This window comes from Schistocerca gregaria, unplaced genomic scaffold (genome assembly GCF_023897955.1).
Source record: "Schistocerca gregaria isolate iqSchGreg1 unplaced genomic scaffold, iqSchGreg1.2 ptg000394l, whole genome shotgun sequence".
Lineage (NCBI taxonomy): Eukaryota > Metazoa > Arthropoda > Insecta > Orthoptera > Acrididae > Schistocerca > Schistocerca gregaria.
In genome coordinates, this window is record NW_026061833.1 from 795,582 (window position 1) to 862,617 (window position 67,036).

At 42.9% G+C, this 67,036-nt stretch overlaps 1 long non-coding RNA gene across 1 annotated transcript; it reads left to right on the plus strand.

Annotated features, from left to right (window-relative positions):
• The first annotated feature begins 9,935 nt into the window (after window positions 1–9,935).
• LOC126310128 (uncharacterized) lies at window positions 9,936–32,808 on the plus strand. Its single transcript, XR_007554361.1, has 3 exons — window positions 9,936–10,000; window positions 10,067–10,625; window positions 32,705–32,808. It is a non-coding gene; the product is annotated as an uncharacterized LOC126310128 (long non-coding RNA).
• The last annotated feature ends 34,228 nt before the right edge of the window (window positions 32,809–67,036 follow it).

The following is a 67,036-nucleotide window of genomic DNA, read 5'->3' on the forward strand; positions in this document are numbered from 1 at the left end:
GTGTAGTGCTTATTCCAAATTAAGTGTGTGTCAGCGTAGTGCTTCTTCCCAAATAAGTGTGTGTCTGTGTAGTGCTTCTTCCCAAATAGGTGTGTGTCTGTGTAGTGCTTCTTCCCAAATAACTGTGTGTCTGTGTAGTGCTTCTTCCCAAATAAGAGTGAGTCAGTGTAGTGCTTCTTCCCGAAGAAGTGTGTGTCAGTGTAGTGCTTCTTCCCAAATACATGTGTGTAAGTGTAGTGCTTCTTCCCAAATACGTGTGTGTAAGTGTAGTGCTTCTTCCCAAATACGTGTGTGTCAGTGTAGTGCTTCTTCCCAAAGTAGTGTGTGTCTGTGTAGTGCTTCTTAACAAATAGGTGTGTGTCTCTCTAGTGCTTCTTCAGAAATAGGTATGTTTCTGTGTAGTGCTTCTTCCCAAATAGGTATGTGTCTGTGTAGTGCTTCTTCCCAAATAGGTGTGTGTCTGTGTAGTGCTTCTTCCGAAATAGGTGTGTGCCTGTGAAGTGCTTCTTCCGAAATAGGTGTGTGTCTGTGTCGTGCTTCTTCCCAAATAAGTGTGTGTCTGTGTAGTGCTTCTTCCCAAATAAGTGTGTGTCTGTGAATTGCTTCTTCCGAAATAGGTGTGTTTCTGTGTCGTGCTTCTTCCCACATAAGTGTGTCAGTGTAGTGCTTCTTCCCAAATAAGTGTGTGTCAGTGTAGTGCTTCTTCCCAAATAAGTGTGTGTAAGTGTCGAGCTTCTTTGCAAATCAGTGTGAGTCAGTGTAGTGCTTCTTCCCAAATAAGTGTGTGTCAGTGTAGTGCTTCTTCCCAAATAAGTGTGTGTCAGTGTAGTGCTTCATCCCAAATATGTTTGTGTACATGTAGTGCTTCTTCCAAAATAAGTGTGTGTCTGTGTAGTGCTTCTTCCCAAATAAGTGTGTGTCAGTGTAGTGCTTCTAACCAAATAAGTGTGTGTCAGTGTAGTGCTTCTTCCCAAATAAGTGTGTGTCAGTGTAGTGCTTCTTCCCAAGTAAGTGTGTGTCAGTGTAGTGCTTCTTCCCAAATAAGTGTGTGTCTGTGTAGTGCTTCCTCCCAAAAAGGTGTGTGTCTGTGTAGTGCTTCTTCCCAAATAGGTGTGTGTCTGTGTAGCGCTTCTTCCCAAATAAGTGTGTGTCAGTGTAGTGCTTCTTCCCAAATAAGTGTGTGTCTGCGTAGTGCTTCTTCCCAAATAAGTGTGATTAAGTGTCGAGCTTCTTCGCAAATAGATTTGTGTCAGTGTCGTGCTTCTTCCCAAATAGGTGTGTCTAAGTGTCGTGCTTCTTCGCAAATAAAGGTGTGTCAGTGTCGTGCTTCTCCCCAAATAGATGTGTGTCAGTGTAGTGCTTTTTCCCAAATAGGTGTGTGTCAGTGTAGTGCTTCTTCACATATAGGTGTGTGTCAGTGTAGTGCTTCTTCCCAAATAAGTGTGTGTCAGTGTAGTGCTTCTTCCCAAATAGGTGTGTGTCAGTGTAGTGCATCTTAACAAATAGGTGTGTGTCAGTGTAGTGCTTCTTCCCAAATAGGTGTGTGTCAGTGTGGTGCTTCTTCCCAAATAGGTGTGTGTCTGTGTAATGCTTCTTCCCAAATAAGTGTGTGTCAGTGTAGCGCTTCTTCTCAAATAAGTGTGTGTCAGTGTAGTGCTTCTTCCCAAATAAGTGTGTGTCTGCGTAGTGCTTCTTCCCAAACAGGTGTGTGTCAGTGAAGTGCTTCTTCTCAAATAAGTGTGTGTCAGTGTAGTGCTTCTTCCCAAATAAGTTTGAGTCAGTGTAGTGCTTCTTCCCAAATAAGTGTGTGTATGTGTCGAGCTTCTTCGCAAATAGGTGTGAGTCAGTGTAGTGCTTACTCCAAATTAAGTGTGTGTCAGTGTAGTGCTTCTTCCGAAATAAGTGTGTGTCTGTGTAGTGCTTCTTCCCAAATAAGTGTGTGTCAGTGTAGTGCTTCTTCCCAAATACGTGTGTGTCAGTGTAGTGCTTCTTCACAAATAAGTGTGTGTCAGTGTAGTGCTTCTTCTTAATTAAGTGTGTGTCTGTGTAGTGCTTCTTCCCAAACAGATGTGTGTCTGTGTAGAGGTTCTTCCCAAATAAGTGTGTGTCAGTGTAGTGCTTCTTCCCAAATACGTGTGTGTCAGTGTAGTGCTTCTTCCCAAATACGTGTGTGTCAGTGTAGTGCTTCTTCCCAAATAAGTGTGTGTCTGTGTAGTGCTTCTTCCCAAATAGGTGCGTGTCTGTGTAAAGCTTCTTCAGAAATAGGTATGTGTCTGTGTAGTGCTTCCTCCCAAACAGGTGTGTGTGTCTGTGTAGTGCTTCTTCCCAAATAGGTGTGTGTTAGTGTAGTCATTCTTCCCAAATAGGTTTGTGTCAGTGTAGTGCTTCTTCCCAAATAGGTGTGTGTCAGTGTAGTGCTTCTTCCCAAATAAGTGTGTGTCAGTGTAGTGCTTCTTCCCAAATAAGTGTGTGTCAGTGTAGTGCTTCTTCCCAATTAGGTGTGTGTCTGTGTAGTGCTTCTTCCCAAATAAGTGTGTGTCCGTGTAGTGCTTCTTCCCAAATAAGTGTGTGTCAGTGTAGTGCTTCTTCCCAAATAAGTGTGTGTCAGTGTAGTGCTTCTTTCCAAATAAGTGTGTGTAAGTGTCGAGCTTCTTCCCAAATAGGTGTGTGTCAGTGTAGTACTTCTTCCCAAATAAGTGTGTCAGTATAGTGCTTCTTCCCAAATAAGTGTGTGTCAGTGTAGTGCTTCTTCCCAAATACATGTGTGTCAGTGTAGTGCTTCTTCGCAAATAGGTGTGTATCAGTGTAGTGCTTCTTCCCAAATAAGTGAGTGTCAGTGTAGTGCTTCTTTCCAAATAAGTGTGTGTCAGTGTAGTGCTTCTTCCCAAATAAGTATTTGTTAGTGTAGTGCTTCTTCCCAAATAAGTGTGTGTCAGTGTAGTGCATCTTCCCAAATAAGTATGTGTCAGTGTAGTGCTTCTTCCCAAATAAGTGTGTGTCAGTGTAGTGCTTCTTCACAAATAAGTGTGTGTCAGTGTAGTGCTTCTTCCCAAATAAGTGTGTGTCAGTGTCGTGCTTCTTCCCAAATAAGTGTGTGTCAGTGTAGTGCTTCTTCCCAAATAGGTGTGTGTTAGTGTAGTCATTCTTCCCAAATAGGTTTGTGTCAGTGTAGTGCTTCTTCCCAAGTAGGTGTGTGTCAGTGTAGTGCTTCTTCCCAAATAAGTGTGTGTCAGTGTAGTGCTTCTTCCCAAATAAGTGTGTGTCAGTGTAGTGCTTCTTTCCAAATAAGTGTGTGTCAGTGTAGTGCTTCTTCCCAAATTGTGTGTCAGTGTCGTGCTTCTTCCCAAATAGGTGTGTGTCAGTGTCGTGCTTCTTCCCAAATAGGTGTGTGTTACTGTAGTCATTCTTCCCATATAGGTTTGTGTCAGTGTAGTGCTTCCTCCCAAAGAGGTGTGTGTCAGTGTAGTGCTTCTTCCCAAATAAGTGTGTGTCAGTGTAGTGCTTATTCCCAAATAAGTGTGAGTCAGTGTAGTGCTTCTTCCCAAATAAGTGTGTCAGTGTAGTGCTTCTTCAAAAATAGGTGTGCGTCTGTGTAGTGCTTCTTCCCAAATAGGTGTGTGTCTGTGTAGTGCTTCTTCCCAAATAAGTGTGTGTCAGTGTAGTGCTTCTTCCCAAATAAGTGTGTGTCAGTGTAGTGCTTCTTCCCAAATAGGTGTGTCTCAGTGTAGTGCTTCTTCAAAATACGTGTGTGTCAGTGTAGTGCTTCTTCCCAAATAAGTGTGTGTCTGTGTAGTGCTTCTTCCCAAATACGTGTGTGTCAGTGTAGAGCTTCTTCGCAAATAAGTGTGTGTCTGTGTAGTGCTTCTTCCCAAATAGGTGTGTGTCTGTGTAGTGCGTCTTCCCAAATAGGTGTGTGTCTGTGAAGTGCTTCTTCCCACATAGGTGTGTGTCTGTGTAGTGCTTCTTCCCAAATACGTGTGTGTCATTGTCGTGCTTCCTCCCAAATAAGTGTGTGTCAGTGTAGTGCTTCTTCCAAAATACGTGTGAGTCAGTCTAGTGCTTCTTCCCAAATAAGTGTGTGTAAGTGTCGAGGTTCTTCGCAAATAAGTGTGAGTCAGTGTAGTGCTTCTTCCCAAATAAGTGTGTGTCAGTGTAGTGCTTCTTCCCAAATAAGTGTGTGTCAGTGTAGTGCTTCTTCCCAAATAACTGTGAGTCAGTGTAGTGCTTCTTCCCAAATAAGTGTGTGTCAGTGTATTGCTTCTTCCCAAGTAAGTGTGTGTCAGTGTAGTGCTTCTTCCCAAATAAGTATGTGTCCGTGTAGTGCTTCTTCCCAAATAAGTATGTGTCAGTGTAGTGCTTCTTCCCAAATAGGTGCGTGTCAGTGTAGTGCTTCTTCCCAAATACGTGTGTGTCAGTGTAGTGCTTCTTCCCAAATAGGTGTGTGTCAGTGTAGTGCTTCTTCCCAAATAGGTGTGTGTCTGTGTAGTGCTTCTTCCCAAATAGGTGTGTGTCTGTGTAGTGTTTCTTCCCAAATAGGTGTGTGTCTGTGTAGTGATTCTTCAGAAATAGGTGTTTGTCCGTGTAGTGCTTCTTCCCAAATAAGTGTTTGTCCGTGTAGTGCTTCTTCCCAAGTAAGTGTGTGTAAGTGTCGAGCTTCTTTGCACATAAGTGTGTGTCAGTATAGTGCTTCTTCCCAAATAAGTGTGTGTCAGTGTCATGCTTCTTCCCAAATAGGTGTGTGCACGTGTCGTGCTTCTTCGCAAATAAAAGTGTGTCAGTGTCGTGCTTCTTCCCAAATAAGTGTGTGTCAGTGTAGTGCTTCTTCCCAAATTAGTGTGTGTAAGTGTAGTGCTTCCTCCCAAATAAGTGTGTGTAAGTGTAGTGCTTCTTCCCAAATAAGTGTGTGTCAGTATAGTGCTTCTTCCCAAATAAGTATGTGTCAGTGTTGTGCTTCTTCCCAAAAACGTGTGTGTCAGTGTAGTGGTTCTTCCCAAATAAGTGTTTGTCAGTGTAGTGCTTCTTCCCAAATAGGTGTGTCAGTGTAGTGCTTCTTCCAAAATAAGTGTGTCAGTGTAGTGGTTCTTCCCAAATAGGTGTGTGTCAGTGTAGTGGTCCTTTTCAAATAGGTGTGTGTCTGTGTAGTGCTTCATCCCAAATAGGTGTGTGTCTGTGTAGTGCTTCTTCCCAAATAGGTGTGTGTCAGTGTAGTGCTTCTTCCCAAATATGTGTGTGTCTGTGTAGTGCTTCTTCCCAAATATGTGTGTGTCTGTGTAGTGCTTCTTCCCAAATAAGTGTGTGTCTGTGTAGTGCTTCTTCCCAAATAAGTGTGTTTCTGTGTAGTGCTTCTTCCCAAATAAGTGTGTGTCAGTGAAGTGCTTCTAACCAAATAAGTGTGTGTCAGTGTAGTGCTTCTTCCCAAATAAGTGTGTGTCTGTGTAGTGCTTCTTCCCAAATAAGTTTGTGTCAGTGTAGTGCTTCTTCCCAAAGAAGTGTGTCTCAGTGTAGTGCTTCATCCCATATAGGTGTGTGTCAGTGTTGTGCTTTTTCCCAAATAAGTGTGTGTCAGTGTAGTGCTTCTTCCCAAATAGATGTGTGTCCGTGTAGTGCTTCTTCCCAAATAGGTGTGTGTCAGTGTAGTGATTGTCCCCAAATAAGTGTGTGTCAGTGTAGTGCTTCTTCCAAAATAATTGTGTGTCAGTGTAGTGCTTCTTCCCAAATAAGTGTGTGTAAGTGTCGAGCTTCTTCGCAAATAGGTGTTTGTCAGTGTTGTGCTTCTTCCCAAATACGTGTGTGTCAGTGTAGTGCTTCTTCCCAAATAAGTGTGTGCCAGTGTAGTGCTTCTTCCCAAACAAGTTTGAGTCAGTGTAGTGCTTCTTCCCAAATAAGTGTGTGTAAGTGTCGAGCTTCTTCGCAAATAGGTGTGAGTCAGTGTAGTGCTTATTCCAAATTAAGTGTGTGTCAGCGTAGTGCTTCTTCCCAAATAAGTGTGTGTCTGTGTAGTGCTTCTTCCCAAATAGGTGTGAGTCTGTGTAGTGCTTCTTCCCAAATAAGTGTCTGTCTGTGTAGTGCTTCTTCCCAAATAAGAGTGAGTCAGTGTAGTGCTTCTTCCCGAAGAAGTGTGTGTCAGTGTAGTGCTTCTTCCCAAATACGTGTGTGTCAGTGTAGTGCTTCTTCCCAAATACGTGTGTGTCAGTGTAGTGCTTCTTCCCAAAGTAGTGTGTGTCTGTGTAGTGCTTCTTAACAAATAGGTGTGTGTCTGTCTAGTGCTTCTTCAGAAATAGGTATGTTTCTGTGTAGTGTTTCTTCCCAAATAGGTATGTGTCTGTGTAGTGCATCTTCCCAAATAGGTGTGTGTCTGTGTAGTGCTTCTTCCGAAATAGGTGTGTGTCTGTGAAGTGCTTCTTCCGAAATAGGTGTGTGTCTGTGTCGTGCTTCTTCCCAAATAAGTGTGTGTCTGTGTAGTGCTTCTTCCCAAATAAGTGTGTGTCTGTGAATTGCTTCTTCCGAAATAGGTGTGTTTCTGTGTCGTGCTTCTTCCCACATAAGTGTGTCAGTGTAGTGCTTCTTCCCAAAAACGTGTGTGTCAGTGTAGTGGTTCTTCCCAAATAAGTGTGTGTCAGTGTAGTGCTTCTTCCCAAATAGGTGTGTCAGTGTAGTGCTTCTTCCAAAATAAGTGTGTCAGTGTAGTGGTTCTTCCCAAATAGGTGTGTGTCAGTGTAGTGGTCCTTTTCAAATAGGTGTGTGTCTGTGTAGTGCTTCATCCCAAATAGGTGTGTGTCTGTGTAGTGCTTCTTCCCAAATAGGTGTGTGTCAGTGTAGTGCTTCTTCCCAAATATGTGTGTGTCTGTGTAGTGCTTCTTCCCAAATATGTGTGTGTCTGTGTAGTGCTTCTTCCCAAATATGTGTGTGTCTGTGTAGTGCTTCTTCCCAAATAAGTGTGTGTCTGTGTAGTGCTTCTTCCCAAATAAGTGTGTGTCTGTGTAGTGCTTCTTCCCAAATAAGTGTGTGTCAGTGTAGTGCCTCTAACCAAATAAGTGTGTGTCAGTGTAGTGCTTCTTCCCAAATAAGTGTGTGTCAGTGTAGTGCTTCTTCCGAAATATGTGTGTGTCTGTGTAGTGCTTCTTCCCAAATAAGTGTGTGTCTGTGTAGTGCTTCTTCCCAAATAAGTGTGTGTCAGTGAAGTGCTTCTAACCAAATAAGTGTGTGTCAGTGTAGTGCTTCTTCCCAAATAAGTGTGTGTCTGTGTAGTGCTTCTTCCCAAATAAGTTTGTGTCAGTGTAGTGCTTCTTCCCAAAGAAGTGTGTGTCAGTGTAGTGCTTCATCCCATATAGGTGTGTGTCAGTGTTGTGCTTTTTCCCAAATAAGTGTGTGTCAGTGTAGTGCTTCTTCCCAAATAGAAGTGTGTCCGTGTAGTGCTTCTTCCCAAATAGGTGTGTGTCAGTGTAGTGATTGTCCCCAAATAAGTGTGTGTCAGTGTAGTGCTTCTTCCAAAATAATTGTGTGTCAGTGTGGTGCTTCTTCCCAAATAAGTGTGTGTAAGTGTCGAGCTTCTTCGCAAATAGGTGTTTGTCAGTGTTGTGCTTCTTCCCAATTACGTGTGTGTCAGTGTAGTGCTTCTTCCCAAATAAGTGTGTGCCAGTGTAGTGCTTCTTCCCAAATAAGTTTGAGTCAGTGTAGTGCTTCTTCCCAAATAAGTGTGTGTAAGTGTCAAGCTTCTTCGCAAATAGGTGTGAGCCAGTGTAGTGCTTATTCCAAATTAAGTGTGTGTCAGCGTAGTGCTTCTTCCCAAATAAGTGTGTGTCTGTGTAGTCCTTCTTCCCAAATAGGTGTGTGTCTGTGTAGTGCTTCTTCCCAAATAAGTGTGTGTCTGTGTAGTGCTTCTTCCCAAATAAGAGTGAGTCAGTGTAGTGCTTCTTCCCGAAGAAGTGTGTGTCAGTGTAGTGCTTCTTCACAAATAAGTGTGTGTCAGTGTAGTGCTTCTTCCCAAATAAGTGTGTGTCATTATAGTGCTTCTTCCCAAATAAGTATGTGTCATTGTAGTGCTTCTTCCCAAATAAATGTGTGTCATTGTAGTGCTTCTTCCCAAATAACTGTGTGTAAGTGTCGAGCTTCTTCGCAAATAAGTGTGAGTCAGTGTAGTGCTTCTTCCCAAATAAGTGTGTGTCAGTGTAGTGCTTCTTCCCAAATAAGTGTGTGTCTGTGTAGTGCTTCTTCCCAAATAAGTGTGTGTCAGTGTAGTGCTTCTTCCCAAAGTAGTGTGTGTCAGTGTAGTACTTCTTCCCAAATACGTGAGCGTCAGTGTAGTGCTTCTTCCCAAATATGTGTGTGTCTGTGTAGTGCTTCTTCCCAAATAAGTGTGTGTCTGTGTAGTGCTTCTTCCCAAATAAGTGTGTGTCAGTGTAGTGCTTCTTCCCAAATAACTGTGTGTAAGTGTCGAGCTTCTTCGCAAATAAGTGTGAGTCAGTGTAGTGCTTCTTCCCAAATAAGTGTGTGTCAGTGTAGTGCTTCTTCCCAAATAAGTGTGTGTCTGTGTAGTGCTTCTTCCCAAATAAGTGTGTGTCAGTGTAGTGCTTCTTCCCAAAGTAGTGTGTGTCAGTGTAGTACTTCTTCCCAAATACGTGTGCGTCAGTGTAGTGCTTCTTCCCAAATATGTGTGTGTCTGTGTAGTGCTTCTTCCCAAATAAGTGTGTGTCTGTGTAGTGCTTCTTCCCAAATACGTGTGTGTCAGTGTAGTGCTTCTTCCTAAATAAGTGTGTGTCTGTGTAGTGCTTCTTCCCAAATAAGTGTAAGTGTCGAGCTTCTTCGCAAATAAGTGTGAGTCAGTGTAGTGCTTCTTCGCAAATAAGTGTGAGTCAGTGTAGTGCTTCTTCCCAAATAAGTGTGTGTCAGTCTAGTGCTTCTTCCCAAATAAGTGTGTGTCTGTGTGGTGCTTTTTCCCAAATAGGTGTGTGTCTGTGTAGTGCTTCTTCCCAAATAAGTGTGTGTCAGTGTATTGCTTCTTCCCAAATAAGTGTGTGTCAGTGTAGTGCTTCTTCCCAAATAAGTATGTGTCAGTGTAGTGCTTCTTCCCAAAAAAGTATGTGTCAGTGTAGTGCTTCATCCCAAATAGGTGCGTGTCAGTGTAGTGCTTCCTCCCAAATACGTGTGTGTCAGTGTAGTGCTCCTTCCCAAATAGGTGTGTGTCAGTGTAGTGCTTCTTCCCAAATAGGTGTGTGTCTGTGTAGTGCTTCTTCCCAAATAGGTGTGTGTCTGTGTAGTGTTTCTTCCCAAATAGGTGTGTGTCTGTGTAGTGATTCTTCAGAAATAGGTGTTTGTCTGTGTAGTGCTTCTTCCCAAATAAGTGTGTGTCCGTGTAGTGCTTCTTCCCAAGTAAGTGTGTGTCCGTGTAATGCTTCTTCCCAAGTAAGTGTGTGTAAGTGTCGAGCTTCTTTGCACATAAGTGTGTGTCAGTATAGTGCTTCTTCCCAAATAAGTGTGTGTCAGTGTCATGCTTCTTCCCAAATAGGTGTGTGCACGTGTCGTGCTTCTTCGCAAATAAAAGTGTGTCAGTGTCGTGCTTCTTCCCAAATAAGTGTGTGTCAGTGTTGTGCTTCTTCCCAAAAACGTGTGTGTCAGTGTAGTGGTTCTTCCCAAATAGGTGTGTGTAAGTGTAGTGGTCCTTTTCAAATACGTGTGTGTCTGTGTAGTGCTTCATCCCAAATATGTGTGTGTCTGTGTAGTGCTTCTTCCCAAATAGGTGTGTGTCAGTGTAGTGCTTCTTCCCAAATATGTGTGTGTCTGTGTAGTGCTTCTTCCCAAATATGTGTGTGTCTGTGTAGTGCTTCTTCCCAAATAAGTCTGTGTCTGTGTAGTGCTTCTTCCCAAATAAGTGTGTGTCTGTGTAGTGCTTCTTCCCAAATAAGTGTGTGTCAGTGTAGTGCTTCTAACCAAATAATTGTGTGTCAGTGTAGTGCTTCTTCCCAAATAAGTGTGTGTAAGTGTAGTGCTTCTTCCCAAATAAGTGGGTGTCAGTGTAGTGCTTCTTCCCAAATAAGTGTGTGTAAGTGTAGTGCTTCTTCCCAAATAGGTGTGTGTCATTATAGTGCTTCTTCCCAAATAAGTGTGAGTCATTGTAGTGTTTCTTCCCAAATAAGTGTGTGTCATTGTAGTGCTTCTTCCAAAATAAGTGTGTCAGTGTAGTGATTCTTCCCAAATAAGTGTGTGTAAGTGTGGAGCTTCTTCGCAAATAGGTGTGTGTCAGTGTCGTGCTTCTTCCCAAATAGGTGTGTGTAAGTGTAGTGCTTCTTCCCAAATAAGTGTGTGTCATTATAGTGCTTCTTCCCAAATACGTGTGTGTCAGTGTAGTGCTTCTTCCCAAATAAGTGTGTGTCAGTGTGGTGCTTCTTTCCAAATAAGTGTGAGTCAGTGTAGTGCTTCTTCCCAAATAAGTGTGTGTAAGTGTCGAGCTTCTTTGCAAATATGTGTGAGTCAGTGTAGTGCTTCTTCCCAAATAAGTGTGTGTCTGTGTAGTGCTTCTTCCCAAATAAGTGTGTGTCAGTGTAGTGCTTCTTCACAAATACGTGTGTGTCAGTGTAGTGCTTCTTCCCAAATAGGTGTGTGTCTGTGTAGTGCTTCTTAACAAATAGGTGTGTGTCTGTGTAGTGCTTCTTCCCAAATAGGTTTGTGTCTACGTAGTGCTTCTTCCCAAATAGGTGTGTGTCTGTGTCGTGAATCTTCCCAAATTGGTGTGTGTCAGTGTAGTGCTTATTCCCAAATAAGTGTGTGTCAGTGTAGTGCTTCTTCCCAAATAAGTGTGTGTAAGTGTTGAGCTTCTTTGCAAATAAGTGTGAGTCAGTGTAGTGCTTCTTCACAAATAAGTGTGTGTCAGTGTAGTGCTTCTTCCCAAATAAGTGTGTGTCATTATAGTGCTTCTTCCCAAATAAGTGTGTGTCAGTGTAGTGCTTCTTCCCAAATAAGTATGTGTCATTGTAGTGCTTCTTCCCAAATAAATGTGTGTCATTGTAGTGCTTCTTCCCAAATAACTGTGTGTAAGTGTCGAGCTTCTTCGCAAATAAGTGTGAGTCAGTGTAGTGCTTCTTCCCAAATAAGTGTGTGTCAGTGTAGTGCTTCTTCCCAAATAAGTGTGTGTCTGCGTAGTGCTTCTTCCCAAATAAGTGTGTGTCTGTGTAGTGCTTCTTCCCAAATAAGTGTGTGTCAGTGTAGTGCTTCTTCCCAAAGTAGTGTGTGTCAGTGTAGTACTTCTTCCCAAATACGTGTGTGTCAGTGTAGTGCTTCTTCCCAAATATGTGTGAGTCTGTGTAGTGCTTCTTCCCAAATAAGTGTGTGTCTGTGTAGTGCTTCTTCCCAAATAAGTGTGTGTCAGTGTAGTGCTTCTTCCCAAATACGTGTGTGTAAGTGTCGAGCTTCTTCGCAAATAAGTGTGTGTCACTGTATTGCTTCATCCCAAATAAGTGTGTGTCAGTGTAGTGCTTCTTCCCAAATAAGTGTGTGTCAGTGTAGTGCTTCTTCCCAAATAGGTGTGTCAGTGTAGTGCTTCTTCCAAAATAAGTGTGTGTCAGTGTAGTGGTTCTTCCCAAATAGGTGTGTGTCAGTGTAGTAATCCTTTTCAAATAGGTGTGTGTCTGTGTAGTGCTTCTTCCCAAATAGGTATGTGTCTGTGTAGTGCTTCTTCCCAAATAGGTGTGTGTCTGTGTAGTGCTTCTTCCGAAATAGGTGTGTGTCTGTGAAGTGCTTCTTCCGAAATAGGTGTGTGTCTGTGTCGTGCTTCTTCCCAAATAAGTGTGTGTCTGTGTAGTGCTTCTTCCCAAATATGTGTGTGTACGTGTAGTGCTTCTTCCCAAATAAGTGTGTGTCTGTGTAGTGCTTCTTCCCAAATAAGTGTGTGTCAGTGTAGTGCTTCTAACCAAATAAGTGTGTGTCAGTGTAGTGCTTCTTCCCAAATAAGTGTGTGTCAGTGTAGTGCTTCTTCCCAAGTAAGTGTGTGTCAGTGTAGTGCTTCTTCCCAAATAAATGTGGGTCTGTGTAGTGCTTCCTCCCAAAAAGGTGTGTGTCTGTGTAGTGATTCTTCAGAAATAGGTGTTTGTCTGTGTAGTGCTTCTTCCCAAATAAGTGTGTGTCCGTGTAGTGCTTCTTCCCAAGTAAGTGTGTGTAAGTGTCGAGCTTCTTTGCACATAAGTGTGTGTCAGTATAGTGCTTCTTCCCAAATAAGTGTGTGTCAGTGTCATGCTTCTTCCCAAATAGGTGTGTGCACGTGTCGTGCTTCTTCGCAAATAAAAGTGTGTCAGTGTCGTGCTTCTTCCCAAATAAGTGTGTGTCAGTGTAGTGCTTCTTCCCAAATTAGTGTGTGTAAGTGTAGTGCTTCCTCCCAAATAAGTGTGTGTAAGTGTAGTGCTTCTTCCCAAATAAGTGTGTGTCAGTATAGTGCTTCTTCCCAAATAAGTATGTGTCAGTGTTGTGCTTCTTCCCAAAAACGTGTGTGTCAGTGTAGTGGTTCTTCCCAAATAAGTGTGTGTCAGTGTAGTGCTTCTTCCCAAATAGGTGTGTCAGTGTAGTGCTTCTTCCCAAATATGTGTGTGTCTGTGTAGTGCTTCTTCCCAAATATGTGTGTGTCTGTGTAGTGCTTCTTCCCAAATAAGTGTGTGTCTGTGTAGTGCTTCTTCCCAAATAAGTGTGTTTCTGTGTAGTGCTTCTTCCCAAATAAGTGTGTGTCAGTGAAGTGCTTCTAACCAAATAAGTGTGTGTCAGTGTAGTGCTTCTTCCCAAATAAGTGTGTGTCTGTGTAGTGCTTCTTCCCAAATAAGTTTGTGTCAGTGTAGTGCTTCTTCCCAAAGAAGTGTGTGTCAGTGTAGTGCTTCATCCCATATAGGTGTGTGTCAGTGTTGTGCTTTTTCCCAAATAAGTGTGTGTCAGTGTAGTGCTTCTTCCCAAATAGATGTGTGTCCGTGTAGTGCTTCTTCCCAAATAGGTGTGTGTCAGTGTAGTGATTGTCCCCAAATAAGTGTGTGTCAGTGTAGTGCTTCTTCCAAAATAATTGTGTGTCAGTGTAGTGCTTCTTCCCAAATAAGTGTGTGTAAGTGTCGAGCTTCTTCGCAAATAGGTGTTTGTCAGTGTTGTGCTTCTTCCCAAATACGTGTGTGTCAGTGTAGTGCTTCTTCCCAAATAAGTGTGTGCCAGTGTAGTGCTTCTTCCCAAATAAGTGTGTGTAAGTGTCGAGCTCCTTCGCAAATAGGTGTGAGTCAGTGTAGTGCTTATTCCAAATTAAGTGTGTGTCAGCGTAGTGCTTCTTCCCAAATAAGTGTGTGTCTGTGTAGTGCTTCTTCCCAAATAGGTGTGTGTTCGTGTAGTGCTTCTTCCCAAATAAGTGTGTGTCTGTGTAGTGCTTCTTCCCAAATAAGAGTGAGGCAGTGTAGTGCTTCTTCCCGAAGAAGTGTGTGTCAGTGTAGTGCTTCTTCCCAAATACGTGTGTGTCAGTGTAGTGCTTCTTCCCAAATACGTGTGTGTCAGTGTAGTGCTTCTTCCCAAAGTAGTGTGTGTCTGTGTAGTGCTTCTTAACAAATAGATGTGTGTCTGTCTAGTGCTTCTTCAGAAATAGGTATGTTTCTGTGTAGTGCTTCTTCCCAAATAGGTATGTGTCTGTGTAGTGCATCTTCCCAAATAGGTGTGTGTCTGTGTAGTGCTTCTTCCGAAATAGGTGTGTGTCTGTGAAGTGCTTCTTCCGAAATAGGTGTGTGTCTGTGTCGTGCTTCTTCCCAAATAAGTGTGTGTCTGTGTAGTGCTTCTTCCCAAATAAGTGTGTCTGTGAATTGCTTCTTCCGAAATAGGTGTGTTTCTGTGTCGTGCTTCTTCCCACATAAGTGTGTCAGTGTAGTGCTTCTTCCCAAAAACGTGTGTGTCAGTGTAGTGGTTCTTCCCAAATAAGAGTGTGTCAGTGTAGTGCTTCTTCCCAAATAGGTGTGTCAGTGTAGTGCTTCTTCCAAAATAAGTGTGTCAGTGTAGTGGTTCTTCCCAAATAGGTGTGTGTCAGTGTAGTGGTCCTTTTCAAATAGGTGTGTGTCTGTGTAGTGCTTCATCCCAAATAGGTGTGTGTCTGTGTAGTGCTTCTTCCCAAATATGTGTGTGTCAGTGTAGTGCTTCTAACCAAATAAGTGTGTGTCAGTGTAGTGCTTCTTCCCAAATAAGTGTGTGTCTGTGTAGTGCTTCTTCCCAAATAAGTTTGTGTCAGTGTAGTGCTTCTTCCCAAAGAAGTGTGTGTCAGTGTAGTGCTTCATCCCATATAGGTGTGTGTCAGTGTTGTGCTTTTTCCCAAATAAGTGTGTGTCAGTGTAGTGCTTCTTCCCAAATAGATGTGTGTCCGTGTAGTGCTTCTTCCCAAATAGGTGTGTGTCAGTGTAGTGATTGTCCCCAAATAAGTGTGTGTCAGTGTAGTGCTTCTTCCAAAATAATTGTGTGTCAGTGTAGTGCTTCTTCCCAAATAAGTGTGTGTAAGTGTCGAGCTTCTTCGCAAATAGGTGTTTGTCAGTGTTGTGCTTCTTCCCAAATACGTGTGTGTCAGTGTAGTGCTTCTTCCCAAATAAGTGTGTGCCAGTGTAGTGCTTCTTCCCAAATAAGTGTGTGTAAGTGTCGAGCTTCTTCGCAAATAGGTGTGAGTCAGTGTAGTGCTTATTCCAAATTAAGTGTGTGTCAGCGTAGTGCTTCTTCCCAAATAAGTGTGTGTCTGTGTAGTGCTTCTTCCCAAATAGGTGTGTGTCTGTGTAGTGCTTCTTCCCAAATAAGTGTGTGTCTGTGTAGTGCTTCTTCCCAAATAAGAGTGAGGCAGTGTAGTGCTTCTTCCCGAAGAAGTGTGTGTCAGTGTAGTGCTTCTTCCCAAATACGTGTGTGTCAGTGTAGTGCTTCTTCCCAAATACGTGTGTGTCAGTGTAGTGCTTCTTCCCAAAGTAGTGTGTGTCTGTGTAGTGCTTCTTAACAAATAGATGTGTGTCTGTCTAGTGCTTCTTCAGAAATAGGTATGTTTCTGTGTAGTGCTTCTTCCCAAATAGGTATGTGTCTGTGTAGTGCATCTTCCCAAATAGGTGTGTGTCTGTGTAGTGCTTCTTCCGAAATAGGTGTGTGTCTGTGAAGTGCTTCTTCCGAAATAGGTGTGTGTCTGTGTCGTGCTTCTTCCCAAATAAGTGTGTGTCTGTGTAGTGCTTCTTCCCAAATAAGTGTGTCTGTGAATTGCTTCTTCCGAAATAGGTGTGTTTCTGTGTCGTGCTTCTTCCCACATAAGTGTGTCAGTGTAGTGCTTCTTCCCAAAAACGTGTGTGTCAGTGTAGTGGTTCTTCCAAAATAAGAGTGTGTCAGTGTAGTGCTTCTTCCCAAATAGGTGTGTCAGTGTAGTGCTTCTTCCAAAATAAGTGTGTCAGTGTAGTGGTTCTTCCCAAATAGGTGTGTGTCAGTGTAGTGGTCCTTTTCAAATAGGTGTGTGTCTGTGTAGTGCTTCATCCCAAATAGGTGTGTGTCTGTGTAGTGCTTCTTCCCAAATATGTGTGTGTCAGTGTAGTGCTTCTTCCCAAATATGTGTGTGTCTGTGTAGTGCTTCTTCCCAAATATGTGTGTGTCTGTGTAGTGCTTCTTCCCAAATAAGTGTGTGTCTGTGTAGTGCTTCTTCCCAAATAAGTGTGTGTCTGTGTAGTGCTTCTTCCCAAATAAGTGTGTGTCAGTGTAGTGCCTCTAACCAAATAAGTGTGTGTCAGTGTAGTGCTTCTTCCCAAATAAGTGTGTGTCAGTGTAGTGCTTCTTCCCAAATAAGTGTGTGTCTGTGTAGTGCTTCCTCCCAAAAAGGTGTGTGTCTGTGTAGTGCTTCTTCCCAAGTGGGTGTGTGTCTCTGTAGCGCTTCTTCCCAAATAAGTGTGTGTCAGTGTAGTGCTTTTTCCCAAATAAGTGTAAGTGTAGTGCTTCTTCCCAAATAAGTTGGTGTCAGTGTAGTGCTTCTTCCCAAATAAGTGTGTGTAAGTGTAGTGCTTCTTCCCAAATAAGTGTGTGTCATTATAGTGCTTCTTCCCAAATAAGTGTGAGTCATTGTAGTGTTTCTTCCCAAATAAGTGTGTGTCATTGTAGTGCTTCTTCCAAAATAAGTGTGTCAGTGTAGTGATTCTTCCCAAATAAGTGTGTGTAAGTGTGGAGCTTCTTCGCAAATAGGTGTGTGTCAGTGTCGTGCCTCTTCCCAAATAGGTGTGTGTAAGTGTAGTGCTTCTTCCCAAATAAGTGTGTGTCAGTGTAGTGCTTCTTCCTAAATAAGTGTGTGTCAGTGTAGTGCTTCTTCCCAAATATGTGTGTGTCAGTGTAGTGCTTCTAACCAAATAAGTGTGTGTCAGTGTAGTGCTTCTTCCCAAATAAGTGTGTGTCTGTGTAGTGCTTCTTCCCAAATAAGTTTGTGTCAGTGTAGTGCTTCTTCCCAAAGAAGTGTGTGTCAGTGTAGTGCTTCTTCCCAAAGAAGTGTGTGTCAGTGTAGTGCTTCATCCCATATAGGTGTGTGTCAGTGTTGTGCTTTTTCCCAAATAAGTGTGTGTCAGTGTAGTGCTTCTTCCCAAATAGAAGTGTGTCCGTGTAGTGCTTCTTCCCAAATAGGTGTGTGTCAGTGTAGTGATTGTCCCCAAATAAGTGTGTGTCAGTGTAGTGCTTCTTCCAAAATAATTGTGTGTCAGTGTGGTGCTTCTTCCCAAATAAGTGTGTGTAAGTGTCGAGCTTCTTCGCAAATAGGTGTTTGTCAGTGTTGTGCTTCTTCCCAAATACGTGTGTGTCAGTGTAGTGCTTCTTCCCAAATAAATGTGTGCCAGTGTAGTGCTTCTTCCCAAATAAGTTTGAGTCAGTGTAGTGCTTCTTCCCAAATAAGTGTGTGTAAGTGTCGAGCTTCTTTGCAAATAGGTGTGAGTCAGTGTAGTGCTTATTCCAAATTAAGTGTGTGTCAGCGTAGTGCTTCTTCCCAAATAAGTGTGTGTCTGTGTAGTGCTTCTTCCCAAATAGGTGTGTGTCTGTGTAGTGCTTCTTCCCAAATAAGTGTGTGTCTGTGTAGTGCTTCTTCCCAAATAAGAGTGAGTCAGTGTAGTGCTTCTTCTCGAAGAAGTGTGTGTCAGTGTAGTGCTTCTTCACAAATAAGTGTGTGTCAGTGTAGTGCTTCTTCCCAAATAAGTGTGTGTCATTATAGTGTTTCTTCCCAAATAAGTATGTGTCATTGTAGTGCTTCTTCCCAAATAAATGTGTGTCATTGTAGTGCTTCTTCCCAAATAACTGTGTGTAAGTGTCGAGCTTCTTCGCAAATAAGTGTGAGTCAGTGTAGTGCTTCTTCCCAAATAAGTGTGTGTCAGTGTAGTGCTTCTTCCCAAATAAGTGTGTGTCTGTGTAGTGCTTCTTCCCAAATAAGTGTGTGTCAGTGTAGTGCTTCTTCCCAAAGTAGTGTGTGTCAGTGTAGTACTTCTTCCCAAATATGTGTGCGTCAGTGTAGTGCTTCTTCCCAAATATGTGTGTGTCTGTGTAGTGCTTCTTCCCAAATAACTGTGTGTCTGTGTAGTGCTTCTTCCCAAATAAGTGTGTGTCAGTGTAGTGCTTCTTCCCAAATAAGTGTGTGTAAGTGTCGAGCTTCTTCGCAAATAAGTGTGTGTCAGTGTATTGCTTCTTCCCAAATAAGTGTGTGTCAGTTTAGTGCTTCTTCCTAAATAAGTGTGTGTCAGTGTAGTGCCTCTTCCCAAATAAGTGTGTGTCAGTGTAATGCTTCTTCCCAAATAACTGTGTGTAAGTGTCGAGCTTCTTCGCAAATAAGTGTGAGTCAGTGTAGTGCTTCTTCCCAAATAAGTGTGTGTCAGTCTAGTGCTTCTTCCCAAATAAGTGTGTGTCTGTGTGGTACTTTTTCCCAAATAGGTGTGTGTCTGTGTAGTGCTTCTTCCCAAATAAGTGTGTGTCAGTGTATTGCTTCTTCCCAAATAAGTGTGTGTCAGTGTAGTGCTTCTTCCCAAATAAGTATGTGTCAGTGTAGTGCTTCTTCCCAAATAAGTATGTGTCAGTGTAGTGCTTCTTCCCAAATAGGTGCGTGTCAGTGTAGTGCTTCTTCCCAAATACGTGTGTGTCAGTGTAGTGCTTCTTCCCAAATAGGTGTGTGTCAGTGTAGTGCTTCTTCCCAAATAGGTGTGTGTCTGTGTAGTGCTTCTTCCCAAATAGGTGTGTGTCTGTGTAGTGTTTCTTCCCAAATAGGTGTGTGTCTGTGTAGTGATTCTTCAGAAATAGGTGTTTGTCTGTGTAGTGCTTCTTCCCAAATAAGTGTGTGTCCGTGTAGTGCTTCTTCCCAAGTAAGTGTGTGTCCGTGTAGTGCTTCTTCCCAAGTAAGTGTGTGTAAGTGTCGAGCTTCTTTGCACATAAGTGTGTGTCAGTATAGTGCTTCTTCCCAAATAAGTGTGTGTCAGTGTCATGCTTCTTCCCAAATAGGTGTGTGCACGTGTCGTGCTTCTACGCAAATAAAAGTGTGTCAGTGTCGTGCTTCTTCCCAAATAAGTGTGTGTCAGTGTAGTGCTTCTTCCCAAATTAGTGTGTGTAAGTGTAGTGCTTCCTCCCAAATAAGTGTGTGTAAGTGTAGTGCTTCTTCCCAAATAAGTGTGTGTCAGTATAGTGCTTCTTCCCAAATAAGTATGTGTCGGTGTTGTGCTTCTTCCCAAAAACGTGTGTGTCAGTGTAGTGGTTCTTCCCAAATAGGTGTGTGTCAGTGTAGTGGTCCTTTTCAAATAGGTGTGTGTCTGTGTAGTGCTTCATCCCAAATATGTGTGTGTCTGTGTAGTGCTTCTTCCCAAATAGGTGTGTGTCAGTGTAGTGCTTCTTCCCAAATATGTGTGTGTCTGTGTAGTGCTTCTTCCCAAATATGTGTGTGTCTGTGTAGTGCTTCTTCCCAAATAAGTCTGTGTCTGTGTAGTGCTTCTTCCCAAATAAGTGTGTGTCTGTGTAGTGCTTCTTCCCAAATAAGTGTGTGTCAGTGTAGTGCTTCTAACCAAATAATTGTGTGTCAGTGTAGTGCTTCTTCCCAAATAAGTGTGTGTAAGTGTAGTGCTTCTTCCCAAATAAGTGGGTGTCAGTGTAGTGCTTCTTCCCAAATAAGTGTGTGTAAGTGTAGTGCTTCTTCCCAAATAAGTGTGTGTCATTATAGTGCTTCTTCCCAAATAAGTGTGAGTCATTGTAGTGTTTCTTCCCAAATAAGTGTGTGTCATTGTAGTGCTTCTTCCAAAATAAGTGTGTCAGTGTAGTGATTCTTCCCAAATAAGTGTGTGTAAGTGTGGAGCTTCTTCGCAAATAGGTGTGTGTCAGTGTCGTGCTTCTTCCCAAATAGGTGTGTGTAAGTGTAGTGCTTCTTGACAAATAAGTGTGTGTCATTATAGTGCTTCTTCCCAAATACGTGTGTGTCAGTGTAGTGCTTCTTCCCAAATAAGTGTGTGTCAGTGTGGTGCTTCTTTCCAAATAAGTGTGAGTCAGTGTAGTGCTACTTCCCAAATAAGTGTGTGTAAGTGTCGAGCTTCTTTGCAAATATGTGTGAGTCAGTGTAGTGCTTCTTCCCAAATAAGTGTGTGTCTGTGTAGTGCTTCTTCCCAAATAAGTGTGTGTCAGTGTAGTGCTTCTTCACAAATACGTGTGTGTCAGTGTAGTGCTTCTTCCCAAATACGTGTGTGTCAGTGTAGTGCTTCTTCCCAAATAAGTGTGTGTCTGTGTAGTGCTTCTTCCCAAATAGGTGTGTGTCTGTGTAGTGCTTCTTCCCAAATAGGTGTGTGTCTGTGTAGTGCTTCTTAACAAATAGGTGTGTGTCTGTGTAGTGCTTCTTCCCAAATAGGTTTGTGCCTTCGTAGTGCTTCTTCCCAAATAGGTGTGTGTCTGTGTCGTGAATCTTCCCAAATTGGTGTGTGTCAGTGTAGTGCTTATTCCCAAATAAGTGTGTGTCAGTGTAGTGCTTCTTCCCAAATAAGTGTGTGTAAGTGTTGAGCTTCATTGCAAATAAGTGTGAGTCAGTGTAGTGCTTCTTCACAAATAAGTGTGTGTCAGTGTAGTGCTTCTTCCCAAATAAGTGTCTGTCATTATAGTGCTTCTTCCCAAATAAGTGTGTGTCAGTGTAGTGCTTCTTCCCAAATAAGTATGTGTCATTGTAGTGCTTCTTCCCAAATAAATGTGTGTCATTGTAGTGCTTCTTCCCAAATAACTATGTGTAAGTGTCGAGCTTCTTCGCAAATAAGTGTGAGTCAGTGTAGTGCTTCTTCCCAAATAAGTGTGTGTCAGTGTAGTGCTTCTTCCCAAATAAGTGTGTGTCTGCGTAGTGCTTCTTCCCAAATAAGTGTGTGTCTGTGTAGTGCTTCTTCCCAAATAAGTGTGTGTCAGTGTAGTGCTTCTTCCCAAAGTAGTGTGTGTCAGTGTAGTACTTCTTCCCAAATACGTGTGTGTCAGTGTAGTGCTTCTTCCCAAATATGTGTGAGTCTGTGTAGTGCTTCTTCCCAAATAAGTGTGTGTCTGTGTAGTGCTTCTTCCCAAATAAGTGTGTGTCAGTGTAGTGCTTCTTCCCAAATACGTGTGTGTAAGTGTCGAGCTTCTTCGCAAATAAGTGTGTGTCAGTGTATTGCTTCATCCCAAATAAGTGTGTGTCAGTGTAGTGCTTCTTCCCAAATAAGTGTGTGTCTGTGTAGTGCATCTTCCCAAATAAGTGTGTGTCAGTGTAGTGCTTCTTCCCAAATAAGTGTGTGTCAGTGTAGTGCTTCTTCCCAAATAGGTGTGTCAGTGTAGTGCTTCTTCCAAAATAAGTGTGTGTCAGTGTAGTGGTTCTTCCCAAATAGGTGTGTGTCAGTGTAGTAATCCTTTTCAAATAGGTGTGTGTCTGTGTAGTGCTTCTTCCCAAATAGGTATGTGTCTGTGTAGTGCTTCTTCCCAAATAGGTGTGTGTCTGTGTAGTGCTTCTTCCGAAATAGGTGTGTGTCTGTGAAGTGCTTCTTCCGAAATAGGTGTGTGTCTGTGTCGTGCTTCTTCCCAAATAAGTGTGTGTCTGTGTAGTGCTTCTTCCCAAATATGTGTGTGTACGTGTAGTGCTTCTTCCCAAATAAGTGTGTGTCTGTGTAGTGCTTCTTCCCAAATAAGTGTGTGTCAGTGTAGTGCTTCTAACCAAATAAGTGTGTGTCAGTGTAGTGCTTCTTCCCAAATAAGTGTGTGTCAGTGTAGTGCTTCTTCCCAAGTAAGTGTGTGTCAGTGTAGTGCTTCTTCCCAAATAAATGTGGGTCTGTGTAGTGCTTCCTCCCAAAAAGGTGTGTGTCTGTGTAGTGCTTCTTCCCAAATAGGTGTGTGTCTGTGTAGCGCTCCTTCCCAGATAAGTGTGTGTCAGTGTAGTGCCTCTTCCCAAATAAGTGTGTGTCAGTGTAATGCTTCTTCCCAAATAACTGTGTGTAAGTGTCGAGCTTCTTCGCAAATAAGTGTGAGTCAGTGTAGTGCTTCTTCCCAAATAAGTGTGAGTCAGTGTAGTGCTTCTTCATAAATAAGTGTGTCTCAGTGTAGTGCTTCTTAGAAAATAAGTGTGTGTCAGTGTAGTGATTCTTCCCAAATGAGTGTGTGTAAGTGTGGAGCTTCTTCGCAAATAGGTGTGTGTCAGTGTCGTGCTTCTTCTCAAATAAGTGTGTGTCACTGTAGGGCTTCTTCCCAAATAAGTGTGTGTCTGCGTAGTGCTTCTTCCCAAATAAGTGTGTTTAAGTGTCGAGCTTCTTCGCAAATAGATTTGTGTCAGTGTCGTGCTTCTTCCCAAATAGGTGTGTCTAAGTGTCGTGCTTCTTCGCAAATAAAAGTGTGTCAGTGTCGTGCTTCTCCCCAAATAGATGTGTGTCAGTGTAGTGCTTCTTCCCAAATAAGTGTGTGTCTGTGTAGTGCATCTTCCCAAATAAGTGTGTGTCAGTGTAGTGCTTCTTCCCAAATAAGTGTGTGTCAGTGTAGTGCTTCTTCCCAAATAGGTGTGTCAGTGTAGTGCTTCTTCCCAAATAAGTGTGTGTCAGTGTAGTGCTTCTTCCCAAGTAAGTGTGTGTCAGTGTAGTGCTTCTTCCCAAATAAATGTGGGTCTGTGTAGTGCTTCCTCCCAAAAAGGTGTGTGTCTGTGTAGTGCTTCTTCCCAAATAGGTGTGTGTCTGTGTAGCGCTCCTTCCCAGATAAGTGTGTGTCAGTGTAGTGCCTCTTCCCAAATAAGTGTGTGTCAGTGTAGTGCTTCTTCCCAAATAACTGTGTGTAAGTGTCGAGCTTCTTCGCAAATAAGTGTTAGTCAGTGTAGTGCTTCTTCCCAAATAAGTGTGAGTCAGTGTAGTGCTTCTTCATAAATAAGTGTGTCTCAGTGTAGTGCTTCTTAGAAAATAAGTGTGTGTCAGTGTAGTGATTCTTCCCAAATGAGTGTGTGTAAGTGTGGAGCTTCTTCGCAAATAGGTGTGTGTCAGTGTCGTGCTTCTTCTCAAATAAGTGTGTGTCAGTGTAGTGCTTCTTCCCAAATAAGTGTGTGTCTGCGTAGTGCTTCTTCCCAAATAAGTGTGTTTAAGTGTCAAGCTTCTTCGCAAATAGATTTGTGTCAGTGTCGTGCTTCTTCCCAAATAGGTGTGTCTAAGTGTCGTGCTTCTTCATAAATAAAAGTGTGTCAGTGTCGTGCTTCTCCCCAAATAGATGTGTGTCAGTGTAGTGCTTTTTCCCAAATAGGTGTGTGTCAGTGTAGTGCTTCTTCACATATAGGTGTGTGTCAGTGTAGTGCTTCTTCCCAAATAAGTGTGTGTCAGTGTAGTGCTTCTTCCCAAATAGGTGTGTGTCAGTGTAGTGCATCTTAACAAATAGGTGTGTGTCAGTGTAGTGCTTCTTCCCAAATAGGTGTGTGTCAGTGTAGTGCTTCTTCCCAAATAGGTGTGTGTCTGTGTAGTGCTTCTTCCGAAATAAGTTTGTGTCAGTGTAGCGCTTCTTCTCAAATAAGTGTGTGTCAGTGTAGTGCTTCTTCCCAAATAAGTGTGTGTCTGCGTAGTGCTTCTTCCCAAACAGGTGTGTGTCAGTGAAGTGCTTCTTCCCAAATAAGTGTGTGTCAGTGTAGTGCTTCTTCCCAAATAAGTTTGAGTCAGTGTAGTGCTTCTTCCCAAATAAGTGTGTGTATGTGTCAAGCTTCTTCGCAAATAGGTGTGAGTCAGTGTAGTGCTTACTCAAAATTAAGTGTGTGTCAGTGTAGTGCTTCTTCCGAAATAAGTGTGTGTCTGTGTAGTGCTTCTTCCCAAGTAAGTGTGTGTCAGTGTAGTGCTTCTTCCCAAATACGTGTGTGTCAGTGTAGTGCTTCTTCACAAATAATTGTGTGTCAGTGTAGTGCTTCTTCTTAATTAAGTGTGTGTCTGTGTAGTGCTTCTTCCCAAACAGATGTGTGTCTGTGTAGAGGTTCTTCCCAAATAAGTGTGTGTCAGTGTAGTGCTTCTTCCCAAATACGTGTGTGTCAGTGTAGTGCTTCTTCCCAAATACGTGTGTGTCAGTGTAGCGCTTCTTCCCAAATAAGTGTGTGTGTGTGTAGTGATTCTTCCCAAATAGGTGCGTGTCTGTGTAGTGCTTCTTCAGAAATAGGTATGTGTCTGTGTAGTGCTTCCTCCCAAACAGGTGTGTGTGTCTGTGTAGTGCTTCTTCCCAAATAGGTGTGTGTTAGTGTAGTCATTCTTCCCAAATAGGTTTGTGTCGGTGTAGTGCTTCTTCCCAAATAGGTGTGTGTCAGTGTAGTGCTTCTTCCCAAATAAGTGTGTGTCAGTGTAGTGCTTCTTCCCAAATAAGTGTGTGTCAGTGTAGTGCTTCTTCGCAATTAGGTGTGTGTCTGTGTAGTGCTTCTTCCCAAATAAGTGTGTGTCCGTGTAGTGCTTCTTCCCAAATAAGTGTGTGTCAGTGTAGTGCTTCTTCCCAAATAAGTGTGTGTCAGTGTAGTGCTTCTTCCCAAATAAGTGTGTGTAAGTGTCGAGCTTCTTCCCAATTAGGTGTGTGTCAGTGTAGTACTTATTCCCAAATAAGTGTGTCAGTATAGTGCTTCTTCCCAAATAAGTGTGTGTCAGTGTAGTGCTTCTTCCCAAATACATGTGTGTCAGTGTAGTGCTTCTTCGCAAATAGGTGTGTATCAGTGTAGTGCTTCTTCCCAAATAAGTGAGTGTCAGTGTAGTGCTTCTTTCCAAATAAGTGTGTGTCAGTGTAGTGCTTCTTCCCAAATAAGTATGTGTTAGTGTAGTGCTTCTTCCCAAATAAGTGTGTGTCAGTGTAGTGCTTCTTCCCAAATAAGTATGTGTCAGTGTAGTGCTTCTTCCCAAATAAGTGTGTGTCAGTGTAGTGCTTCTTCACAAATAAGTGTGTGTCAGTGTCGTGCTTCTTCACAAATAAGTGTGTGTCAGTGTCGTGCTTCTTCCCAAATAGGTGTGTGTCAGTGTAGTGCTTCTTCCCAATTAGGTGTGTGTTAGTGTAGTCATTCTTCCCAAATAGGTTTGTGTCAGTGTAGTGCTTCTTCCCAAGTAGGTGTGTGTCAGTGTAGTGCTTCTTCCCAAATAAGTGTGTGTCAGTGTAGTGCTTCTTCCCAAATAAGTGTGTGTCAGTGTAGTGCTTCTTCCCAAATTGTGTGTCAGTGTCGTGCTTCTTCCCAACTAGGTGTGTGTCAGTGTCATGCTTCTTCTCAAATAGGTGTGTGTTACTGTAGTCATTCTTCCCATATAGGTTTGTGTCAGTGTAGTGCTTCCTCCCAAAGAGGTGTGTGTCAGTGTAGTGCTTCTTCCCAAATAAGTGTGTGTCAGTGTAGTGCTTTTTCCCAAATAAGTGTGTTTCAGTGTAGTGCTTCTTCCCAAATAAGTGTGTCAGTGTAGTGCTTCTTCAAAAATAGGTGTGCGTCTGTGTAGTGCTTCTTCCCAAATAGGTGTGTGTCTGTGTAGTGCTTCTTCCCAAATAAGTGTGTGTCAGTGTAGTGCTTCTTCCCAAATAAGTGTGTGTCAGTGTAGTGCTTCTTCCAAAATAAGTGTGTCAGTGTAGTGGTTCTTCCCAAATAAGTGTGTGTCAGTGTAGTGGTCCTTTTCAAAAAGGTGTGTGTCTGTGTAGTGCTTCATCCCAAATAGGTGTGTGTCTGTGTAGTGCTTCTTCCCAAATAGGTGTGTGTCAGTGTAGTGCTTCTTCCCAAATATGTGTGTGTCTGTGTAGTGCTTCTTCCCAAATATGTGTGTGTCTGTGTAGTGCTTCTTCCCAAATAAGTGTGTGTCTGTGTAGTGCTTCTTCCCAAATAAGTGGGTGTCAGTGTAGTGCTTCTTCCCAAATAAGTGTGTGTAAGTGTAGTGCTTCCTCCCAAATAAGTGTGTGTCATTATAGTGCTTCTTCCCAAATAAGTGTGAGTCATTGTAGTGTTTCTTCCCAAATAAGTGTGTGTCATTGTAGTGCTTCTTCCAAAATAAGTGTGTCAGTGTAGTGATTCTTCCCAAATAAGTGTGTGTAAGTGTGGAGCTTCTTTGCAAATAAGTGTGAGTCAGTGTAGTGCTTCTTCACAAATAAGTGTGTGTCATTATAGTGCTTCTTTCCAAATACGTGTGTGTCAGTGTACTGCTTCTTCCCAAATAAGTGTGTGTCAGTGTGGTGCTTCCTTCCAAATAAGTGTGAGTCAGTGTAGTGCTTCTTCCCAAGTAAGTGTGTGTCTGTGTAGTGCTTCTTCCCAAATACGTGTGTGTCAGTGTAGTGCTTCTTCCCAAATAAGTGTGTGTCTGTGTAGTGCTTCTTCCCAAATAGGTGTGTGTCTGTGTAGTGCTTGTTCCCAAATAGGTGTGTGTCTGTGTAGTGCTTCTTAACAAATAGGTGTGTGTCTGTGTAGTGCTTCTTCCCAAATAGGTTTGTGTCTTCGTAGTGCTTCTTCCCAAATAGGTGTGTGTCTGTTTTGTAAATCTTCCCAAATTGGTGTGTGTCAGTGTAGTGCTTATTCCCAAATAAGTGTGTGTCAGTGTAGTGCTTCTTCCCAAATAAGTGTGTGTAAGTGTTGAGCTTCTTTGCAAATAAGTGTGAGTCAGTGTAGTGCTTCTTCACAAATAAGTGTGTGTCAGTGTAGTGCTTCTTCCAAAATAACTGTGTGTCGGTGTAGTGCTTCTTCCCAAATAAGTGTGTGTCAGTGTAGTGCTCCTTCCCAAATAAGTATGTGTCATTGTAGTGCTTCTTCCCAAATAAATGTGTGTCATTGTAGTGCTTCTTCCCAAATAACTGTGTGTAAGTGTCGAGCTTCTTCGCAAATAAGTGTGAGTCAGTGTCGTGCTTCGTCCCAAATAAGTGTGTGTCAGTGTAGTGCTTGTTCCCAAATAAGTGTGTGTCTGTGTAGTGCTTCTTCCCAAATAAGTGTGTGTCAGTGTAGTGCTTCTTCCCAAAGTAGTGTGTGTCAGTGTAGTACTTCTTCCCAAATACGTGTGTGTCAGTGTAGTGCTTCTTCCCAAATAAGTGTGTGTCAGTGTAGTGCTTCTTCCCAAATAAGTGTGTGTAAGTGTCGAGCTTCTTCGCAAATAAGTGTGTGTCAGTGTATTGCTTCATCCCAAATAAGTGTGTGTCAGTATAGTGCTTCTTCCTAAATAAGTGTGTGTCTGTGTAGTGCTTCTTCCCAAATAAGTGTAAGTGTCGAGCTTCTTCGCAAATAAGTGTGAGTCAGTGTAGTGCTTCTTACCAAATAAGTGTGTGGCATTCTAGTGCTTCTTCCCAAATAAGTGTGTGTCAGTGTAGTGCTTCTTCCCATATAAGTGTGTGTCAGTGTAGTGCTTCTTCCCAAATAGGTGTGTCAGTGTAGTGCTTCTTCCAAAATAAGTGTGTGTCAGTGAAGTGGTTCTTCCCAAATAGGTGTGTGTCAGTGTAGTGGTCCTTTTCAAATAGGTGTGTGTCTGTGTAGTGCTTCTTCCCAAATAGGTATGTGTCTGTGTAGTGCTTCTTCCCAAATAGGTGTGTGTCTGTGTAGTGCTTCTTCCGAAATAGGTGTGTGTCTGTGAAGTGCTTCTTCCGAAATAGGTGTGTGTCTGTGTCGTGCTTCTTCCCAAATAAGTGTGTGTCTGTGTAGTGCTTCTTCCGAAAAAGGTGTGTGTCTGTGAAGTGCTTCTTCCGAAATAGGTGTGTGTCTGTGTCGTGCTTCTTCCCACATAAGTGTGTCAGTGTAGTGCTTCTTCCCAAATAAGTGTGTGTCAGTGTAGTGCTTCTTCCCAAATAAGTGTGTGTAAGTGTCGAGCTTCTTCGCAAATAAGTGTGAGTCAGTGTAGTGCTTCTTCCCAAATAAGTGTGTGTCAGTGTAGTGCTTCTTCCCAAATAAGTGTGTGTCAGTGTAGTGCTTCTTCCCAAATATGTGTGTGTACGTGTAGTGCTTCTTCCCAAATAAGTGTGTGTCTGTGTAGTGCTTCTTCCCAAATAAGTGTGTGTCAGTGTAGTGCTTCTAACCAAATAAGTGTGTCAGTGTAGTGCTTCTTCCCAAATACGTGTGTGTCAGTGTAGTGCTTCTTCCCAAATAAGTGTGTGTCTGTGTAGTGCTTCTTCGCAAACAGGTGTGTGTCTGTGTAGCGCTTCTTCCCAGATAAGTGTGTGTCAGTGTAGTGCCTCTTCCCAAATAAGTGTGTGTAAGTGTCGAGCTTCTTCGCAAATAAGTGTGAGTCAGTGTAGTGCTTCTTCCCAAATAAGTGTGAGTCAGTGTAGTGCTTCTTCATAAATAAGTGTGTCTCAGTGTAGTGCTCCTTCCAAAATAAGTGTGTGTCAGTGTAGTGATTCTTCCCAAATAAGTGTGTGTAAATGTGGAGCTTCTTCGCAAATAGGTGTGTGTCAGTGTCGTGCTTCTTCCCAAATAGGTGTGTGTAAGTGTAGTGCTTCTTCCCAAATAAGTGTGTGTCATTATAGTGCCTCTTCCGAAATACGTGTGTGTCAGTGTAGTGCTTCTTCCCAAATAAGTGTGTGTCAGTGTGGTGCTTCTTTCCAAATAAGTGTGAGTCAGTGTAGTGCTTCTTCCCAAATAAGTGTGTGTAAGTGTCGAGCTTCTTTGCAAATATGTGTGAGTCAGTGTAGTGCTTCTTCCCAAATAAGTGTGTGTCAGTGTAGTGCTTCTTCCCAAATAAGTGTGTGTCAGTGTAGTGCTTCTTCCCAAAAAAGTGTGTGTCCATGTAGTGCTTCTTCCCAAATAGGTGTGTGTCCGTGTAGTGCTTCTTCCCAAATAAGTGTGTGTCAGTGTAGTGCTTCTTCTCAAATAAGTGTGTGTCAGTGTAGTGCTTATCCCCAAATAAGTGTGTGTCTGCGTAGTCCTTCTTCCCAAATAGGTGTGTTTCTGTGTAGTGCTTCTTCCCAAATAGGTGTGCAGATATGTAGTGCTTCATCCCAAATAACTGTGTCAGTGTAGCGCTTCTTCCCAAATAAGTGTGTGTCAGTGTAGTGCTTCTTCGCAAATAAGTGTGTAAGTGTCGAGGTTCTTCGCAAATAGGTGTGTATCAGTGTAGTGCTTCTTCCCAAATAAGTGAGTGTCAGTGTAGTGCTTCTTCCCAAATAAGTGTGTGTCAGTGTAGTGCTTCTTCCCAAATAAGTATGTGTCAGTGTAGTGCTTCTTCCCAAATAAGTATGTGTCAGTGTAGTGCTTCTTCCCAAATAAGTGTGTGTCAGTGTAGTGCTTCTTCCCAAATAAGTGTGTGTCAGTGTAGTGCTTCTTCCCAAATAGGTGCGTGTCAGTGTCGTGCTTCTTCCCAAATAGGTGTGTGTCAGTGTAGTGCTTCTTCCCAAATAGGTGTGTGTTAGTGTAGTCATTCTTCCCAAATAGGTTTGTGTCAGTGTAGTGCTTCTTCCCAAGTAGGTGTGTGTCAGTGTAGTGCTTCTTCCCAAATAAGTGTGTGTCAGTGTAGTGCTTCTTCCCAAATAAGTGTGTGTCAGTGTAGTGCTTCTTCCCAAATAAGTGTGTGTCAGTGTAGTGCTTCTTCCCAAATAAGTGTGCGTCTGTGTAGTGCTTCTTCCCAAATAGGTGTGTGTCTGTGTAGTGCTTCTTCCCAAATAAGTGTGTGTCAGTGTAGTGCTTCTTCCCAAATACGTGCGGGTCAGTGTAGTGCTTCTTCCCAAATACGTGTGTGTCAGTGTAGTGCTTCTTCCCAAATAAGTGTGTCTGTGTAGTGCTTCTTCCCAAACAGGTGTGTGTCTGTGTAGTGCTTCTTCTGAAATAGGTATGTGTCTGTGTAGTGCTTCTTCCCAAACAGGTGTGTGTCTGTGTAGTGCTTCTTCCCAAATAAGTGTGTCAGTGTAGTGCTTCTTCTCAAGTAAGTGTGTGTCAGTGTAGTGCTTCTTCCAAAATAGGTGTGTGTCAGTGTAGTGCTTCTTCCCATATAGGTGTGTGTCAGTGTAGTGCTTCATCCCAAATAGGTGTGTGTCAGTGTAGTGCTTCTTCCCAAATAAGTGTGTTTAAGTGTCGAGCTTCTTCGCAAATAGATTTGTGTCAGTGTCGTGCTTCTTCCCAAATAGGTGTGTCTAAGTGCCGTGCTTCTTCGCAAATAAAAGTGTGTCAGTGTCGTGCTTCTCCCCAAATAGATGTGTGTCAGTGTAGTGCTTTTTCCCAAATAGGTGTGTGTCAGTGTAGTGCTTCTTCACATATAGGTGTGTGTCAGTGTAGTGCTTCTTCCCAAATAAGTGTGTGTCAGTGTAGTGCTTCTTCCCAAATAGGTGTGTGTCAGTGTAGTGCATCTTAACAAATAGGTGTGTGTCAGTGTAGTGCTTCTTCCCAAATAGGTGTGTGTCAGTGTAGTGCTTCTTCCCAAATAGGTGTGTGTCTGTGTAGTGCTTCTTCCCAAATAAGTGTGTGTCAGTGTAGCGCTTCTTCTCAAATAAGTGTGTGTCAGTGTAGTGCTTCTTCCGAAAGAATTGTGTGTCTGTGTAGTGCTTCTTCCCAAGTAAGTGTGTGTCAGTGTAGTGCTTCTTCCCAAATACGTGTGTGTCAGTGTAGTGCTTCTTCACAAATAAGTGTGTGTCAGTGTAGTGCTTCTTCTTAATTAAGTGTGTGTCTGTGTAGTGCTTCTTCCCAAACAGATGTGTGTCTGTGTAGAGGTTCTTCCCAAATAAGTGTGTGTCAGTGTAGTGCTTCTTCCCAAATACGTGTGTGTCAGTGTAGTGCTTCTTCCCAAATACGTGTGTGTCAGTGTAGCGCTTCTTCCCAAATAAGTGTGTGTGTGTGTGTAGTGATTCTTCCCAAATAGGTGCGTGTCTGTGTAGTGCTTCTTCAGAAATAGGTATGTGTCTGTGTAGTGCTTCCTCCCAAACAGGTGTGTGTGTCTGTGTAGTGCTTCTTCCCAAATAGGTGTGTGTTAGTGTAGTCATTCTTCCCAAATGGTTTGTGTCAGTGTAGTGCTTCTTCCCAAATAGGTGTGTGTCAGTGTAGTGCTTCTTCCCAAATAAGTGTGTGTCAGTGTAGTGCTTCTTCCCAAATAAGTGTGTGTCAGTAAAGTGCTTCTTCCCAATTAGGTGTGTGTCTGTGTAGTGCTTCTTCCCAAATAAGTGTGTGTCCGTGTAGTGCTTCTTCCCAAATAAGTGTGTGTCAGTGTAGTGCTTCTTCCCAAATAAGTGTGTGTAAGTGTCGAGCTTCTTCCCAAATAGGTGTGTGTCAGTGTAGTACTTCTTCCCAAATAAGTGTGTCAGTATAGTGTTTCATCCCAAATAAGTGTGTGTCAGTGTAGTGCTTCTTCCCAAATACATGTGTGTCAGTGTAGTGCTTCTTCCCAAATAAGTGTGTGTCAGTGTGGTGCTTCTTTCCAAATAAGTGTGAGTCAGTGTAGTGCTTCTTCCCAAATAAGTGTGTGTAAGTGTCGAGCTTCTTTGCAAATATGTGTGAGTCAGTGTAGTGCTTCTTCCCAAATAAGTGTGTGTCAGTGTAGTGCTTCTTCCCAAATAAGTGTGTGTCAGTGTAGTGCTTCTTCCCAAATATGTGTGTGTATGTGTAGTGCTTCTTCCCAAATAAGTGTGTGTCTGTGTAGTGCTTCTTCCCAAATAAGTGTGTGTCAGTGTAGTGCTTCTAACCAAATAAGTGTGTGTCAGTGTAGTGCTTCTTCCCAAATAAGTGTGTGTCAGTGTAGTGCTTCTTCCCAAATAAGTGTGTGTCTGTGTAGTGCTTCCTCCCAAAAAGGTGTGTGTCTGTGTAGTGCTTCTTCGCAAACAGGTGTGTGTCTGTGTAGCGCTTCTTCCCAGATAAGTGTGTGTCAGTGTAGTGCCTCTTCCCAAATAAGTGTGTGTAAGTGTCGAGCTTCTTCGCAAATAAGTGTGAGTCAGTGTAGTGCTTCTTCCCAAATAAGTGTGAGTCAGTGTAGTGCTTCTTCATAAATAAGTGTGTCTCAGTGTAGTGCTCCTTCCAAAATAAGTGTGTGTCAGTGTAGTGATTCTTCCCAAATAAGTGTGTGTAAATGTGGAGCTTCTTCGCAAATAGGTGTGTGTCAGTGTCGTGCTTCTTCCCAAATAGGTGTGTGTAAGTGTAGTGCTTCTTCCCAAATAAGTGTGTGTCATTATAGTGCCTCTTCCGAAATACGTGTGTGTCAGTGTAGTGCTTCTTCCCAAATAAGTGTGTGTCAGTGTGGTGCTTCTTTCCAAATAAGTGTGAGTCAGTGTAGTGCTTCTTCCCAAATAAGTGTGTGTAAGTGTCGAGCTTCTTTGCAAATATGTGTGAGTCAGTGTAGTGCTTCTTCCCAAATAAGTGTGTGTCAGTGTAGTGCTTCTTCCCAAATAAGTGTGTGTCAGTGTAGTGCTTCTTCCCAAATAAGTGTGTGTCAGTGTAGTGCTTCTTCCCAAATAAGTGTGTGTCAGTGTAGTGCTTCTTCCCAAATAAGTGTGTGTCCATGTAGTGCTTCTTCCCAAATAGGTGTGTGTCCATGTAGTGCTTCTTCCCAAATAAGTGTGTGTCAGTGTAGTGCTTCTTCTCAAATAAGTGTGTGTCAGTGTAGTGCTTATTCCCAAATAAGTGTGTGTCTGCGTAGTCCTTCTTCCCAAATAGGTGTGTTTCTGTGTAGTGCTTCTTCCCAAATAGGTGTGCAGATGTGTAGTGCTTCATCCCAAATAACTGTGTCAGTGTAGCGCTTCTTCCCAAATAAGTGTGTGTCAGTGTAGTGCTTCTTCGCAAATAAGTGTGTAAGTGTCGAGGTTCTTCGCAAATAGGTGTGTATCAGTGTAGTGCTTCTTCCCAAATAAGTGAGTGTCAGTGTAGTGCTTCTTCCCAAATAAGTGTGTGTCAGTGTAGTGCTTCTTCCCAAATAAGTATGTGTCAGTGTAGTGCTTCTTCCCAAATAAGTATGTGTCAGTGTAGTGCTTCTTCCCAAATAAGTGTGTGTCAGTGTAGTGCTTCTTCCCAAATAAGTGTGTGTCAGTGTAGTGCTTCTTCCCAAATAAGTGTGTGTCAGTGTAGTGCTTCTTCCCAAATAAGTGTGTGTCAGTGTAGTGCTTCTTCCCAAATAAGTGTGTGTCAGTGTAGTGCTTCTTCCCAAATAAGTGTGTGTCAGTGTAGTGCTTCTTCCCAAATAGGTGTGTGTCTGTGTAGTGCTTCTTCCCAAATAAGTGTGTGTCAGTGTAGTGCTTCTTCCCAAATACGTGCGGGTCAGTGTAGTGCTTCTTCCCAAATACGTGTGTGTCAGTGTAGTGCTTCTTCCCAAATAAGTGTGTCTGTGTAGTGCTTCTTCCCAAACAGGTGTGTGTCTGTGTAGTGCTTTTTAACAAATAGGTGTGTGTCTGTGTAGTGCTTCTTCCCAAATAGGTTTGTGTCTTCGTAGTGCTTCTTCCCAAATAGGTGTGTGTCTGTGTCGTGAATCTTCCCAAATTGGTGTGTGTCAGTGTAGTACTTCTTCCAAAATAGGTGTGTGTCAGTGTAGTGCTTCTTCCCATATAGGTGTGTGTCAGTGTAGTGCTTCATCCCAAATAGGTGTGTGTCAGTGTAGTGCTTCTTCCCAAAGAAGTGTGTTTAAGTGTCGAGCTTCTTCGCAAATAGATTTGTGTCAGTGTCGTGCTTCTTCCCAAATAGGTGTGTCTAAGTGTCGTGCTTCTTCGCAAATAAAAGTGTGTCAGTGTCGTGCTTCTCCCCAAATAGATGTGTGTCAGTGTAGTGCTTTTTCCCAAATAGGTGTGTGTCAGTGTAGTGCTTCTTCCCAAATAGGTGTGTGTCAGTGTAGTGCTTCTTCCCAAATAGGTGTGTGTCTGTGTAGTGCTTCTTCCCAAATAAGTGTGTGTCAGTGTAGCGCTTCTTCTCAAATAAGTGTGTGTCAGTGTAGTGCTCCTTCCCAAATAAGTGTGTGTCTGTGTAGTGCTTCTTCCCAAACAGATGTGTGTCTGTGTAGAGGTTCTTCCCAAATAAGTGTGTGTCAGTGTAGTGCTTCTTCCCAAATACGTGTGTGTCAGTGTAGTGCTTCTTCCCAAATACGTGTGTGTCAGTGTAGCGCTTCTTCCCAAATAAGTGTGTGTGTGTGTAGTGATTCTTCCCAAATAGGTGCGTGTCTGTGTAGTGCTTCTTCAGAAATAGGTATGTGTCTGTGTAGTGCTTCCTCCCAAACAGGTGTGTGTGTCTGTGAAGTGCTTCTTCCCAAATAGGTGTGTGTTAGTGTAGTCATTCTTCCCAAATAGGTTTGTGTCAGTGTAGTGCTTCTTCCCAAATAGGTGTGTGTCAGTGTAGTGCTTCTTCCCAAATAAGTGTGTGTCAGTGTAGTGCTTCTTCCCAAATAAGTGTGTGTCAGTGTAGTGCTTCTTCCCAATTAGGTGTGTGTCTGTGTAGTGCTTCTTCCCAAATAAGTGTGTGTCCGTGTAGTGCTTCTTCCAAAATAAGTGTGTGTCAGTGTAGTGGTTCTTCCCAAATCGGTGTGTGTCAGTGTAGTGGTCCTTTTCAAATAGGTGTGTGTCTGTGTAGTGCTTCTTCCCAAATAGGTATGTGTCTGTGTAGTGCTTCTTCCCAAATAGGTGTGTGTCTGTGTAGTGCTTCTTCCGAAATAGGTGTGTGTCTGTGAAGTGCTTCTTCCGAAATAGGTGTGTGTCTGTGTCGTGCTTCTTCCCAAATAAGTGTGTGTCTGTGTAGTGCTTCTTCCGAAATAGGTGTGTGTCTGTGAAGTGCTTCTTCCGAAATAGGTGTGTGTCTGTGTCGTGCTTCTTCCCACATAAGTGTGTCAGTGTAGTGCTTCTTCCCAAATAAGTGTGTGTCAGTGTAGTGCTTCTTCCCAAATAAGTGTGTGTAAGTGTCGAGCTTCTTCGCAAATAAGTGTGAGTCAGTGTAGTGCTTCTTCCCAAATAAGTGTGTGTCAGTGTAGTGCTTCTTCCCAAATAAGTGTGTGTCAGTGTAGTGCTTCTTCCCAAATATGTGTGTGTACGTGTAGTGCTTCTTCCCAAATAAGTGTGTGTCTGTGTAGTGCTTCTTCCCAAATAAGTGTGTGTCAGTGTAGTGCTTCTAACCAAATAAGTGTGTCAGTGTAGTGCTTCTTCCCAAATACGTGTGTGTCAGTGTAGTGCTTCTTCCCAAATAAGTGTGTGCGAGTGTAGTGCTTCTTCCCAAATAAGTTTGAGTCAGTGTAGTGCTTCTTCCCAAATAAGTGTGTGTAAGTGTCGAGCTTCTTCGCAAATAGGTGTGAGTCAGTGTAGTTCTTATTCCAAATTAAGTGTGTGTCAGCGTAGTGCTTCTTCCCAAATAAGTGCGTGTCTGTGTAGTGTTTCTTCTCAAATAGGTGTGTGTCTGTGTAGTGCTTCTTCCCAAATAAGTGTGTGTCTGTGTAGTGCTTCTTCCCAAATAAGTGTGAGTCAGTGTAGTGCTTCTTCCCGAAGAAGTGTGTGTCAGTGTAGTGCTTCTTCCCAAATACGTGTGTGTCAGTGTAGTGCTTCTTCCCAAATACGTGTGTGTCAGTGTAGTGCTTCTTCCCAAATACGTGTGTGTCAGTGTAGTGCTTCTTCCCAAAGTAGTGTGTGTCTGTGTAGTGCTTCTTAACAAATAGGTGTGTGTCTGTCTAGTGCTTCTTCAGAAATAGGTATGTTTCTGTGTAGTGCTTCTTCCCATATAGGTATGTGTCTGTGTAGTGCTTCTTCCCAAATAGGTGTGTGTCTGTGTAGTGCTTCTTCCGAAATAGGTGTGTGTCTGTGAAGTGCTTCTTCCGAAATAGGTGTGTGTCTGTGTCGTGCTTCTTCCCAAATAAGTGTGTGTCTGTGTAGTGCTTCTTCCGAAATAGGTGTGTGTCTGTGAAGTGCTTCTTCCGAAATAGGTGTGTGTTTGTGTCGTGCTTCATCCCACATAAGTGTGTCACTGTAGTGCTTCTTCCCAAATAAGTGTGTGTCAGTGTAGTGCTTCTTCCCAAATAAGTGTGTGTAAGTGTCGAGCTTCTTCGCAAATAAGTGTGAGTCAGTGTAGTGCTTCTTCCCAAATAAGTGTGTGTCAGTGTAGTGCTTCTTCCCAAATAAGTGTGTGTCAGTGTAGTGCTTCTTCCCAAATATGTGTGTGTACGTGTAGTGCTTCTTCCCAAATAAGTGTGTGTCTGTGTAGTGCTTCTTCCCAAATAAGTGTGTGTCAGTGTAGTGCTTCTAACCAAATAAGTGTGTGTCAGTGTAGTGCTTCTTCCCAAATAAGTGTGTGTCTGTGTAGTGCTTCTTCCCAAATAAGTGTGTGTCTGTATAGTGCTTCCTCCCAAAAAGGTGTGTGTCTTTGTAGTGCTTCTTCGCAAACAGGTGTGTGTCTGTGTAGCGCTTCTTCCCAGATAAGTGTGTGTCAGTGTAGTGCCTCTTCCCAAATAAGTGTGTGTAAGTGTCGAGCTTCTTCGCAAATAAGTGTGAGTCAGTGTAGTGCTTCTTCCCAAATAAGTGTGAGTCAGTGTAGTGCTTCTTCATAAATAAGTGTGTCTCAGTGTAGTGCTCCTTCCAAAATAAGTGTGTGTCAGTGTAGTGATTCTTCCCAAATAAGTGTGTGTAAATGTGGAGCTTCTTCGCAAATAGGTGTGTGTCAGTGTCGTGCTTCTTCCCAAATAGGTGTGTGTAAGTGTAGTGCTTCTTCCCAAATAAGTGTGTGTCATTATAGTGCCTCTTCCGAAATATGTGTGTGTCAGTGTAGTGCTTCTTCCCAAATAAGTATGTGTCAGTGTAGTGCTTCTTCCCAAATAAGTGTGTGTCAGTGTAGTGCTTCTTCACAAATAAGTGTGTGTCAGTGTAGTGCTTCTTCCCAAATAAGTGTGTGTCTGTGTAGTGCTTCCTCCCAAAAAGGTGTGTGTCTGTGTAGTGCTTCTTCCCAAGTGGGTGTGTGTCTCTGTAGCGCTTCTTCCAAATAAGTGTGTGTCAGTGTAGTGCTTTTTCCCAAATAAGTGTGTGTAAGTGTAGTGCTTCTTCCCAAATAAGTGTGTGTAAGTGTAGTGCTTCTTCCCAAATAAGTGTGTGTAAGTGTAGTGCTTCTTCCCAAATAAGTGTGTGTCAGTGTAGTGCTTCTTCCCAAATAAGTGTGTGTCAGTGTAGTGCTTCTTCCCAAATTGTGTGTCAGTGTCGTGCTTCTTCCCAAATAGGTGTGTGTCAGTGTCATGCTTCTTCTCAAATAGGTGTGTGTTAATGTAGTCATTCTTCCCATATAGGTTTGTGTCAGTGTAGTGCTTCCTCCCAAAGAGGTGTGTGTCAGTGTAGTGCTTCTTCCCAAATAAGTGTGTGTCAGTGTAGTGCTTTTTCCCAAATAAGTGTGTGTCAGTGTAGTGCTTCTTCCCAAATAAGTGTGTCAGTGTAGTGCTTCTTCAAAAATAGGTGTGCGTCTGTGTAGTGCTTCTTCCCAAATAGGTGTGTGTCTGTGTAGTGCTTCTTCCCAAATAAGTGTGTGTCAGTGTAGTGCTTCTTCCCAAATAAGTGTGTGTCAGTGTAGTGCTTCTTCCCAAATAGGTGTGTCAGTGTAGTGCTTCTTCCAAAATAAGTGTGTCAGTGTAGTGGTTCTTCCCAAATAAGTGTGTGTCAGTGTAGTGGTCCTTTTCAAATAGGTGTGTGTCTGTGTAGTGCTTCATCCCAAATAGGTGTGTGTCTGTGTAGTGCTTCTTCCCAAATAGGTGTGTGTCAGTGTAGTGCTTCTTCCCAAATATGTGTGTGTCTGTGTAGTGCTTCTTCCCAAATATGTGTGTGTCTGTGTAGTGCTTCTTCCCAAATAAGTGTGTGTCTGTGTAGTGCTTCTTCCCAAATAAGTGTGTGTCTGTGTAGTGCTTCTTCCCAAATAAGTGTGTGTCTGTGTAGTGCTTCCTCCCAAAAAGGTGTGTGTCTGTGTAGTGCTTCTTCCCAAATGGGTGTGTGTCTCTGTAGCGCTTCTTCCCAAATAAGTGTGTGTCAGTGTAGTGCTTTTTCCCATATAAGTGTGTGTAAGTGTAGTGCTTCTTCCCAAATAAGTGGGTGTCAGTGTAGTGCTTCTTCCCAAATAAGTGTGTGTAAGTGTAGTGCTTCTTCCCAAATAAGTGTGTGTCATTATAGTGCTTCTTCCCAAATAAGTGTGAGTCATTGTAGTGTTTCTTCCCAAATAAGTGTGTGTCATTGTAGTGCTTCTTCCAAAATAAGTGTGTCAGTGTAGTGATTCTTCCCAAATAAGTGTGTGTAAGTGTGGAGCTTCTTTGCAAATAAGTGTGAGTCAGTGTAGTGCTTCTTCACAAATAAGTGTGTGTCATTATAGTGCTTCTTCCCAAATACGTGTGTGTCAGAGTAGTGCTTCTTCCCAAATAAGTGTGTGTCAGTGTGGTGCTTCTTTCCAAATAAGTGTGAGTCAGTGTAGTGCTTCTTCCCAAGTAAGTGTGTGTCTGTGTAGTGCTTCTTCCCAAATACGTGTGTGTCAGTGTAGTGCTTCTTCCCAAATAAGTGTGTGTCTGTGTAGTGCTTCTTCCCAAATAGGTGTGTGTCTGTGTAGTGCTTGTTCCCAAATAGGTGTGTGTCTGTGTAGTGCTTCTTAACAAATAGGTGTGTGTCTGTGTAGTGCTTCTTCCCAAATAGGTTTGTGTCTTCGTAGTGCTTCTTCCCAAATAGGTGTGTGTCTGTGTCGTGAATCTTCCCTAATTGGTGTGTGTCAGTGTAGTGCTTATTCCCAAATAAGTGTGTGTCAGTGTAGTGCTTCTTCCCAAATAAGTGTGTGTAAGTGTTGAGCTTCTTTGCAGATAAGTGTGAGTCAGTGTAGTGCTTCTTCACAAATAAGTGTGTGTCAGTGTAGTGCTTCTTCCAAAATAACTGTGTGTCGGTGTAGTGCTTCTTCCCAAATAAGTGTGTGTCAGTGTAGTGCTTCTTCCCAAATAAGTATGTGTCATTGTAGTGCTTCTTCCCAAATAAATGTGTGTCATTGTAGTGCTTCATCCCAAATAACTGTGTGTAAGTGTCGAGCTTCTTCGCAAATAAGTGTGAGTCAGTGTAGTGCTTTGTCCCAAATAAGTGTGTGTCAGTGTAGTGCTTGTTCCCAAATAAGTGTGTGTCTGTGTAGTGCTTCTTCCCAAATAAGTGTGTGTCAGTGTAGTGCTTCTTCCCAAAGTAGTGTGTGTCAGTGTAGTACTTCTTCCCAAATACGTGTGTGTCAGTGTAGTGCTTCTTCCCAAATATGTGTGTGTCTGTGTAGTGTTTCTTCCCAAATAAGTGTGTGTCTGTGTAGTGCTTCTTCCCAAATAAGTGTGTGTCAGTGTAGTGCTTCTTCCCAAATAAGTGTGTGTAAGTGTCGAGCTTCTTCGCAAATAAGTGTGTGTCAGTGTATTGCTTCATCCCAAATAAGTGTGTGTCAGTGTAGTGCTTCTTCCTAAATAAGTGTGTGTCTGTGTAGTGCTTCTTCCCAAATAAGTGTAAGTGTCGAGCTTCTTCGCAAATAAGTGTGAGTCAGTGTAGTGCTTCTTACCAAATAAGTGTGTGTCAGTCTAGTGCTTCTTCCCAAATAAGTGTGTGTCTGTGTGGTGCTTTTTCCCAAATAGGTGTGTGTCTGTGTAGTGCTTCTTCCCAAATAAGTGTGTGTCTGTGTAGTGCATCTTCCCAAATAAGTGTGTGTCAGTGTAGTGCTTCTTCCCATATAAGTGTGTGTCAGTGTAGTGCTTCTTCCCAAATAGGTGTGTCAGTGTAGTGCTTCTTCCAAAATAAGTGTGTGTCAGTGTAGTGGTTCTTCCCAAATAGGTGTGTGTCAGTGTAGTGGTCCTTTTCAAATAGGTGTGTGTCTGTGTAGTGCTTCTTCCCTAATAGGTATGTGTCTGTGTAGTGCTTCTTCCCAAATAGGTGTGTGTCTGTGTAGTGCTTCTTCCGAAATAGGTGTGTGTCTGTGAAGTGCTTCTTCCGAAATAGGTGTGTGTCTGTGTCGTGCTTCTTCCCAAATAAGTGTGTGTCTGTGTAGTGCTTCTTCCGAAATAGGTGTGTGTCTGTGAAGTGCTTCTTCCGAAATAGGTGTGTGTCTGTGTCATGCTTCTTCCCACATAAGTGTGTCAGTGTAGTGCTTCTTCCCAAATAAGTGTGTGTCAGTGTAGTGCTTCTTCCCAAATAAGTGTGTGTAAGTGTCGAGCTTCTTCGCAAATAAGTGTGAGTCAGTGTAGTGCTTCTTCCCAAATAAGTGTGTGTCAGTGTAGTGCTTCTTCCCAAATAAGTGTGTGTCAGTGTAGTGCTTCTTCCCAAATATGTGTGTGTACGTGTAGTGCTTCTTCCCAAATAAGTGTGTGTCTGTGTAGTGCTTCTTCCCAAATAAGTGTGTGTCAGTGTAGTGCTTCTAACCAAATAAGTGTGTCAGTGTAGTGCTTCTTCCCAAATACGTGTGTGTCAGTGTAGTGCTTCTTCCCAAATAAGTGTGTGCGAGTGTAGTGCTTCTTCCCAAATAAGTTTGAGTCAGTGTAGTGCTTCTTCCCAAATAAGTGTGTGTAAGTGTCGAGCTTCTTCGCAAATAGGTGTGAGTCAGTGTAGTGCTTATTCCAAATTAAGTGTGTGTCAGCGTAGTGCTTCTTCCCAAATAAGTGCGTGTCTGTGTAGTGTTTCTTCCCAAATAGGTGTGTGTCTGTGTAGTGCTTCTTCCCAAATAAGTGTGTGTCTGTGTAGTGCTTCTTCCCAAATAAGTGTGAGTCAGTGTAGTGCTTCTTCCCGAAGAAGTGTGTGTCAGTGTAGTGCTTCTTCCCAAATACGTGTGTGTCAGTGTAGTGCTTCTTCCCAAATACGTGTGTGTCAGTGTAGTGCTTCTTCCCAAATACGTGTGTGTCAGTGTAGTGCTTCTTCCCAAAGTAGTGTGTGTCTGTGTAGTGCTTCTTAACAAATAGGTGTGTGTCTGTCTAGTGCTTCTTCAGAAATAGGTATGTTTCTGTGTAGTGCTTCTTCCCATATAGGTATGTGTCTGTGTAGTGCTTCTTCCCAAATAGGTGTGTGTCTGTGTAGTGCTTCTTCCGAAATAGGTGTGTGTCTGTGAAGTGCTTCTTCCGAAATAGGTGTGTGTCTGTGTCGTGCTTCTTCCCAAATAAGTGTGTGTCTGTGTAGTGCTTCTTCCGAAATAGGTGTGTGTCTGTGAAGTGCTTCTTCCGAAATAGGTGTGTGTTTGTGTCGTGCTTCATCCCACATAAGTGTGTCACTGTAGTGCTTCTTCCCAAATAAGTGTGTGTCAGTGTAGTGCTTCTTCCCAAATTTGTGTGTGTACGTGTAGTGCTTCTTCCCAAATAAGTGTGTGTCTGTGTAGTGCTTCGTCCCAAATAAGTGTGTGTCAGTGTAGTGCTTCTAACCAAATAAGTGTGTGTCAGTGTAGTGCTTCTTCCCAAATAAGTGTGTGTCTGTGTAGTGCTTCTTCCCAAATAAGTGTGTGTCTGTGTAGTGCTTCCTCCCAAAAAGGTGTGTGTCTGTGTAGTGCTTCTTCGCAAACAGGTGTGTGTCTGTGTAGCGCTTCTTCCCAGATAAGTGTGTGTCAGTGTAGTGCCTCTTCCCAAATAAGTGTGTGTAAGTGTCGAGCTTCTTCGCAAATAAGTGTGAGTCAGTGTAGTGCTTCTTCCCAAATAAGTGTGAGTCAGTGTAGTGCTTCTTCATAAATAAGTGTGTCTCAGTGTAGTGCTCCTTCCAAAATAAGTGTGTGTCAGTGTAGTGCTTCTTCCCAAATAAGTGTGTGTCAGTGTGGTGCTTCTTTCCAAATAAGTGTGAGTCAGTGTAGTGCTTCTTGCCAAATAAGTGTGTGTAAGTGTCGAGCTTCTTTGCAAATATGTGTGAGTCAGTGTAGTGCTTCTTCCCAAATAAGTGTGTGTCAGTGTAGTGCTTCTTCCCAAATAAGTGTGTGTCAGTGTAGTGCTTCTTCCCAAATAAGTGTGTGTCCATGTAGTGCTTCTTCCCAAATAGGTGTGTGTCCGTGTAGTGCTTCTTCCCAAATAAGTGTGTGTCAGTGTAGTGCTTCTTCTCAAATAAGTGTGTGTCAGTGTAGTGCTTATTCCCAAATAAGTGTGTGTCTGCGTAGTCCTTCTTCCCAAATAGGTGTGTTTCTGTGTAGTGCTTCTTCCCAAATAGGTGTGCAGATGTGTAGTGCTTCATCCCAAATAACTGTGCAGTGTAGCGCTTCTTCCCAAATAAGTGTGTGTCAGTGTAGTGCTTCTTCGCAAATAAGTGTGTAAGTGTCGAGGTTCTTCGCAAATAGGTGTGTATCAGTGTAGTGCTTCTTCCCAAATAAGTGAGTGTCAGTGTAGTGCTTCTTCCCAAATAAGTGTGTGTCAGTGTAGTGCTTCTTCCCAAATAAGTATGTGTCAGTGTAGTGCTTCTTCCCAAATAAGTATGTGTCAGTGTAGTGCTTCTTCCCAAATAAGTGTGTGTCAGTGTAGTGCTTCTTCCCAAATAAGTGTGTGTCAGTGTAGTGCTTCTTCCCAAATAAGTGTGTGTCCATGTAGTGCTTCTTCCCAAACAGGTGTGTGTCTGTGTAGTGCTTCTTCTGAAATAGGTATGTGTCTGTGTAGTGCTTCTTCCCAAACAGGTGTGTGTCTGTGTAGTGCTTCTTCCCAAATAGGTGCGTGTCAGTGTCGTGCTTCTTCCCAAATAGGTGTGTGTCAGTGTAGTGCTTCTTCCCAAATAGGTGTGTGTTAGTGTAGTCATTCTTCCCAAATAGGTTTGTGTCAGTGTAGTGCTTCTTCCCAAGTAGGTGTGTGTCAGTGTAGTGCTTCTTCCCAAATAAGTGTGTGTCAGTGTAGTGCTTCTTCCCAAATAAGTGTGTGTCAGTGTAGTGCTTCTTCCCAAATAAGTGTGCGTCTGTGTAGTGCTTCTTCCCAAATAGGTGTGTGTCTGTGTAGTGCTTCTTCCCAAATAAGTGTGTGTCAGTGTAGTGATTCTTCCCAAATACGTGCGGGTCAGTGTAGTGCTTCTTCCCAAATACGTGTGTGTCAGTGTAGTGCTTCTTCCCAAATAAGTGTGTCTGTGTAGTGCTTCTTCCCAAACAGGTGTGTGTCTGTGTAGTGCTTCTTCTGAAATAGGTATGTGTCTGTGTAGTGCTTCTTCCCAAACAGGTGTGTGTCTGTGTAGTGCTTCTTCCCAAATAAGTGTGTCAGTGTAGTGCTTCTTCTCAAGTAAGTGTGTGTCAGTGTAGTGCTTCTTCCAAAATAGGTGTGTGTCAGTGTAGTGCTTCTTCCCATATAGGTGTGTGTCAGTGTAGTGCTTCATCCCAAATAGGTGTGTGTCAGTGTAGTGCTTCTTCCCAAATAAGTGTGTTTAAGTGTCGAGCTTCTTCGCAAATAGATTTGTGTCAGTGTCGTGCTTCTTCCCAAATAGGTGTGTCTAAGTGTCGTGCTTCTTCGCAAATAAAAGTGTGTCAGTGTCGTGCTTCTCCCCAAATAGATGTGTGTCAGTGTAGTGCTTTTTCCCAAATAGGTGTGTGTCAGTGTAGTGCTTCTTCACATATAGGTGTGTGTCAGTGTAGTGCTTCTTCCCAAATAAGTGTGTGTCAGTGTAGTGCTTCTTCCCAAATAGGTGTGTGTCAGTGTAGTGCATCTTAACAAATAGGTGTGTGTCAGTGTAGTGCTTCTTCCCAAATAGGTGTGTGTCAGTGTAGTGCTTCTTCCCAAATAGGTGTGTGTCTGTGTAGTGCTTCTTCCCAAATAAGTGTGTGTCAGTGTAGCGCTTCTTCTCAAATAAGTGTGTGTCAGTGTAGTGCTTCTTCCGAAAGAATTGTGTGTCTGTGTAGTGCTTCTTCCCAAGTAAGTGTGTGTCAGTGTAGTGCTTCTTCCCAAATACGTGTGTGTCAGTGTAGTGCTTCTTCACAAATATGTGTGTGTCAGTGTAGTGCTTCTTCTTAATTAAGTGTGTGTCTGTGTAGTGCTTCTTCCCAAACAGATGTGTGTCTGTGTAGAGGTTCTTCCCAAATAAGTGTGTGTCAGTGTAGTGCTTCTTCCCAAATACGTGTGTGTCAGTGTAGTGCTTCTTCCCAAATACGTGTGAGTCAGTGTAGCGCTTCTTCCCAAATAAGTGTGTGTGTGTGTAGTGATTCTTCCCAAATAGGTGCGTGTCTGTGTAGTGCTTCTTCAGAAATAGGTATGTGTCTGTGTAGTGCTTCCTCCCAAACAGGTGTGTGTGTCTGTGTAGTGCTTCTTCCCAAATAGGTGTGTGTTAGTGTAGTCATTCTTCCCAAATAGGTTTGTGTCAGTGTAGTGCTTCTTCCCAAATAGGTGTGTGTCAGTGTAGTGCTTCTTCCCAAATAAGTGTGTGTCAGTGTAGTGCTTCTTCCCAAATAAGTGTGTGTCAGTGTAGTGCTTCTTCCCAAATAAGTGTGTGTCAGTGTAGTGCTTCTTCCCAATTAGGTGTGTGTCTGTGTAGTGCTTCTTCCCAAATAAGTGTGTGTCCGTGTAGTGCTTCTTCCCAAATAAGTGTGTGTCAGTGTAGTGCTTCTTCCCAAATAAGTGTGTGTCAGTGTAGTGCTTCTTCCCAAATAAGTGTGTGTAAGTGTCGAGCTTCTTCCCAAATAGGTGTGTGTCAGTGTAGTACTTCTTCCCAAATAAGTGTGTCAGTATAGTGTTTCATCCCAAATAAGTGTGTGTCAGTGTAGTGCTTCTTCCCAAATACATGTGTGTCAGTGTAGTGCTTCTTCGCAAATAGGTGTGTATCAGTGTAGTGCTTCTTCCCAAATAAATGAGTGTCAGTGTAGTGCTTCTTTCCAAATAAGTGTGTGTCAGTGTAGTGCTTCTTTCCAAATAAGTGTGTGTCAGTGTAGTGCTTCTTCCCAAATAAGCATGTGTTAGTGTAGTGCTTCTTCCCAAATAAGTGTGTGTCAGTGTAGTGCTTCTTCCCAAATAAGTATGTGTCGGTGTAGTGCTTCTTCCCAAATAAGTGTGTGTCAGTGTAGTGCTTCTTCACAAATAAGTGTGTGTCAGTGTAGTGCTTCTTCCCAAATAAGTGTGAGTCAGTGTAGTGCTTCTTCATAAATAAGTGTGTCTCAGTGTAGTGCTCCTTCCAAAATAAGTGTGTGTCAGTGTAGTGATTCTTCCCAAATAAGTGTGTGTAAATGTGGAGCTTCTTCGCAAATAGGTGTGTGTCAGTGTAGTGCTTCTTCCCAAATAAGTGTGTGTCAGTGTAGTGCTTCTTCCCAAATAAGTGTGTGTCAGTGTAGTGCTTCTTCCCAAATATGTGTGTGTACGTGTAGTGCTTCTTCCCAAATAAGTGTGTGTCTGTGTAGTGCTTCTTCCCAAATAAGTGTGTGTCAGTGTAGTGCTTCTAACCAAATAAGTGTGTGTCAGTGTAGTGCTTCTTCCCAAATAAGTGTGTGTCAGTGTAGTGCTTCTTCCCAAATAAGTGTGTGTCTGTGTAGTGCTTCCTCCCAAAAAGGTGTGTGTCCGTGTAGTGCTTCTTCGCAAACAGGTGTGTGTCTGTGTAGCGCTTCTTCCCAGATAAGTGTGTGTCAGTGTAGTGCCTCTTCCCAAATAAGTGTGTGTAAGTGTCGAGCTTCTTCGCAAATAAGTGTGAGTCAGTGTAGTGCTTCTTCCCAAATAAGTGTGAGTCAGTGTAGTGCTTCTTCATAAATAAGTGTGTCTCAGTGTAGTGCTCCTTCCAAAATAAGTGTGTGTCAGTGTAGTGATTCTTCCCAAATAAGTGTGTGTAAATGTGGAGCTTCTTCGCAAATAGGTGTGTGTCAGTGTCGTGCCTCTTCCCAAATAGGTGTGTGTAAGTGTAGTGCTTCTTCCCAAATAAGTGTGTGTCATTATAGTGCCTCTTCCGAAATACGTGTGTGTCAGTGTAGTGCTTCTTCCCAAATAAGTGTGTGTCAGTGTGGTGCTTCTTTCCAAATAAGTGTGAGTCAGTGTAGTGCTTCTTCCCAAATAAGTGTGTGTAAGTGTCGAGCTTCTTTGCAAATATGTGTGAGTCAGTGTAGTGCTTCTTCCCAAATAAGTGTGTGTCAGTGTAGTGCTTCTTCCCAAATAAGTGTGTGTCAGTGTAGTGCTTCTTCCCAAATATGTGTGTGTACGTGTAGTGCTTCTTCCCAAATAAGTGTGTGTCTGTGTAGTGCTTCTTCCCAAATAAGTGTGTGTCAGTGTAGTGCTTCTAACCAAATAAGTGTGTGTCAGTGTAGTGCTTCTTCCCAAATAAGTGTGTGTCAGTGTAGTGCTTCTTCCCAAATAAGTGTGTGTCTGTGTAGTGCTTCCTCCCAAAAAGGTGTGTGTCTGTGTAGTGCTTCTTCGCAAACAGGTGTGTGTCTGTGTAGCGCTTCTTCCCAGATAAGTGTGTGTCAGTGTAGTGCCTCTTCCCAAATAAGTGTGTGTAAGTGTCGAGCTTGTTCGCAAGTAAGTGTGAGTCAGTGTAGTGCTTCTTCCCAAATAAGTGTGAGTCAGTGTAGTGCTTCTTCATAAATAAGTGCGTCTCAGTGTAGTGCTCCTTCCAAAATAAGTGTGTGTCAGTGTAGTGATTCTTCCCAAATAAGTGTGTGTAAATGTGGAGCTTCTTCGCAAATAGGTGTGTGTCAGTGTCGTGCTTCTTCCCAATGAGGTGTGTGTAAGTGTAGTGCTTCTTCCCAAATAAGTGTGTGTCATTATAGTGCCTCTTCCGAAATACGTGTGTGTCAGTGTAGTGCTTCTTCCCAAATAAGTGTGTGTCAGTGTGGTGCTTCTTTCCAAATAAGTGTGAGTCAGTGTAGTGCTTCTTCCCAAATAAGTGTGTGTAAGTGTCGAGCTTCTTTGCAAATATGTGTGAGTCAGTGTAGTGCTTCTTCCCAAATAAGTGTGTGTCAGTGTAGTGCTTCTTCCCAAATAAGTGTGTGTCAGTGTAGTGCTTCTTCCCAAATAAGTGTGTGTCCATGTAGTGCTTCTTCCCAAATAGGTGTGTGTCCATGTAGTGCTTCTTCCCAAATAAGTGTGTGTCAGTGTAGTGCTTCTTCTCAAATAAGTGTGTGTCAGTGTAGTGCTTATTCCCAAATAAGTGTGTGTCTGCGTAGTCCTTCTTCCCAAATAGGTGTGTTTCTGTGTAGTGCTTCTTCCCAAATAGGTGTGCAGATGTGTAGTGCTTCATCCCAAATAGGCGTGTGTCAGTGTAGCGCTTCTTCCCAAATAAGTGTGTGTCAGTGTAGTGCTTCTTCGCAAATAAGTGTGTAAGTGTCGAGGTTCTTCGCAAATAGGTGTGTATCAGTGTAGTGCTTCTTCCCAAATAAGTGAGTGTCAGTGTAGTGCTTCTTCCCAAATAAGTGTGTGTCAATGTAGTGCTTCTTCCCAAATAAGTATGTGTCAGTGTAGTGCTTCTTCCCAAATAAGTATGTGTCAGTGTAGTGCTTCTTCCCAAATAAGTCTGTGTCAGTGTAGTGCTTCTTCCCAAATAAGTGTGTGTCAGTGTAGTGCTTCTTCCCAAATAAGTGTGTGTCAGTGTAGTGCTTCTTCCCAAATAAGTGTGTGTCAGTGTAGTGCTTCTTCCCAAATAAGTGTGTGTCAGTGTAGTGCTTCTTCCCAAATAAGTGTGTGTCAGTGTAGTGCTTCTTCCCAAATAAGTGTGCGTCTGTGTAGTGCTTCTTCCCAAATAGGTGTGTGTCAGTGTAGTACTTCTTCCAAAATAGGTGTGTGTCAGTGTAGTGCTTCTTCCCATATAGGTGTGTGTCAGTGTAGTGCTTCATCCCAAATAGGTGTGTGTCAGTGTAGTGCTTCTTCCCAAATAAGTGTGTTTAAGTGTCGAGCTTCTTCGCAAATAGATTTGTGTCAGTGTCGTGCTTCTTCCCAAATAGGTGTGTCTAAGTGTCGTGCTTCTTCGCAAATAAAAGTGTGTCAGTGTCGTGCTTCTCCCCAAATAGATGTGTGTCAGTGTAGTGCTTTTTCCCAAATAGGTGTGTGTCAGTGTAGTGCTTCTTCCCAAATAGGTGTGTGTCAGTGTAGTGCTTCTTCCCAAATAGGTGTGTGTCTGTGTAGTGCTTCTTCCCAAATAAGTGTGTGTCAGTGTAGCGCTTCTTCTCAAATAAGTGTGTGTCAGTGTAGTGCTTCTTCCCAAATAAGTGTGTGTCTGCGTAGTGCTTCTTCCCAAACAGGTGTGTGTCAGTGAAGTGCTTCTTCCCAAATAAGTGTGTGTCAGTGTAGTGCTTCTTCCCAAATAAGTTTGAGTCAGTGTAGTGCTTCTTCCCAAATAAGTGTGTGTATGTGTCGAGCTTCTTCGCAAATAGGTGTGAGTCAGTGTAGTGCTTACTCAAAATTAAGTGTGTGTCAGTGTAGTGCTTCTTCCGAAATAAGTGTGTGTCTGTGTAGTGCTTCTTCCCAAGTAAGTGTGTGTCAGTGTAGTGCTTCTTCCCAAATACGTGTGTGTCAGTGTAGTGCTTCTTCACAAATAAGTGTGTGTCAGTGTAGTGCTTCTTCTTAATTAAGTGTGTGTCTGTGTAGTGCTTCTTCCCAAACAGATGTGTGTCTGTGTAGAGGTTCTTCCCAAATAAGTGTGTGTCAGTGTAGTGCTTCTTCCCAAATACGTGTGTGTCAGTGTAGTGCTTCTTCCCAAATACGTGTGTGTCAGTGTAGCGCTTCTTCCCAAATAAGTGTGTGTGTGTGTAGTGATTCTTCCCAAATAGGTGCGTGTCTGTGTAGTGCTTCTTCAGAAATAGGTATGTGTCTGTGTAGTGCTTCCTCCCAAACAGGTGTGTGTGTCTGTGTAGTGCTTCTTCCCAAATAGGTGTGTGTTAGTGTAGTCATTCTTCCCAAATAGGTTTGTGTCAGTGTAGTGCTTCTTCCCAAATAGGTGTGTGTCAGTGTAGTGCTTCTTCCCAAATAAGTGAGTGTCAGTGTAGTGCTTCTTCCCAAATAAGTGTGTGTCAGTGTAGTGCTTCTTCCCAATTAGGTGTGTGTCTGTGTAGTGCTTCTTCCCAAATAAGTGTGTGTCCGTGTAGTGCTTCTTCCCAAATAAGTGTGTGTCAGTGTAGTGCTTCTTCCCAAATAAGTGTGTGTCAGTGTAGTGCTTCTTCCCAAATAAGTGTGTGTAAGTGTCGAGCTTCTTCCCAAATAGGTGTGTGTCAGTGTAGTACTTCTTCCCAAATAAGTGTGTCAGTATAGTGCTTCTTCCCAAATAAGTGTGTCAGTATAGTGCTTCTTCCCAAATAAGTGTGTGTCAGTGTAGTGCTTCTTCCCAAATAAGTGTGTGTCAGTGTAGTGCTTCTTCCCAAATAAGTGTGTCAGTGTAGTGCTTCTTCAAAAATAGGTGTGCGTCTGTGTAGTGCTTCTTCCCAAATAAGTGTGTGTCTGTGTAGTGCTTCTTCCCAAATAAGTGTGTGTAAATGTAGTGCTTCTTCCCAAATAAGTGTGTGTCAGTGTAGTGCTTCTTCCCAAATAAGTGTGTGTCAGTGTAGTGCTTCTTCCCAAATTGTGTGTCAGTGTCGTGCTTCTTCCCAAATAGGTGTGTGTCAGTGTCATGCTTCTTCTCAAATAGGTGTGTGTTACTGTAGTCATTCTTCCCATATAGGTTTGAGTCAGTGTAGTGCTTCCTCCCAAAGAGGTGTGTGTCAGTGTAGTGCTTCTTCCCAAATAAGTGTGTGTCAGTGTAGTGCTTTTTCCCAAATAAGTGTGTGTCAGTGTAGTGCTTCTTCCCAAATAAGTGTGTGTCTGTGTAGTGCTTCCTCCCAAAAAGGTGTGTGTCTGTGTAGTGCTTCTTCCCAAGTGGGTGTGTGTCTCTGTAGCGCTTCTTCCAAATAAGTGTGTGTCAGTGTAGTGCTTTTTCCCAAATAAGTGTGTGTAAGTGTAGTGCTTCTTCCCAAATAAGTGTGTGTAAGTGTAGTGCTTCTTCCCAAATAAGTGTGTCAGTGTAGTGCTTCTTCCCAAATAAGTGTGTGTCAGTGTAGTGCTTCTTCCCAAATTGTGTGTCAGTGTCGTGCTTCTTCCCAAATAGGTGTGTGTCAGTGTCATGCTTCTTCTCAAATAGGTGTGTGTTACTGTAGTCATTCTTCCCATATAGGTTTGAGTCAGTGTAGTGCTTCCTCCCAAAGAGGTGTGTGTCAGTGTAGTGCTTCTTCCCAAATAAGTGTGTGTCAGTGTAGTGCTTTTTCCCAAATAAGTGTGTGTCAGTGTAGTGCTTCTTCCCAAATAAGTGTGTCAGTGTAGTGCTTCTTCAAAAATAGGTGTGCGTCTGTGTAGTGCTTCTTCCCAAATAAGTGTGTGTCTGTGTAGTGCTTCTTCCCAAATAAGTGTGTGTCTGTGTAGTGCTTCTTCCCAAATAAGTGTGTGTCTGTGTAGTGCTTCCTCCCAAAAAGGTGTGTGTCTGTGTAGTGCTTCTTCCCAAATGGGTGTGTGTCTCTGTAGCGCTTCTTCCCAAATAAGTGTGTGTCAGTGTAGTGCTTTTTCCCATATAAGTGTGTGTAAGTGTAGTGCTTCTTCCCAAATAAGTGGGTGTCAGTGTAGTGCTTCTTCCCAAATAAGTGTGTGTAAGTGTAGTGCTTCTTCCCAAATAAGTGTGTGTCATTATAGTGCTTCTTCCCAAATAAGTGTGAGTCATTGTAGTGTTTCTTCCCAAATAAGTGTGTGTCATTGTAGTGCTTCTTCCAAAATAAGTGTGTCAGTGTAGTGATTCTTCCCAAATAAGTGTGTGTAAGTGTGGAGCTTCTTTGCAAATAAGTGTGCGTCAGTGTAGTGCTTCTTCACAAATAAGTGTGTGTCATTATAGTGCTTCTTCCCAAATACGTGTGTGTCAGTGTAGTGCTTCTTCCCAAATAAGTGTGTGTCAGTGTGGTGCTTCTTTCCAAATAAGTGTGAGTCAGTGTAGTGCTTCTTCCCAAGTAAGTGTGTGTCTGTGTAGTGCTTCTTCCCAAATACGTGTGTGTCAGTGTAGTGCTTCTTCCCAAATAAGTGTGTGTCTGTGTAGTGCTTCTTCCCAAATAGGTGTGTGTCTGTGTAGTGCTTGTTCCCAAATAGGTGTGTGTCTGTGTAGTGCTTCTTAACAAATAGGTGTGTGTCTGTGTAGTGCTTCTTCCCAAATAGGTTTGTGTCTTCGTAGTGCTTCTTCCCAAATAGGTGTGTGTCTGTGTCGTGAATCTTCCCAAATTGGTGTGTGTCAGTGTAGTGCTTATTCCCAAATAAGTGTGTGTCAGTGTAGTGCTTCTTCCCAAATAAGTGTGTGTAAGTGTTGAGCTTCTTTGCAGATAAGTGTGAGTCAGTGTAGTGCTTCTTCACAAATAAGTGTGTGTCAGTGTAGTGCTTCTTCCAAAATAACTGTGTGTCGGTGTAGTGCTTCCTCCCAAATAAGTGTGTGTCAGTGTAGTGCTTCTTCCCATATAAGTATGTGTCATTGTAGTGCTTCTTCCCAAATAAATGTGTGTCATTGTAGTGCTTCTTCCCAAATAACTGTGTGTAAGTGTCGAGCTTCTTCGCAAATAAGTGTGAGTCAGTGTAGTGCTTCGTCCCAAATAAGTGTGTGTCAGTGTAGTGCTTGTTCCCAAATAAGTGTGTGTCTGTGTAGTGCTTCTTCCCAAAAAAGTGTGTGTCAGTGTAGTGCTTCTTCCCAAAGTAGTGTGTGTCAGTCTAGTACTTCTTCCCAAATACGTGTGTGTCAGTGTAGTGCTTCTTCCCAAATAAGTGTGTGTAAGTGTCGAGGTTCTTCGCAAATAAGTGTGTGTCAGTGTATTGCTTCATCCCAAATAAGTGTGTGTCAGTGTAGTGTTTCTTCCTAAATAAGTGTGTGTCTGTGTAGTGCTTCTTCCCAAATAAGTGTAAGTGTCGAGCTTCTTCGCAAATAAGTGTGAGTCAGTGTAGTGCTTCTTACCAAATAAGTGTGTGTCAGTCTAGTGCTTCTTCCCAAATAAGTGTGTGTCTGTGTGGTGCTTTTTCCCAAATAGGTGTGTGTCTGTGTAGTGCTTCTTCCCAAATAAGTGTGTGTCTGTGTAGTGCATCTTCCCAAATAAGTGTGTGTCAGTGTAGTGCTTCTTCCCATATAAGTGTGTGTCAGTGTAGTGCTTCTTCCCAAATAGGTGTGTCAGTGTAGTGCTTCTTCCAAAATAAGTGTGTGTCAGTGTAGTGGTTCTTCCCAAATAGGTGTGTGTCAGTGTAGTGGTCCTTTTCAAATAGGTGTGTGTCTGTGTAGTGCTTCTTCCCAAATAGGTATGTGTCTGTGTAGTGCTTCTTCCCAAATAGGTGTGTGTCTGTGTAGTGCTTCTTCCGAAATAGGTGTGTGTCTGTGAAGTGCTTCTTCCGAAATAGGTGTGTGTCTGTGTCGTGCTTCTTCCCAAATAAGTGTGTGTCTGTGTAGTGCTTCTTCCGAAATAGGTGTGTGTCTGTGAAGTGCTTCTTCCGAAATAGGTGTGTGTCTGTGTCGTGCTTCTTCCCACATAAGTGTGTCAGTGTAGTGCATCTTCCCAAATAAGTGTGTGTCAGTGTAGTGCTTCTTCCCAAATAAGTGTGTGTAAGTGTCGAGCTTCTTCGCAAATAAGTGTGAGTCAGTGTAGTGCTTCTTCCCAAATAAGTGTGTGTCAGTGTAGTGCTTCTTCCCAAATAAGTGTGTGTCAGTGTAGTGCTTCTTCCCAAATATGTGTGTGTACGTGTAGTGCTTCTTCCCAAATAAGTGTGTGTCTGTGTAGTGCTTCTTCCCAAATAAGTGTGTGTCAGTGTAGTGCTTCTAACCAAATAAGTGTGTCAGTGTAGTGCTTCTTCCCAAATACGTGTGTGTCAGTGTAGTGCTTCTTCCCAAATAAGTGTGTGCGAGTGTAGTGCTTCTTCCCAAATAAGTTTGAGTCAGTGTAGTGCTTCTTCCCAAATAAGTGTGTGTAAGTGTCGAGCTTCTTCGCAAATAGGTGTGAGTCAGTGTAGTGCTTATTCCAAATTAAGTGTGTGTCAGCGTAGTGCTTCTTCCCAAATAAGTGCGTGTCTGTGTAGTGTTTCTTCTCAAATAGGTGTGTGTCTGTGTAGTGCTTCTTCCCAAATAAGTGTGTGTCTGTGTAGTGCTTCTTCCCAAATAAGTGTGAGTCAGTGTAGTGCTTCTTCCCGAAGAAGTGTGTGTCAGTGTAGTGCTTCTTCCCAAATACGTGTGTGTCAGTGTAGTGCTTCTTCCCAAATACGTGTGTGTCAGTGTAGTGCTTCTTCCCAAATACGTGTGTGTCAGTGTAGTGCTTCTTCCCAAAGTAGTGTGTGTCTGTGTAGTGCTTCTTAACAAATAGGTGTGTGTCTGTCTAGTGCTTCTTCAGAAATAGGTATGTTTCTGTGTAGTGCTTCTTCCCATATAGGTATGTGTCTGTGTAGTGCTTCTTCCCAAATAGGTGTGTGTCTGTGTAGTGCTTCTTCCGAAATAGGTGTGTGTCTGTGAAGTGCTTCTTCCGAAATAGGTGTGTGTCTGTGTCGTGCTTCTTCCCAAATAAGTGTGTGTCTGTGTAGTGCTTCTTCCGAAATAGGTGTGTGTCTGTGAAGTGCTTCTTCCGAAATAGGTGTGTGTTTGTGTCGTGCTTCATCCCACATAAGTGTGTCACTGTAGTGCTTCTTCCCAAATAAGTGTGTGTCAGTGTAGTGCTTCTTCCCAAATAAGTGTGTGTAAGTGTCGAGCTTCTTCGCAAATAAGTGTGAGTCAGTGTAGTGCTTCTTCCCAAATAAGTGTGTGTCAGTGTAGTGCTTCTTCCCAAATAAGTGTGTGTCAGTGTAGTGCTTCTTCCCAAATATGTGTGTGTACGTGTAGTGCTTCTTCCCAAATAAGTGTGTGTCTGTGTAGTGCTTCTTCCCAAATAAGTGTGTGTCAGTGTAGTGCTTCTAACCAAATAAGTGTGTGTCAGTGTAGTGCTTCTTCCCAAATAAGTGTGTGTCTGTGTAGTGCTTCTTCCCAAATAAGTGTGTGTCTGTGTAGTGCTTCCTCCCAAAAAGGTGTGTGTCTTTGTAGTGCTTCTTCGCAAACAGGTGTGTGTCTGTGTAGCGCTTCTTCCCAGATAAGTGTGTGTCAGTGTAGTGCCTCTTCCCAAATAAGTGTGTGTAAGTGTCGAGCTTCTTCGCAAATAAGTGTGAGTCAGTGTAGTGCTTCTTCCCAAATAAGTGTGAGTCAGTGTAGTGCTTCTTCATAAATAAGTGTGTCTCAGTGTAGTGCTCCTTCCAAAATAAGTGTGTGTCAGTGTAGTGATTCTTCCCAAATAAGTGTGTGTAAATGTGGAGCTTCTTCGCAAATAGGTGTGTGTCAGTGTCGTGCTTCTTCCCAAATAGGTGTGTGTAAGTGTAGTGCTTCTTCCCAAATAAGTGTGTGTCATTATAGTGCCTCTTCCGAAATATGTGTGTGTCAGTGTAGTGCTTCTTCCCAAATAAGTATGTGTCAGTGTAGTGCTTCTTCCCAAATAAGTGTGTGTCAGTGTAGTGCTTCTTCACAAATAAGTGTGTGTCAGTGTAGTGCTTCTTCCCAAATAAGTGTGTGTCTGTGTAGTGCTTCCTCCCAAAAAGGTGTGTGTCTGTGTAGTGCTTCTTCCCAAGTGGGTGTGTGTCTCTGTAGCGCTTCTTCCAAATAAGTGTGTGTCAGTGTAGTGCTTTTTCCCAAATAAGTGTGTGTAAGTGTAGTGCTTCTTCCCAAATAAGTGTGTGTAAGTGTAGTGCTTCTTCCCAAATAAGTGTGTGTAAGTGTAGTGCTTCTTCCCAAATAAGTGTGTGTCAGTGTAGTGCTTCTTCCCAAATAAGTGTGTGTCAGTGTAGTGCTTCTTCCCAAATTGTGTGTCAGTGTCGTGCTTCTTCCCAAATAGGTGTGTGTCAGTGTCATGCTTCTTCTCAAATAGGTGTGTGTTACTGTAGTCATTCTTCCCATATAGGTTTGTGTCAGTGTAGTGCTTCCTCCCAAAGAGGTGTGTGTCAGTGTAGTGCTTCTTCCCAAATAAGTGTGTGTCAGTGTAGTGCTTTTTCCCAAATACGTGTGTGTCAGTGTAGTGCTTCTTCCCAAATAAGTGTGTCAGTGTAGTGCTTCTTCAAAAATAGGTGTGCGTCTGTGTAGTGCTTCTTCCCAAATAGGTGTGTGTCTGTGTAGTGCTTCTTCCCAAATAAGTGTGTGTCAGTGTAGTGCTTCTTCCCAAATAAGTGTGTGTCAGTGTAGTGCTTCTTCCCAAATAGGTGTGTCAGTGTAGTGCTTCTTCCAAAATAAGTGTGTCAGTGTAGTGGTTCTTCCCAAATAAGTGTGTGTCAGTGTAGTGGTCCTTTTCAAATAGGTGTGTGTCTGTGTAGTGCTTCATCCCAAATAGGTGTGTGTCTGTGTAGTGCTTCTTCCCAAATAGGTGTGTGTCAGTGTAGTGCTTTTTCCCAAATATGTGTGTGTCTGTGTAGTGCTTCTTCCCAAATATGTGTGTGTCTGTGTAGTGCTTCTTCCCAAATAAGTGTGTGTCTGTGTAGTGCTTCTTCCCAAATAAGTGTGTGTCTGTGTAGTGCTTCTTCCCAAATAAGTGTGTGTCTGTGTAGTGCTTCCTCCCAAAAAGGGGTGTGTCTGTGTAGTGCTTCTTCCCAAATGGGTGTGTGTCTCTGTAGCGCTTCTTCCCAAATAAGTGTGTGTCAGTGTAGTGCTTTTTCCCATATAAGTGTGTGTAAGTGTAGTGCTTCTTCCCAAATAAGTGGGTGTCAGTGTAGTGCTTCTTCCCAAATAAGTGTGTGTAAGTGTAGTGCTTCTTCCCAAATAAGTGTGTGTCATTATAGTGCTTCTTCCCAAATAAGTGTGAGTCATTGTAGTGTTTCTTCCCAAATAAGTGTGTGTCATTGTAGTGCTTCTAACAAAATAAGTGTGTCAGTGTAGTGATTCTTCCCAAATAAGTGTGTGTAAGTGTGGAGCTTCTTTGCAAATAAGTGTGAGTCAGTGTAGTGCCTCTTCACAAATAAGTGTGTGTCATTATAGTGCTTCTTCCCAAATACGTGTGTGTCAGTGTAGTGCTTCTTCCCAAATAAGTGTGTGTCAGTGTGGTGCTTCTTTCCAAATAAGTGTGAGTCAGTGTAGTGCTTCTTCCCAAGTAAGTGTCTGTCTGTGTAGTGCTTCTTCCCAAATACGTGTGTGTCAGTGTAGTGCTTCTTCCCAAATAAGTGTGTGTCTGTGTAGTGCTTCTTCCCAAATAGGTGTGTGTCTGTGTAGTGCTTGTTCCCAAATAGGTGTGTGTCTGTGTAGTGCTTCTTAACAAATAGGTGTGTGTCTGTGTAGTGCTTCTTCCCAAATAGGTTTGTGTCTTCGTAGTGCTTCTTCCCAAATAGGTGTGTGTCTGTGTCGTGAATCTTCCCAAATTGGTGTGTGTCAGTGTAGTGCTTATTCCCAAATAAGTGTGTGTCAGTGTAGTGCTTCTTCCCAAATAAGTGTGTGTAAGTGTTGAGCTTCTTTGCAGATAAGTGTGAGTCAGTGTAGTGCTTCTTCACAAATAAGTGTGTGTCAGTGTAGTGCTTCTTCCAAAATAACTGTGTGTCGGTGTAGTGCTTCTTCCCAAATAAGTGTGTGTCAGTGTAGTGCTTCTTCCCAAATAAGTATGTGTCATTGTAGTGCTTCTTCCCAAATAAATGTGTGTCATTGTAGTGCTTCTTCCCAAATAACTGTGTGTAAGTGTCGAGCTTCTTCGCAAATAAGTGTGAGTCAGTGTAGTGCTTTGTCCCAAATAAGTGTGTGTCAGTGTAGTGCTTGTTCCCAAATAAGTGTGTGTCTGTGTAGTGCTTCTTCCCAAATAAGTGTGTGTCAGTGTAGTGCTTCTTCCCAAAGTAGTGTGTGTCAGTGTAGTACTTCTTCCCAAATACGTGTGTGTCAGTGTAGTGCTTCTTCCCAAATATGTGTGTGTCTGTGTAGTGCTTCTTCCCAAATAAGTGTGTGTCTGTGTAGTGCTTCTTCCCAAATAAGTGTGTGTCAGTGTAGTGCTTCTTCCCAAATAAGTGTGTGTAAGTGTCGAGCTTCTTCGCAAATAAGTGTGTGTCAGTGTATTGCTTCATCCCAAATAAGTGTGTGTCAGTGTAGTGCTTCTTCCTAAATAAGTGTGTGTCTGTGTAGTGCTTCTTCCCAAATAAGTGTAAGTGTCGAGCTTCTTCGCAAATAAGTGTGAGTCAGTGTAGTGCTTCTTACCAAATAAGTGTGTGTCAGTCTAGTGCTTCTTCCCAAATAAGTGTGTGTCTGTGTGGTGCTTTTTCCCAAATAGGTGTGTGTCTGTGTAGTGCTTCTTCCCAAATAAGTGTGTGTCTGTGTAGTGCATCTTCCCAAATAAGTGTGTGTCAGTGTAGTGCTTCTTCCCATATAAGTGTGTGTCAGTGTAGTGCTTCTTCCCAAATAGGTGTGTCAGTGTAGTGCTTCTTCCAAAATAAGTGTGTGTCAGTGTAGTGGTTCTTCCCAAATAGGTGTGTGTCAGTGTAGTGGTCCTTTTCAAATAGGTGTGTGTCTGTGTAGTGCTTCTTCCCAAATAGGTATGTGTCTGTGTAGTGCTTCTTCCCAAATAGGTGTGTGTCTGTGTAGTGCTTCTTCCGAAATAGGTGTGTGTCTGTGAAGTGCTTCTTCCGAAATAGGTGTGTGTCTGTGAAGTGCTTCTTCCGAAATAGGTGTGTGTCTGTGTCGTGCTTCTTCCCAAATAAGTGTGTGTCTGTGTAGTGCTTCTTCCGAAATAGGTGTGTGTCTGTGAAGTGCTTCTTCCGAAATAGGTGTGTGTCTGTGTCATGCTTCTTCCCACATAAGTGTGTCAGTGTAGTGCTTCTTCCCAAATAAGTGTGTGTCAGTGTAGTGCTTCTTCCCAAATAAGTGTGTGTAAGTGTCGAGCTTCTTCGCAAATAAGTGTGAGTCAGTGTAGTGCTTCTTCCCAAATAAGTGTGTGTCAGTGTAGTGCTTCTTCCCAAATAAGTGTGTGTCAGTGTAGTGCTTCTTCCCAAATATGTGTGTGTACGTGTAGTGCTTCTTCCCAAATAAGTGTGTGTCTGTGTAGTGCTTCTTCCCAAATAAGTGTGTGTCAGTGTAGTGCTTCTAACCAAATAAGTGTGTCAGTGTAGTGCTTCTTCCCAAATACGTGTGTGTCAGTGTAGTGCTCCTCCCCACTAAGTGTGTGCGAGTGTAGTGCTTCTTCCCAAATAAGTTTGAGTCAGTGTAGTGCTTCTTCCCAAATAAGTGTGTGTAAGTGTCGAGCTTCTTCGCAAATAGGTGTGAGTCAGTGTAGTGCATATTCCAAATTAAGTGTGTGTCAGCGTAGTGCTTCTTCCCAAATAAGTGCGTGTCTGTGTAGTGTTTCTTCCCAAATAGGTGTGTGTCTGTGTAGTGCTTCTTCCCAAATAAGTGTGTGTCTGTGTAGTGCTTCTTCCCAAATAAGTGTGAGTCAGTGTAGTGCTTCTTCCCGAAGAAGTGTGTGTCAGTGTAGTGCTTCTTCCCAAATACGTGTGTGTCAGTGTAGTGCTTCTTCCCAAATACGTGTGTGTCAGTGTAGTGCTTCTTCCCAAATACGTGTGTGTCAGTGTAGTGCTTCTTCCCAAATACGTGTGTGTCAGTGTAGTGCTTCTTCCCAAAGTAGTGTGTGTCTGTGTAGTGCTTCTTAACAAATAGGTGTGTGTCTGTCTAGTGCTTCTTCAGAAATAGGTATGTTTCTGTGTAGTGCTTCTTCCCATATAGGTATGTGTCTGTGTAGTGCTTCTTCCCAAATAGGTGTGTGTCTGTGTAGTGCTTCTTCCGAAATAAGTGTGTGTCTGTGAAGTGCTTCTTCCGAAATAGGTGTGTGTCTGTGTCGTGCTTCTTCCCAAATAAGTGTGTGTCTGTGTAGTGCTTCTTCCGAAATAGGTGTGTGTCTGTGAAGTGCTTCTTCCGAAATAGGTGTGTGTTTGTGTCGTGCTTCATCCCACATAAGTGTGTCACTGTAGTGCTTCTTCCCAAATAAGTGTGTGTCAGTGTAGTGCTTCCTCCCAAATAAGTGTGTGTAAGTGTCGAGCTTCTTCCCAAATAAGTGTGAGTCAGTGTAGTGCTTCTTCCCAAATAAGTGTGTGTCAGTGTAGTGCTTCTTCCCAAATAAGTGTGTGTCAGTGTAGTGCTTCTTCCCAAATTTGTGTGTGTACGTGTAGTGCTTCTTCCCAAATAAGTGTGTGTCTGTGTAGTGCTTCTTCCCAAATAAGTGTGTGTCAGTGTAGTGCTTCTAACCAAATAAGTGTGTGTCAGTGTAGTGCTTCTTCCCAAATAAGTGTGTGTCTGTGTAGTGCTTCTTCCCAAATAAGTGTGTGTCTGTGTAGTGCTTCCTCCCAAAAAGGTGTGTGTCTGTGTAGTGCTTCTTCGCAAACAGGTGTGTGTCTGTGTAGCGCTTCTTCCCAGATAAGTGTGTGTCAGTGTAGTGCCTCTTCCCAAATAAGTGTGTGTAAGTGTCGAGCTTCTTCGCAAATAAGTGTGAGTCAGTGTAGTGCTTCTTCCCAAATAAGTGTGAGTCAGTGTAGTGCTTCTTCATAAATAAGTGTGTCTCAGTGTAGTGCTCCTTCCAAAATAAGTGTGTGTCAGTGTAGTGATTCTTCCCAAATAAGTGTGTGTAAATGTGGAGCTTCTTCGCAAATAGGTGTGTGTCAGTGTCGTGCTTCTTCCCAAATAGGTGTGTGTACGTGTAGTGCTTCTTCCCAAATAAGTGTGTGTCATTATAGTGCCTCTTCCGAAATACGTGTGTGTCAGTGTAGTGCTTCTTCCCAAATAAGTGTGTGTCAGTGTGGTGCTTCTTTCCAAATAAGTGATAGTCAGTGTAGTGCTTCTTGCCAAATAAGTGTGTGTAAGTGTCGAGCTTCTTTGCAAATATGTGTGAGTCAGTGTAGTGCTTCTTCCCAAATAAGTGTGTGTCAGTGTAGTGCTTCTTCCCAAATAAGTGTGTGTCAGTGTAGTGCTTCTTCCCAAATAAGTGTGTGTCAGTGTAGTGCTTCTTCCCAAATAAGTGTGTGTCCATGTAGTGCTTCTTCCCAAATAGGTGTGTGTCCGTGTAGTGCTTCTTCCCAAATAAGTGTGTGTCAGTGTAGTGCTTCTTCTCAAATAAGTGTTTGTCAGTGTAGTGCTTATTCCCAAATAAGTGTGTGTCTGCGTAGTCCTTCTTCCCAAATAGGTGTGTTTCTGTGTAGTGCTTCTTCCCAAATAGGTGTGCAGATGTGTAGTGCTTCATCCCAAATAACTGTGCAGTGTAGCGCTTCTTCCCAAATAAGTGTGTGTCAGTGTAGTGCTTCTTCGCAAATAAGTGTGTAAGTGTCGAGGTTCTTCGCAAATAGGTGTGTATCAGTGTAGTGCTTCTTCCCAAATAAGTGAGTGTCAGTGTAGTGCTTCTTCCCAAATAAGTGTGTGTCAGTGTAGTGCTTCTTCCCAAATAAGTATGTGTCAGTGTAGTGCTTCTTCCCAAATAAGTATGTGTCAGTGTAGTGCTTCTTCCCAAATAAGTGTGTGTCAGTGTAGTGCTTCTTCCCAAATAAGTGTGTGTCAGTGTAGTGCTTCTTCCCAAATAGGTGCGTGTCAGTGTCGTGCTTCTTCCCAAATAGGTGTGTGTCAGTGTAGTGCTTCTTCCCAAATAGGTGTGTGTTAGTGTAGTCATTCTTCCCAAATAGGTTTGTGTCAGTGTAGTGCTTCTTCCCAAGTAGGTGTGTGTCAGTGTAGTGCTTCTTCCCAAATAAGTGTGTGTCAGTGTAGTGCTTCTTTCCAAATAAGTGTGTGTCAGTGTAGTGCTTCTTCCCAAATAAGTGTGCGTCTGTGTAGTGCTTCTTCCCAAATAGGTGTGTGTCTGTGTAGTGCTTCTTCTCAAATAAGTGTGTGTCAGTGTAGTGCTTCTTCCCAAATACGTGCGGGTCAGTGTAGTGCTTCTTCCCAAATACGTGTGTGTCAGTGTAGTGCTTCTTCCCAAATAAGTGTGTCTGTGTAGTGCTTCTTCCCAAACAGGTGTGTGTCTGTGTAGTGCTTCTTCTGAAATAGGTATGTGTCTGTGTAGTGCTTCTTCCCAAACAGGTGTGTGTCTGTGTAGTGCTTCTTCCCAAATAAGTGTGTCAGTGTAGTGCTTCTTCTCAAGTAAGTGTGTGTCAGTGTAGTGCTTCTTCCAAAATAGGTGTGTGTCAGTGTAGTGCTTCTTCCCATATAGGTGTGTGTCAGTGTAGTGCTTCATCCCAAATAGGTGTGTGTCAGTGTAGTGCTTCTTCCCAAATAGGTGTGTGTCAGTGTAGTGCATCTTAACAAATAAGTGTGTGTCAGTGTAGTGCTTCTTCCCAAATAGGTGTGTGTCAGTGTAGTGCTTCTTCCCAAATAGGTGTGTGTCTGTGTAGTGCTTCTTCCCAAATAGGAGTGTGTCTGTGTAGTGCTTCTACCCAAATAGGTGTGTGTCAGTGTAGTGCTTCTTCCCAATTAGGTGTGTGTCTGTGTAGTGCTTCTTCCCAAATAAGTGTGTGTCCGTGTAGTGCTTCTTCCCAAATAAGTGTGTGTCAGTGTAGTGCTTCTTATCAAATAAGTGTGTGTAAGTGTCGAGCTTCTTCACATATAGGTGCGTGTCAGTGTCGTGCTTCTTCCCAAATAGGTGTGTGTCAGTGTAGTACTTCTTCCCAAATAAGTGTGTCAGTATAGTGCTTCTTCCCAAATAGGTGTGTGTCAGTGTAGTGCTTCTTCCCAAATAGGTGTGTGTCAGTGTAGTGCATCTTAACAAATAAGTGTGTGTCAGTGTAGTGCTTCTTCCCAAATAGGTGTGTGTCAGTGTAGTGCTTCTTCGCAAATAGGTGTGTATCAGTGTAGTGCTTCTTCCCAAATAAGTGTGCGTCTGTGTAGTGCTTCTTCCCAAATAGGTGTGTGTCTGTGTAGTGCTTCTTCTCAAATAAGTGTGTGTCAGTGTAGTGCTTCTTCCCAAATACGTGCGGGTCAGTGTAGTGCTTCTTCCCAAATACGTGTGTGTCAGTGTAGTGCTTCTTCCCAAATAAGTGTGTCTGTGTAGTGCTTCTTCCCAAACAGGTGTGTGTCTGTGTAGTGCTTCTTCTGAAATAGGTATGTGTCTGTGTAGTGCTTCTTCCCAAACAGGTGTGTGTCTGTGTAGTGCTTCTTCCCAAATAAGTGTGTCAGTGTAGTGCTTCTTCTCAAGTAAGTGTGTGTCAGTGTAGTGCTTCTTCCAAAATAGGTGTGTGTCAGTGTAGTGCTTCTTCCCATATAGGTGTGTGTCAGTGTAGTGCTTCATCCCAAATAGGTGTGTGTCAGTGTAGTGCTTCTTCCCAAATAGGTGTGTGTCAGTGTAGTGCATCTTAACAAATAAGTGTGTGTCAGTGTAGTGCTTCTTCCCAAATAGGTGTGTGTCAGTGTAGTGCTTCTTCCCAAATAGGTGTGTGTCTGTGTAGTGCTTCTTCCCAAATAGGAGTGTGTCTGTGTAGTGCTTCTACCCAAATAGGTGTGTGTCAGTGTAGTGCTTCTTCCCAATTAGGTGTGTGTCTGTGTAGTGCTTCTTCCCAAATAAGTGTGTGTCCGTGTAGTGCTTCTTCCCAAATAAGTGTGTGTCAGTGTAGTGCTTCTTATCAAATAAGTGTGTGTAAGTGTCGAGCTTCTTCACATATAGGTGCGTGTCAGTGTCGTGCTTCTTCCCAAATAGGTGTGTGTCAGTGTAGTACTTCTTCCCAAATAAGTGTGTCAGTATAGTGCTTCTTCCCAAATAGGTGTGTGTCAGTGTAGTGCTTCTTCCCAAATAGGTGTGTGTCAGTGTAGTGCATCTTAACAAATAAGTGTGTGTCAGTGTAGTGCTTCTTCCCAAATAGGTGTGTGTCAGTGTAGTGCTTCTTCGCAAATAGGTGTGTATCAGTGTAGTGCTTCTTCCCAAATAAGTGAGTCTCAGTGTAGTGCTTCTTCCCAAATAAGTGTGTGTCAGTGTAGTGCTTCTTCCCAAATAAGTATGTGTCAGTGTAGTGCTTCTTCCCAAATAAGTGTGTGTCAGTGTAGTGCTTCTTCCCAAATAAGTGTGTGTCAGTGTAGTGCTTCTTCCCAAATAAGTGTGTGTCAGTGTAGTGCTTCTTCCCAAATTGTGTGTCAGTGTCGTTCCTCTTCCCAAATAGGTGTGTGAGTGTCGTGCTACTTCCCAAATAGGTGTGTGTTAGTGTAGTCATTCTTCCCATATAGGTTTGTGTCAGTGTAGTGCTTCCTCCATAAGAGGTGTGTGTCAGTGTAGTGCTTCTTCCCAAATAAGTGTGTGTCAGTGTAGTGCTTCTTCCCAAATAAGTGTGTGTCAGTGTAGTGCTTCTTCCCAAATAAGTGTGTGTCAGTGTAGTGCTTCTTCCCAAATAAGTGTGTCAGTGTAGTGCTTCTTCAAAAATAGGTGTGTGTCTGTGTAGTGCTTCTTCCCAAATAGGTGTGTGTCTGTGTAGTGCTTCTTCCCAAATAAGTGTGTGTCAGTGTAGTGCTTCTTCCCAAATAAGTGTGTGTCAGTGTAGTGCTTCTTCCCAAATAGGTGTGTCTCAGTGTAGTGCTTCTTCCCAAATACGTGTGTGTCAGTGTAGTGCTTCTTCCCAAATAAGTGTGTGTCTGTGTAGTGCTTCTTCCCAAATACGTGTGTGTCAGTGTAGTGCTTCTTCCCAAATAAGTGTGTGTCTGTGTAGTGCTTCTTCCCAAATAGGTGTGTGTCTGTGTAGTGCTTCTTCACAAATAGGTGTGTGTCTGTGAAGTGCTTCTTCCCACATAGGTGTGTGTCTGTGTAGTGCTTCTTCCCAAATACGTGTGTGTCATTGTCGTGCTTCATCCCAAATAAGTGTGTGTCAGTGTAGTGCTTCTTCCAAAATAAGTGTGAGTCAGTCTAGTGCTTCTTCCCAAATAAGTGTGTGTAAGTGTCGAGGTTCTTCGCAAATAAGTGTGAGTCAGTGTAGTGCTTCTTCCCAAATAAATGTGTGTCAGCGTAGTGCTTCTTCCCAAATAAGTGTGTGTCAGTGTATTGCTTCTTCCCAAATAACTGTGTGTCAGTGTAGTGCTTCTTCCCAAATAAGTGTGTGTCAGTGTAGTGCTTCTTCCCAAATAAGTGTGTGTCAGTGTAGTGCTTCTTCCCAAATAAGTATGTGTCAGTGTAGTGCTTCTTCCCAAATAAGTATGTGTCAGTGTAGTGCTTCTTCCCAAATAAGTGAGTGTCAGTGTAGTGCTTCTTCCCAAATAAGTGTGTGTCAGTGTAGTGCTTCTTCCCAAATAAGTGTGTTTAAGTGTCGTGCTTCTTCGCAAATAAAAGTGTGTCAGTGTCGTGCTTCTCCCCAAATAGATGTGTGTCAGTGTAGTGCTTTTTCCCAAATAGGTGTGTGTCAGTGTAGTGCTTCTTCCTAAATAGGTGTGTGTCAGTGTAGTGCTTCTTCACACATAGGTGTGTGTCAGTGTAGTGCTTCTTCCCAAATAGGTGTGTGTCAGTGTAGTGCTTCTTCCCAAATAGGTGTGTGTCAGTGTAGTGCATCTTAACAAATAGGTGTGTGTCAGTGTAGTGCTTCATCCCAAATAGGTGTGTGTCAGTGTAGTGCTTCTTCCCAAATAGGTGTGTGTCAGTGTAGTGCTTCTTCCCAAATGGGTGTGTGTCAGTGTAGTGCTTCTTCCCAAATAGGTGTGTGTCTGTGTAGTGCTTCTTCCCAAATAAGTGTGTGTCAGTGTAGTGCTTCTTCTCAAATAAGTGTGTGTCAGTGTAGTGCTTCTTCCCAAATAATTGTGTGTCTGCGTAGTGCTTCTTCCCAAACAGGTGTGTGTCAGTGAAGTGCTTCTTCCCAAATAAGTGTGTGTCAGTATAGTGCTTCTTCACAAATAAGTGTGTGTCAGTGTAGTGCTTCTTCCCAAATACGTGTGTGTCAGTGTAGTGCTTCTTCCCAAATAAGTGTGTGTCAGTGTAGTGCTTCTTCCCAAATAACTTTGAGTCAGTGTAGTGATTCTTCCCAAATAAGTGTGTGTATGTGTCGAGCTTCTTCGCAAATAGGTGTGAGTCAGTGTAGTGCTTATTCCAAATTAAGTGTGTGTCAGTGTAGTGCTTCTTCCGAAATAAGTGTGTGTCTGTGTAGTGCTTCTTCCCAAATAAGTGTGTGTCTGTGTAGTGCTTCTTCCCAAATAAGTGTGTGTCAGTGTAGTGCTTCTTCCCAAGTAAGTGTGTGTCAGTGTAGTGCTTCTTCCCAAATACGTGTGTGTCAGTGTAGTGCTTCTTCCCAAATAAGTGTGTGTCAGTGTAGTGCTTCTTCTTAATTAAGTGTGTGTCTGTGTAGTGCTTCTTCCCAAACAGGTGTGTGTCTGTGTAGAGGTTCTTCCCAAATAAGTGTGTGTCAGTGTAGTGCTTCTTCCCAAATAGGTGTGTGTCAGTGTAGTGCTTCTTCCTAAATAGGTGTGTGTCAGTGTAGTGCTTCTTCACACATAGGTGTGTGTCAGTGTAGTGCTTCTTCCCAAATAGGTGTGTGTCAGTGTAGTGCTTCTTCCCAAATAGGTGTGTGTCAGTGTAGTGCATCTTAACAAATAGGTGTGTGTCAGTGTAGTGCTTCATCCCAAATAGGTGTGTGTCAGTGTAGTGCTTCTTCCCAAATAGGTGTGTGTCAGTGTAGTGCTTCTTCCCAAATAGGTGTGTGTCAGTGTAGTGCTTCTTCCCAAATAGGTGTGTGCCAGTGTAGTGCTTCTTCCCAAATAGGTGTGTGTCTGTGTAGTGCTTCTTCCCAAATAAGTGTGTGTCAGTGTAGTGCTTCTTCCCAAATAAGTGTGTGTCTGTGTAGTGCTTCTTCCCAAATAGGTGTGTGTCTGTGTAGTGCTTCTTCAGAAATAGGTATGTGTCTGTGTAGTGCTTCCTCCCAAACAGGTGTGTGTGTCTGTGTAGTGCTTCTTCCCAAATAGGTGTGTGTTAGTGTAGTCATTCTTCCCAAATAGGTTTGTGTCAGTGTAGTGCTTCTTCCTAAATAGGTGTGTGTCAGTGTAGTGCTTCTTCCCAAATAAGTGTGAGTCAGTGTAGTGCTTCTTCCCAAATGAGTCTGAGTCAGTGAAGTGCTTCTTCCCAAATAAGTGTGAGTCAGTGAAGTGCTTCTTCCCAAATAAGTGTGTGTCAGTGTAGTGCTTCTTCCCAAATAATTGTGTGTCAGTGTAGTGCTTTTTCCCAAATAGGTGTGTGTCAGTGTAGTGCTTCTTCCCAAATAGGTGTGTGTCAGTGTAGTGCTTCTTCACATATAGGTGTGTGTCAGTGTAGTGCTTCTTCCCAAATAGGTGTGTGTCAGTGTAGTGCTTCTTCCCAAATAGGTGTGTGTCTGTGTAGTGCTTCTTCCCAAATAAGTGTGTGTCTGTGTAGTGCTTCTTCCCAAATAAGTGTGTGTAAGTGTCGAGCTTCTTCGCAAATAAGTGTGTGTCAGTGTAGTGCTTCTTCCCAAATAAGTGTGTGTCAGTGTAGTGCTTCTTCCCAAATAAGTGTGTGTCAGTGTAGTGCTTCTTCCCAAATAACTATGTGTCAGTGTAGAGCTTCTTCCCAAATTAGTGTGTGTCAGTGTAGTGCTTCTTCAAAAATAAGTGTGTGTCAGTGTAGTGCTTCTTCCCAAATAAGTGTGTGTCAGTGTAGTGCTTCCTCCCAAATGAGTGTGTGTCAGTGTAGTGCTCCTTCCCAAATAATTGTGTGTCAGTGTAGTGCATCTTCCCAAATAAGTATGTGTCAGTGTAGTGCTTCTTCCCAAATAAGTGTGTGTCAGTGTAGTGCTTCTTCCCAAATAAGTGTGTGCCAGTGTAGTGCTTCTTCCCAAATTAGTGAGTTTAAGTGTCGAGCTTCTTCGCAAATAGATTTGTGTCAGTGTCGTGCTTCTTCCCAACTAGGTGGGTGTAAGTGTCGTGCTTCTTCGCAAATATAAGTGTGTCAGTGTCATGCTTCTTCCCAAATAGGTGTGTGTCTGTGTAGTGCTTCTTCCCAAATAGGTGTGTGTCTCTGTCGTGCTTCCTCCCAAATAAGTGTGTGTCAGTGTTGTGCTTCTTCCAAAATAAGTGTGTGTCAGTCTAGTGCTTCTTCCCAAATAAATGTGTGTAAGTGTCGAGCTTCTTTGCAAATAAATGTGTGTCAGTGTAGTGCTTCTTCCTAAATAAGTGTGTGTCAGTGTAGTGCTTCTTCCTAAATAAGTGTGTGTCAGTGTAGTGCTTCTTCCCAAATAGGTGTGTGTGTGTGTAGTGCTTCTTCCCAAATAGGTGTGTGTCTGTGTAGTGCTTTTAGCCAAATAGGTGTGTGTCCGTGTAGTGCTTCTTCCCAAATAGGTGTGTGTCTGTGTAGTGCTTCTTCCGAAATAGGTGTGTCTGTGTAGTGCTTCTTCCCAAATAAGTGTGTTAAGTGTCGAGCTTCTTTGCAGATAAGTGTGAGTCAGTGTAGTGCTTCTTCCCAAATAATTGTGTGTCAGTGTAGTTCTTCTTCCCAAATAAGTGTGTGTCAGTGTAGTGCTTCTTCCCAAATAAGTGTGTGTCAGTGTAGTGCTTCTTCCCATATAAGTGTGTGTCAGTGTAGTGCTTCTTCCCAAATAAGTGTGTGTGAGTGTAGTGCTTCTTCCCAAATAAGTATGTGTCAGTGTAGTGCTTCTTCCCAATTAAGTGTGTGTCAGTGTAGAGATTCTTCCCAAATAAGTGTGTGTCAGTGTAGAGCTTCTTCCCAAATAAGTGTGTGTCAGTGTAGTGCTTCTTCCCAAATAAGTGTGTGTCAGTGTAGTGCTTCTTCCCAAATAAGTGTGTGTCAGTGTAGTGCTTCTTCCCAAATAAGTGTGTGTCAGTGTAGTGCTTCTTCCCAAATAAGTGTGTGTCAGTGTAGTGCTTCTTCCCAAATAAATATGTGTCAGTATAGTGCTTCTTCCCAAATAAGCGTGTGTCAGTGTAGTGCTTCTTCCCAAAT